The 72,089-nt window shown below is 40.1% G+C and overlaps 1 protein-coding gene across 1 annotated transcript; it reads left to right on the top strand.

Annotated features, from left to right (window-relative positions):
• The first annotated feature begins 26,753 nt into the window (after positions 1–26,753).
• Positions 26,754–70,399, top strand: LOC115121955 (potassium voltage-gated channel subfamily D member 3-like). Its single transcript, XM_065001998.1, has 4 exons — positions 26,754–26,915; positions 40,074–40,178; positions 56,369–56,461; positions 67,163–70,399. Exons 1-4 carry the CDS (start codon positions 26,757–26,759, stop codon positions 67,478–67,480), a joined length of 675 nt encoding a protein of 224 aa, XP_064858070.1. The 5' UTR covers positions 26,754–26,756; the 3' UTR covers positions 67,481–70,399.
• Positions 70,400–72,089: the final 1,690 nt, after the last annotated feature.

Raw genomic sequence — 72,089 nt, 5'->3', positions numbered from 1 at the left:
GATTTAGTCCCACCAGATATACCACACTGATTTAGTTCCACCAGATATACCACACTGATTTAGTCCCACCAGATATACCACACTGATTTATTCCCACCAGATATACCACACTGATTTAGTTCCACCAGAGATACAACACTGATTTAGACCCACCAGACATACCACACTGATTTAGTCCCACCAGATATACCACACTGATTTAGTTCCACCAGATATACCACACTGATTTAGTTCCACCAGATATACCACACTGATTTAGTCCCACCAGATATACCACACTGATTTAGTTCCACCAGATATACCACACTGATTTAGTCCCACCAGATAGCACACTGATTTAGTTCCACCAGATATACAACACTGATTTAGTCCCACCAGATATTACCACACTGATTTAGTTCCACCAGATATACCACACTGATTTAGTTCCACCAGATATACAACACTGATTTATTCCCACCAGATATACAACACTGATTTAGTCCCACCAGACATACCACACTGATTTAGTCCCACCAGATATACCACACTGATTTAGTTCCACCAGATATACCACACTGATTTAGTCCCACCAGATATACAACACTGATTTATTCCCACCAGATATACCACATTGATTTAGTTCCACCAGATATACAACACTGATTTATTCCCACCAGAGAGCACACTGATTTAGTCCCTACATATATACCACACCGATTTAGTCTCACCAGATAGCACACTGATTTAGTCCCACCAGATATACCACACTGATTTAGTCCCTCCAGATAGCACACTGATTTTGTCCCTCCAGATATACAACACTGATTTAGTCCCACCACATATACAACACTGATTTAGTCCCACCAGATATACCACACTGATTTATTCCCACCACATAAACAACACTGATTTAGTCCCACCAGATAAACAACACTGATTTATTCCCACCACATAAACAACACTGTATTATTCCCACCAGATATACAACACTGTATTATTCCCACCAGATATAGAACACTGTATTATTCCCACCAGATATACAACACTGTATTATTCCCACCAGATATACAACACTGTATTATTCCCACCAGATATACAACACTGTATTATTCCCACCAGATATACAACACTGTATTATTCCCACCAGATATACAACACTGTATTATTCCCACCAGATATACAACACTGTATTATTCCCACCAGATATACAACACTGTATTATTCCCACCAGATATACAACACTGTATTATTCCCACCAGATATACAACACTGTATTATTCCCACCAGATATAGCACACTGATTTAGTCCCACCTGTACTGATTTCCCCTGAGTAAGTCAACGGGAGAGTGTAATGAATTAGCATTGGGACAACTAGTTAAATAACACCCAATGGGGATTGTAAATTAATGTGTTTTCTGTCGGCCTTTAGAGGGGCATGTACATGAAGGAAGACTTCATAAAATAATACTATATGCAGATGAACATGTTAGGCTTTTTGTGTTTGAAGATATAAGGATTCTGTGGTATCAAATGATTGGAGAGGAGATTGTAGGCCAATAATCTTAATGAATATATGCAGGTACTTGATGATATATGAAGTGGCTTGGCAGTCTGCCGTATAGCTCAGCTATTGTTCAAAATGGTAATCAGCTAGGTGTTTGTGGCTGTGTGTGGATCCTGTGATCTGCACAGCACCATGAGAGTACTGACGTAATGATGAAGAATTTGTACTAACATCCTAATTAGCCAAACCTCTTTCTTTCTTCTATTGAGCCATTGTCCTGACTGAAGCTACACTGCACTGGCCAATCGTAGTGTTGTCAGATATGATGCCTTGTATGCATTACATCCCATTCATAGTCACTGAAACATTTGACATCTTTTCCTTGATAATGTTATATACAGTCATAACACCAGCAGACATATTTTTGTTCAGTCCACCACACAGTACATTGCAATAAGAGAAGGCAGCAGCACTAATCGTGTATGGTTCAGCACCGACACACATTGCTCCTGAGTGTACTGCTGCCACAGCATTTCAGAAGCACCGCTCCAGTCAGAGTAAAACAGAAGTCAAATATACATTTCCATCACATTCTCTGAATGCCATGCTCCATTACTCTGGCTGATTGCATAGCCGACATTGTCAATGACAGCACGCCTTCCAAATTGATTGGGAGAAAACTCAGTCAAGGAGGATGCAGCATTAGTATTGGATTGGAATAAGGCAGAAGGACAATGAGCAATGATTTGCGGAGATAAACTAGGTGAATGAAGGGAATTACTAATGCATTAAGAGACCATGTGTTGTTTTAACCATGTGCAAGCGGAAATAGAAGCTCCTATCTCTCCTCTCTGTCTGGACAGCATCTTATAGTATTATTATTATAATATATTTGTTTGTGTACTTTTTACCCCTTTATTTCTACCCAATTTCATGACATCCGATTTTTAGTTACAGTCTTGTCCCATCGCTACAACTCCCGTACGGACTCGGGAGAGGCGACGGTCAAAAGAAAAAAACCCTAGGAAGCTCTTTGCCACCTTCTCCTCCCTCCTGAATCCTCCTCCCCCTCCCCCCCTCCTCCCTCTCTGCAGATGACTTTGTCAACCATTTTGAAAAGAAGGTCGACGACATCCGATCCTCGTTTGCTAAGTCAAACGACACCGCTGGTTCTGCTCACACTGCCCTACCCTGTGCTCTGACCTCTTTCTCCCCTCTCTCTCCAGATGAAATCTCGCGTCTTGTGACGGCCGGCCGCCCAACAACCTGCCCGCTTGACCCTATTCCCTCCTCTCTTCTCCAGACCATTTCCGGAGACCTTCTCCCTTACCTCACCTCGCTCATCAACTCATCCCTGACCGCTGGCTACGTCCCTTCTGTCTTCAAGAGAGCGAGAGTTGCACCCCTTCTGAAAAAACCTACACTCGATCCCTCCGATGTCAACAACTACAGACCAGTATCCCTTCTTTCTTTTCTCTCCAAAACTCTTGAACGTGCCGTCCTTGGCCAGCTCTCCCGCTATCTCTCTCAGAATGACCTTCTTGATCCAAATCAGTCAGGTTTCAAGACTAGTCATTCAACTGAGACTGCTCTTCTCTGTATCACGGAGGCCCTCCGCACTGCTAAAGCTAACTCTCTCTCCTATGCTCTCATCCTTCTAGACCTATCGGCTGCCTTCGATACTGTGAACCATCAGATCCTCCTCTCCACCCTCTCCGAGTTGGGCATCTCCGGCGCGGCCCACGCTTGGATTGCGTCCTACCTGACAGGTCGCTCCTACCAGGTGGCGTGGCGAGAATCTGTCTCCTCACCACGCGCTCTCACCACTGGCGTCCCCAGGGCTCTGTTCTAGGCCCTCTCCTATTCTCGCTATACACCAAGTCACTTGGCTCTGTCATAACCTCACATGGTCTCTCCTATCATTGCTATGCAGACGACACACAATTAATCTTCTCCTTTCCCCTTCTGATGACCAGGTGGCGAATCGCATCTCTGCATGTCTGGCAGACATATCAGTGTGGATGACGGATCACCACCTCAAGCTGAACCTCGGCAAGACGGAGCTGCTCTTCCTCCCGGGAAGGACTGCCCGTTCCATGATCTCGCCATCACGGTTGACAACTCCATTGTGTCCTCCTCCCAGAGCGCTAAGAACCTTGGCGTGATCCTGGACAACACCCTGTCGTTCTCAACTAACATCAAGGCGGTGGCCCGTTCTTGTAGGTTCATGCTCTACAACATCCGCAGAGTACGACCCTGCCTCACACAGGAAGCAGCGCAGGTCCTAATCCAGGCACTTGTCATCTCCCGTCTGGATTACTGCAACTCGCTGTTGGCTGGGCTCCCTGCCTGTGCCATTAAACCCCTACAACTCATCCAGAACGCCGCAGCCCGTCTGGTGTTCAACCTTCCCAAGTTCTCTCACGTCACCCCGCTCCTCCGCTCTCTCCACTGGCTTCCAGTTGAAGCTCGCATCCGCTACAAGACCATGGTGCTTGCCTACGGAGCTGTGAGGGGAACGGCACCTCAGTACCTCCAGGCTCTGATCAGGCCCTACACCCAAACAAGGGCACTGCGTTCATCCACCTCTGGCCTGCTCGCCTCCCTACCACTGAGGAAGTACAGTTCCCGCGCAGCCCAGTCAAAACTGTTCGCTGCTCTGGCCCCCCAATGGTGGAACAAACTCCCTCACGACGCCAGGACAGCGGAGTCAATCACCACCTTCCGGAGACACCTGAAACCCCACCTCTTTCAGGAATACCTAGGATAGGATAAAGTAATCCTTCTCACCCCCTCCCCCCTTAAAAGATTTAGATGCACTATTGTAAAGTGGCTGTTCCACTGGATGTCTTAAGGTGAACGCACCAATTTGTAAGTCGCTCTGGATAAGAGCGTCTGCTAAATGACTTAAATGTAAATGTAAAAGCCATACATCCTCCGAAACATGACCCAGCCAAGCCGCACTGCATCTTGAAACACTGCTCGCTTAACCCGGAAGCCAGCCGTAACAATGAGTCGGATGAGACATCATACAGCTGGTGACCGAAGTCAGCATGCATGCGCCCGGGTGCCACAAGGAGTCGCTAGAATGCGATGGGACAAGGACATCAAATCCGGATCTGTAGTAACGTCTCTAGCACTACGATGCAGTGCCTTAGACCGCTGCCCCACTTGGGAGGCCGTATTTTATAGTATTCTAGAGATATCCTGGAATTCCTGACAGGCCGACCCCAGGCGATGAGGGTAGGCAACATCACGTCAGCCACGCTGACCCTCAACATGGGGACCCCACAAGGGTGCGTGCTTAGACCCCTCCTGTACTCCCTGTTCACCCACGACTACATCAGTAAGTTTGCAGATGACACGATGGTGGGAGGCCTGATCACCTGTGATGATGCGAAAGCCTACAGGGAGGAGGTCAGTGACCTGGCAGTGTGGGACTGGAACAGCAACCTCTCCCTCAACGTCAGTAAGACGAAGGAGCTGATCATGGACTACAGGAAATAGAGGGGGGCGAGCACTCTCCCATCCACATCGACGGGGCTGCAGTGGTGCTGGTCGAGAGCTTCAATTCCTCAGAGTCAAATCACTAAGAAATGAAAATGGTCCACAGAGACGCACTCAGTCGTGACGAAGGCGTGACAGCATCTCTTCTCTCTCAGGAGGTTGGTAAGGTTTGGCATGGGCCCTCAAATCTTTAAAGAGTTTTACAGCTATACTATTGAGAGCATCTTGACTGGCTGCATCACTGCTTGTTATGGAATCAGCACCATCCTCGATCTCATGGTGCTACAGTGGGTGGTGTGTTCAGCCCAGTACATCACTGGGGCCGAGCTCCCTGCCATCCAGGACCTCTATATCAGGCGGTGTGAAAGGAAGGCCCGGAAAATCGTTAAGAATCCAACACCTGTGTAATGCTGTTTAATCAGCTTCTTGATATGCCACACCTGTCAGGTGGATGGATTATTTTGGCAATGGAAAAATGCTCACTAACAGAGATGTAAAGAAATTTGTGCACAACATTTGAGAGAAATAAGCTTTTTGTGAGTATAGAACATTTTGTGGGATTTTTTGTTGTTGTCAGCTCATGAAACATGGGACCAACACATTACATGTTACGTTTATATTTTTGTTCAGTGTAGAATTGTTTTTATCTAAGCTCTTCTGGCACACCCACCGCCTGTATTTGATACCTGGTTGGTTACAATCAAATCAAATGTTATTTGTCACATGCTTCATAAACAACAGGTCTAGACTAACAGTGAAATGCTTCATAAACAACAGGTCTAGACTAACAGTGAAATGCTTACTTACGGGACCTTCCCAACAATGCAGAGAGAGACATGTTTAAATAATACAAAAAATAATAACACAAGGAATAAATACATGAGTAATGGGTGGCAGGTAGTCTCGTGGTTAAGAGCATTGGGCCAGTAACAGAAAGGTCACTGGTTCAAATCCCTAAACCAAATAGGTGAAAAATCTGTCGGTGTGCCCTTGAGCAAGGCACTTAACCCTAATTACTCCTGTAAGTCGCTCTGGATAAGCTCATCTGCTAAATGATTCGAATGACAACTTGGATATATATAGATGGGGTACCTGTGTTTGATACCTGGTTGGTTACAATACACAGAACTCCAGTCTCTCCAGCTTTTCCCCCACAGAGGGAGTTTTTCCTCAGTTTTCCTTTTATCAACCCGTCCTCTGCTGAATTGAAAGGAGATATTCTAGGGTGAGGCAGAGAAGATTAACCTGTAATTCCCCTTGGGTAGTTTTTCACTTATTGCTTGTTCACTTTGGTGACAGTCGTTTAGTGGACTAGATTGGTTTCTGTGTTGGCAGTACAATGATTAGGCCACAGAGGTGGGTTACAAATGTACCTTGAAGAGTGAAATAGGAACCAATAAGAAAAACTCTGTGGGGGAGTTGCTTGCCCTGTTATAGTCTAATCTACTTATTTCAGAGGTCACTGTCCCAAAGGTCAAGAACAGACAATAATCATTTGGAGTATGTCCTTTTTTTAAGAGGGTGGATCAGTTTAATATTGCGGAAAGAATGTTGCTTCCAATGTAATTGTCTGCATCATTTCCAATCCCCCATATGTTTTTGGTAAATATATATATCCATACACGCATGCATATATACACACATATATACACATATATACACTGTAATGTCTTTGCTTTGTCAAAGTATTATTGTTATTATTATTTAAATCCTTTCTCGTTTCCAATCCTTAAATGATAAAATTACCATTTATTTGAGGAGATGAGGATTATTTTCAGGCAACTAATATAATCCAAATTATGTCAATAACATGCAGACATGCTATGCATTTCTTTAAACCTACTATTATCCTGCAATGCCACCACTGGTGTATGGCTGTTGAGGAACCTGACAACACATTAGAAGATTAGCAGTCACCTTGGTGACATGTCTGATGTCAGGTTTATTTATCCCTTATTTTACCAGGTAAATTGACTGAGAACACATTCTCATTTGCATCAACGACCTGGGGAATAGTTACAGTGGAGAGGAGGGGGATGAATGAGCCAATTGTAAACTGAGGATTATTAGGTGACTGTGATGGTTTTAGGGTCAGATTGGGAATTTAGTCAGGACACCGGGGTTAACACCCTTACTCTTACAATAAGTGCCATGGGATCTTTAATGACCTACACAGGTCAATGTCCCCAATCACTGCCCTGGGGTATTGGGATATTTTTTTAGACCCGAGGAAAGAGTGCCTGCTACTGGCCCTCCAACACCACTTCCAGCAGCATCTGGTCTCCCAGCCAGGGACTGACCAGGACCAACCCTGCTTAGCTTCAGAAGCAAGCCAGCAGTGGTATGCAGGGTGGTATGCTGCTGGCATATGCAGTTTAACAACGCTTAAGGAGATTTGTTGTTTTTATAATTCCAAATATAATCCTCTTTATCAGTAAGATTACAGTGGTTTGGGAAAGTATTTGGCGGCCTGCACTTTCACTGGCTGTTGTCAAATCGATCCTGTTAACGGGATTTCAGCTGTAAGAAGTTATAAATAGCTTGGGAAATTTCAGTATGTCATGGATTTAGAGGCTTCTGGCAGGCTAATTGACATCATTTGAGTCAATTGGAGGTGTACCTGTGAATGTATTTCAAGGCCTACCTTGAAAGGAATCCGCAAATCTACCCCTAAACTTTGTTTCAATAAGTCAAAATAAGTTTATATCCACTCCTCAGATACCCTAAAATATAATCAAACTATAATATTTCTTACGGAAAGAAGTATGCTCAATAGGAAACCGATTTTAGAAGGTGCGTCCTGTCTTCATGGTGCGCAAACACAAATTTCCAAGACTGTGTCCCTGTACTAAAATATATATTTCTTATTAGTTTTTAAAGTTACAAGCCTGAAACCTTGAACATAGACTGCTGACGTCCTGTGGATGCCATATGAATTGCATCCAGGGAGCTAATTCTCAGCATGACCTTTTACTTGCCTTTCTATGAGGATGGTCTCTCAACAAACAAAATCCAGTTGGTTTTTCTTTGGATTTTCTCCTACCATATCTATTATCTATTATATTCTCTTACGTTACTAACCTATCTTTACCAATTATATGCATATCCTGGCTTCAGGGCCTGAGCATCAGGCAGTTTACTTTGGGCACGACATTCAGGCGGAAATAGAGAAAAAAGGGGCCTAGCAAAGTCAAGGTATTGTAGTGGCCATAACAAAGCCCTGACCTCAAGCCTTTGTGGGCAGAACCAAGTGTGTGCGTGCAAGGTGGCCTACAAACCTGACTCAGTTACACCAGCTCTGTCAGGAGGAATGGGCCAAAATTCACCCAATTTATTGTGGGAAGCTTGTGTTTGACCCAAGTTAAACAATTTAAAGGCAATGCTACCAAATACTAATTGAGTGTGTGTAAACTCCTGACCCATGTGATGAAAGAAATAATGATTTATTTCAGCTTTTATCTCTACTATTATTCTGACATTTCACATTCTTAAAATAAAGTGGTGATCCTAACTGTCCTAAAACAGGGAATTTGTACTAGGATTAAATGTCAGGAATTGTGAAACTGTTAAGGTTTTCTTCTTCCTCTGAAGAGGAGGTGTAGCAGGGATCGGACCCAAATGCAGCGTGGTTATCTTCATACATCTTTAATAAAGATAATGACGAACAATACAAAAACGTAACGTGAAAAACCGAACCAGCCCTATCTGGTGCAAACAAACACAGAGACAGGAACAATCACCCACAAAACACTCAAAGAATATGGCTGCCTAAATATGGTTCCCAATCAGAGACAACGATAAACACCTGCCTCTGATTGAGAACCACTCTAGGCAACCATAGACTTACCTAGACAACTCTACTATACCACAATCCCATAACCTACAAAAACCCCAAGACAAAACTCACCACATAAATAACCCATGTCACACCCTGGCCTGACCAAAATAATAAAGAAAACACAAAATACTAAGACCAGGGCGTGACAGAAACTGAGTTTAATTGTATTTGGCTAAGGTGTATGTAAACTTCCGACTTCAACTGTACATATACATACTTTTTTTAGTATATGCCTTTATTATTCCCTGCAAACCCTACCACCCCTCCCCCAATTGGAGTAAACTAATTAACAATACCACTTAGGCTTCTACCTTCAGTTTATACATATTATACACATTTTACAGACACAATCTTTTTTACAATAGTTATATTTTGTTTGTTTTTAGTCCTTCCTCTATTTCTGATGTCCATCCAGTTTGATTTCTATTTGTAACTGTGCTATTTCACAAAATATCTGAACCTAAATACATTTTACAGACCACATATGTTTTACATTGGTTATCTTGTTATTAGTCCCACCCTTCAGCTCCATGCAACCCCTCCCATCTATCTCTTAACATCATCCATTTTGGATTGCTATTTGCCATATATTTTCAACTGTGCTGTTATGCTTCACAAAAGTACTGAACCTTTCTATTCTCATAGCTTCTACATGTTGTAAATTAAAGATAAACATTTTTGCTTAAATAATTATTATGTTATTGATTGATTGACTATGACTTTTCACATCACCCAGTATTGCTATCTGCAGCGTTAGTTCTAGGAAAATGTTGCAGTTCTTCAGCCATTCCTGGACCTGTGAACAAAAACGAGCTACATATGGACAGTACCAAAATAAATGATCTAATGACTCTGACTCCTCACAGCAAAATCTGCAGAGCTGGGAAGATTGTATCCCCCATATATATATATAACATTCTATTGGTTGCAAGAATTTTGTATGATACTTTAAATTGAAAAATGTGAAGTTTTGAATCCAGCATTGTTTTGCATGTCAATTCATGAACCATGTGCCATAGAATGGGTACATCGCAAATCTCTTCCCAACTATTTTGCAATTTATATGGCACAGCTGTCAATTGTTTGGTCCTTAAATGAAATTGGTATATGTTTTTATTCATCACAATTTTCTTTGACCATTTATGTTCTTTAATGCAGGTCCAACAGACAAGTTCCTTACTTTTTCCACCTTCTACTTGCCTCTTCCATTTTTGTGGTAATGCTGCATTTAGTTGGTTGTAATCTTGGGTTGAGCATACATTTCCATATGTCTGTTTTAACTGCATGTGTGACATAACTCCACCAGTCCTATTTATGATATCATTTACAAAAATTAAACTTCGAAAAATAAGTTTTATTTGATAAATTAGTATATTTGAGTTTAACCACAATATTTGTTGTATTTGTTCTGTCTTTTCAGGATTAAACTGAAATTGAAACCAACTTTCTAAGGCTTGTTTTAAAAAATTATGATATTTTGGATATTTTATGATATTTCAAACAACCGAAAGTGAGCCGTTGTAATCTGAATAAAGGGAAAAAGGCCACTCTTGAACATGGGGTGAGACCAATTTACTAGAGAACCATTTCGGATTTAAGTATAACTTTTGTATGACTGACGCCTTTAGTGAGAGGTCTAATGCTTTAATATTGAATCATTTCTGCCCTCAGAATTCATATTAGTTATAGAAATAAGCCCTTTTAATTTTGTCTGTAATATTGAATATTTTTTGTTCATATTATTTAAAAAGCAGGTCACTAGATGCAAAACCATAAGCAAATAGGTAAACTTTGGTGTACTTTTCCCACAAATTGACAGGTATTTTCCTTTCCATGGTAGCAAGATTTTATCTATTTTTGTTAACTTTCTATAAAAAAACATTGGTGAGAATTTCTTTTTTTCAGGATTTGTATAGCGAGTATGTCCACATCCCCATCAGACCATTTCATTGGTAAACTACACGGTAATGTAAAAGTTCATTTTTTTAGTTCTCCAATACATAATTATCACTTATCATAATTTGGTTTTAATCCAGAGAGGTTAGCAAAAGTATCTAGATCCTCTATGAGACTGTGGAGGGATTAAAATTGTGGTTTTAAAAGAAAACAAGAATCATCAGCGTACAATGACACCTTTGTTTTAAAGCCACAGATTTCTAATCCCTTAATATTATTGTTGGATCTAATTTTAACAGCTAACATTTAGATGGCAATAATAAATAGATATGCCGATAATGGACAACCTTGTTTAACTCCTCTTGACAGTTTAAAACTTTCTGAGATGTAGCCATTATTTACTATTTTACACCCATGTATACATTACTTTAACCAATTTTATAAGAGATTCTCCAAAATTGAAATATTCTAGGCATTTATATGTAAACTCCAGTTGTACTTTAACAAAAGCCTTTTCAAAATATGCAATGAAAACCAGTCCTGGTGTCCCTGATATTTCATAGTGTTCTATTGTTTCCAGTTTTTGTCTTATATTATCTCCAATGTATTGTCCATGTAAAGACCTGTCTGATTAAGATGAATAATATCTGACAATACCGTTTTAATTATATCCTCCAAGCATTTAGCTAGAATTTTTGCCAGTGAAAGTGCAGGGCGTCAAATTCAAAACAACAGAAATCCCATAATTAAAATTCCTCAAACATGCAAGTATTTCACACCATTTTAAAGATAAACTTGTTGTAAATCCAGCCACAGTGTCCAATTTCAAAAAGGCTTTACGATGAAAGCACACCAAACGATTATGTTAGGTCAGTACCTAGTCACAGAAAAACACAGCAATTTTTCCAGCCAAAGAGAGGAGTCACAAAAAGCAGAAATGGAAATAAAATGAATCACTAACCTTTGATCTTCATCAGACATTTACATTGGCGTGTTTCGTTCAGTAGTTCAAAAAAATCCGGTGATTTTGCAGAGAGCCACGTCAATTTACAAAAATGCTCATAATAAACCATGATAAAAGATACAACTGTTATGCATGGAACTTTAGATAAACTTCTCCTTAATGCAGCTGCTGTGTCAGATTTAAAAAAAGCTTTACCAAAAAAGCACACCATGCAATAATCTGAGTACGGTGCTCAGACAACAAATCAAGCCATACAGATATCCGCCATGTTGTGGAGTCAACAAAGTCAGAAATAGCATTATAAATATTAACTTACCTTTTATGATCTTCATCAGAATGCACTCCCAGGAATCCCAGTTCCCACAATAAATGTTTGATTTGTCCATCATATCCATCATTTATGTCCAAATACCTCCTTTTGTTAGTGCGTTCAGTTCACAAATCCAAACTCACAACGCGCGGGCAGGTCCAGGTGAAAGTTCAGAAGAGAAGTCATATTACAGTTCGTAGAAACATGTCAAACGATGTATAGAATCAATATTTATGATGTCTTTATCATAAATCTGCAATAATGTTCCAACCGGAGAATTCCTTTGTCTGTAGAATTGCAATGGAATGCAAGCTAACTCTCACGTGAACGCACGAGGTCAGCTGATGGCACTCTGGCAGACCTCTGACTCAGCTCCCATTCCCCCTCCTTCACAGTAGAAGCATCAAACAAGGTTCTAAAGACTGTTGACATCTAGTGGAAGCCTTAGGAAGTGCAATATGACCCCATAGACACTGTATATTCGAAAGGCAAAGTTGAAAACTACAAACCTCAGATTTCCCACTTCTTGGTTGGATTTTTTCTCAGGTTTTTGCCTGCCATATGACATCATTCAAACAGTTTTAGAAACTTCAGAGTGTTTTCTATCCAAATCTACTAATAATATGCATATATTAGTAACTCGGCCTGAGTAGCAGGCAGTTTACTCTGGGCACCTTATTCATCCAAGCTAGTCAATACTGCCCCCCAGTCCCAAAGAAGTTAAAACGAGTTAATAATGGTCCTCTGAGTATATCAAAAAAAAGTTTGGTATAATTCCACTGGTATGCCATCCAGCCCTGGAGTTTGGTATACTTCCACTGGTATGCCATCCAGCCCTGGAGTTTTCCCAGCCTTAAAGGCTTTAATTGCATCAAGAATTTCTTCCTCTGTAATTTGGCCTTCACATGAGTCTTTCAGTTCAGATGTTCATTTTACATTGTTAATAGGAAAAAAATCCATACAATTAGCTTCGGTTAGTGGAGATGGAGGAGACTGAAACTAAAACATATTCTTACAGTACTTCACTTCCTCTTTCAAAATATCATTCGGTGAATCATGCGTGACTCCATCATTTGTAACAAGTCTCAATGCATTTTTTTGGTAGCATTTCTATGTTGAAGATTGAAAAATAATTTGGTGCATTTCCCCCATATTCCATCCAGTTCGCTTTATTTTTTATAATATATTACACTGGAACTTTCTTGAATAAGTTCCTCCATTTCTTTGTGTTTTTCCTCTAAAGTATTCTGTGTATTCTGTGCCTCTAACTGTACTGTTAGTCATTCAATTTCCTTTGTTATTATCGACTATTTTGATCTAAATTGCTTTTGTTTTATCGATGCTGAATTAGATGTTTTATAGTGCTGAATTGCATGGCCTCTAAAAGCACATTTAAAATTGGATCTGCTGTACCTACGTTATGTTGTAAAAAGTCAGTTATAAATTAAATTCTGAAATTCTGTAAGAGTAATATATATGCCAATTATGTGATGATCCGACCGCATTCTGTCCCCTATCTTTTGGTGCCAGAGAGAATGACATAAGAAAGTAATCAAGATGACTAGCTTGATTAAGCCCCTGCCATGTATATCTCACTAGGTCAGGGTATTTAAGCCTCCATATATCCACTAATTCCAATATATCCATGACATTCATGATTTCCTTAAGTGCCTGAGGGTGATAGTTTGTAGTGTGATTTCCTTTCCGGTCCATAGAGGTATTTAAGACCGTATTAAAACCTCCCACCCTAATAATAGTCTAGTGTTGCTTGTAGAGTTGATCAATTCTTCTATATATTTTCAAAGAAGCTTGGATCATCATTATTCGGACCGTATAGGTTAATAAGCCATATCTGTTTATTATCCAATAACATATTTAAAATAATCCATCTACCTTGATGATCTGTTTGGACAATAACATATTTAAAATAATCCATCTACCTTGATGATCTGTTTGGACAATTTGCACATTTGGATCAAAATGACTGTTAATTAATATCACCACCCCTTTTGAATTCCTTTGCCCCCTGGGAAAAATATATTTCGCCCCCACAGTCCTTTTTCCACAAAACTTAATCTAAAATTGTTGAATGAGTTTCCTGCTAACAATATATATTTTATTCCTTCTCTTTTAGCCAGGTAAATACTGATGGTCTTTTCTTATTATCTGCTAAGCCATTATAATTATAACTGGCTATACGTATTCACCACTTACCATAATGAGACACAAATCTATTTATCAAAATACTGTATATGTTTGTAAACATACCATTGAAAAGTAACATGATGATTGAGTGTCTATGTAGCTGTATCATGATATTTGCATTGCTACTAAGTAAACCTCCAATTGGTCCTCACTATTCCACCTACTAAAAGCCCTCCTTATCCCGAGTTGGGTTGTCATCCCAATGCCCGGCAGACCACACCCGACTCCCCGGATCCCATCCTTCGAAAAGAGCACACAGTGCCACCCACAGAACAGAAGCAGATCAACCGCCAAATGTATTATATATAGCCATTCAAAAATATATATTTAAAAAATACTGTTTATCTTATTTTCCATAATTAGCTATTAATATTTGTACTAATGTAGGCAATTTGTGCAATGGATTTTTACCTCTCACCAGTCTCACCATTACCAAAATGACATTATGGCAAGCAATTATTATATTAGCAAACAATTATTGTGAATCATCCTATATTGTCCCTAACATCTTTTACTCCTTCGCAACAGTTCTGGGATACACACACACACAACCACACACTCATACACACTCAATCCCTTTGCACCCACAACAACCATAGACTCACATTCTCAACAGTTGCACCATCCCAGAGCCCAACTCAAGAAAGGTCTTGATTTAAGAATGCATATATAGTTGCAGCTGTATGAGAAGGCCTGCAGAACTGTGCAAAAAAATGGTCAGAAATGGGGAGATTTTATTAACCATTGTCACGTCATAGATGATGGAGGTCAGATGTACCTCCAACCCCTGAAACACCCACAACATAGTCCCCCGGATTGACCATTTTCCCAAGCATCTCCATGCAGTCAGACCTTTGATTTTGTGCCACCAGGGCCTCAATAATATGGCCCCTCTCTGAATGTCTGAGTGTGACCCCTCCCCATGGGTTACTGCAGCTAGTGTTGCCAGCACTGCCACTGCCTGGGTGGGGGCACCCCACAGGAATCTCCACCGGATAGGTACAAGGTTATCAAGGTTCTCATTAGCAGCTTTGAGAATTTCCTTGTATATTATGCTCTCCCTTTAGGGGGCTTTGTCTTTGCAGGGCCAACCCTGCCAAGCAGGCTCAGAATCTTGAGGGGGCAGTGCCGCTGTAGGTCTCTGACCACATTTTGGCTGCATACAGGCCACTTACAGCAGGCCCATAAAACAGTTAGAGACTTCTCCTTAGTATCTGGGTAATTCAGGTGGATGTCTAGGGTATAGGGCTGTGGACCGTTCCATCAATATAGGATCATAAATAAATAAATTAGATGTATCATTTATTTTAAAAATGTAGTTCTGATAGAACAATAAATAAATTATACGTGTAATTTATTTTAAAACGCTGTTCCACTATGATAGGACAATAAATAAATAAGATGTATAATTCATTATAAAATGTATATCCCTCATCTGAACAACATTGAATGCTCTCTCACAACACCTGCTCACAGAAATACATTGGTTCAGGGATATGCAACCCTTTCCTTTCTCACTCAATGCCACACTTTCCCAAACACCAAACAACACACACCACACCATCCATCCACACATACTGCGCCTTCTGTTTACTGAGTTTATCTCCACCATGTTGAATTAGTGCTTTGTGTTCCAATTAATTATATTAGAAAATAGATAGAAAAGCTATATTTTTTGTATTATTACAATCCATAACCGGGCTAGAATTATGTGTTTCCTTATTTGCATCCTCTATGAGAACTTTGTCATTTTTAACATGGCAAAGTGGTCTTTGTGTCTCAGAACAACTGGTTATCAATATACAGTTTGTCGATGACAAGAGCTACGCGTTTCCCTTTCAATCTTTTCTCTTTGAAAATTGGATACAGAACTTTACACCGTTCTGCAATTTCCTTTGGGAACTGGTCATTCATGCCAATTTTCATGCCAGCAAGTCTTTTACACAGGCTTTTATTAACCATTATTTTATCTTTAAGGAAAGCATACCTCTGCCCTCTCTGTCCAAAGCGGTGTACAAGTTCAAGTTGGATTTAGTCATTTTGTAGATTCATGTGGAATCTGAAGCGCTGTAAGGAGGAACTCTCGACCTACAGATTCAGTACTTCTTCTTTCCCTTGGATTCCTGTAAGTACCAGATTCTCTCTCATGGTTCTAGCCTGTATGTCAAGTAAGGCTTCTCTCCGAACGATGTCCTCCTTTTTAAGTTCATTCACTTCGGTTTCAATCTTATTGACCGTCCCTTTTAGCTTGTTTGTGTCTTTCTCCAATGTCGCAGCTTTTTCCGTCGCTCATCTCGAGGCCTTCAACTCCTTTATATCCTTACTGACTAGTTCAAGTATACCCAGTTTGTCATTTATTGATTTTAACAGTTGGGTTTCGATCTTTACCATTCCCGCTGGTGAAAATATGAAATCGTCTGTGTCTGTAGAAGAGTCAAGTTTTGGTTTTGAAATAGGTTCCCCTGTCTTACTCTCCATCATGTTTGGGTGTTGCTTGCGTTCATAATATTTATAGATACATTTCTCTAGTCTTATGATTTGTTTTGGGTTGTTATCCAGATTGAAGGTTATTACCCACCAGATTGCGCAGTGCTAATATTTAGTCTAACTTACCGATATTAAATATCACATTTTTATCTTGAGGTGGTCTACATAGCAGTGTTCAGTTCGCCATCTTGCCACTTCCGGAAGAGTCTTGGTGGTTCCAAACTTTTTCCATTAAAGAATGATGGAGGCCACTGTGTTCTTGGGGACCTTCAATGCTGCAGAAATGTTTTGGTACCCTTCCCCAGATCTGTGCCTAGACACTATCCTGTCTCAAACTATAAGAACAATTCCTTCGACCTCATGCTCTGACATGCACTGTCAACTGTGGGACCTTATATAGACAGGGGTGTGCCTTTCCAAATAATGTCCAATCAATTGAATTTATCACAGGGAGACTCCAATCAAGTTGTTGAAACATCTCAAGGATGATCAATGGTAACAGAATGCGCCTGAGCTCAATTTCGAGTCTCATATCGAAGGGTCTGAATACTAATGTAATAAGGTATTTCTGTTTTTTTATTTGTAATACATTTGTAAATGGGGTATTGTGTTTAGATTGATTTAGATTGGAAAAAATATATATAATACATTTTAGAATAAGGCTGTAACAACAAAATGTGGAAAAGGGGAATGTACTGTATATATACTTAGTGTACAAAACATTAGGAACATGACATAGACTGACCAGGTGAATCCAGTTGAAAGCTATGATTGCTTATTGATGTCACTTGTTAAATCCACTTCAACCAGTGTAGATTTTTAAGCCTTGAGACATGGATTGTGTATGTGTTCCATTCAGAGGGTGAATGGGCAAGACAAAATATTTAAGTGCCTTTGGACAGGTTATGGTAGTAGGTGCAAGGCGCACCGGTTTGAGTGTGTCAAGAACTGCAACACTGCTGGGGTTTTCCTGTGTGTATCAAGAATGGTCCACCACCCAAAAGACATCCAGATGATTTGATATTCAGATAAAATGGATGCATTGGACCTTTAAGCAAATCACAGTATTAAGTATGTTTGACAGATCTCCACTGCTTTCATTCGGTCCCCAAACAAGCTGAAATCATTTAGTTTAATGGATTGTTTTGGTTGTGATGCGTCTTTTTGAAACGACCGATTCAGTGTTTTTAATTTCATGTTCATCAGAATACTATCAAGAAGAACCCGCTTTAAAAGATTTCGACCTTGTAGTGGAAACAATTGGAGACATTTATTTAATGAAGACCACAGTAAAGAAGAAATTGAGGGGATAAAACACGGACACAGACCGAATACATTTCTTCACAAGTGATTTTCTCCTCCCCGTCCTCCTCTCATTCCTCTGTAAAACGGACAATAGATCATGTCAATATGGAGCATCCCACAATACCAATATAATGCCTGAAGAAACTAATTTGCCAAAGGAATGACAGCATGCAGTAGTTGAGTATCTTTAGCTTTCTCTTCTGTCTCTTGTAACCACATTGTTTGTTTCTCTGACAAATAGAGGCTTGTTAGCCTATTCGTTTTTCACTCAAATGTCTGCTGTAAGTAATTGTCAAAATCAAAACCATAGACCATTTGCTCTGTCACATGTTCACTTTATTGACCTGTATGAGTTGGATTAGCTTGCAGTATGCATGTTCAAATGTTTAATTTGCTTTCATTCCATCATAAAACGAGCCACTAACTTCCTGATGAATTATAATCGCCTAGTTATAATGAGGTTCCATTCCAGTGACATCCACACTGTGTTTTAGGAGCTCACCTCTCTGTGTGCGTGTGCGTGTGCGTGTGCGTGTGTGTGTGCGTGTGTGTGTGTGTGTGTGTGTGTGTGTGTGTGTGTGTGTGTGTGTGTGTGTCAGTGCAGCTTTGTTTAACTCTCCTCTCCTAATTTCCTCTGTCTTCCTCTATGGTTGTGTGGAGTGGATACTAATTAATGTATTTGTGTCTGAAAATCAAACTCTGTAGATTAGCCAAATAGTTTCGCAGTACTTGCTTTATGGTTTCACAGTAACACATTGTATTGTTTTCCTTCAACTCAAACAAAGGATGTTTTCCAGGTGAATGTGGTTTTATATAAAGTTAGTTATTTTACAGCTTTGATGTTACAGAGGGGACATCCAACTTTCCATGCCTCCACCTCCAATCAGATTTTTGCCGTTCTCTAAATGGTTGGTTCGTAATTCTAAAAGTAAGGTCATTAAAATGACCGGATCATAACCGCCAGGAAGTTTTTAAACGTCTACTTCTCTTTTACTAAACCTAGAGAAAGGTAAAGAGAAAACAACTATTTGTGAGGCGTTATTTTTCACATTTCTATCTGGCTGTAGAGCTGTTATGCAGAGACGGAGCCGTTGGGGTGTCATCAGTAATAGAGAGACAGACAGACGGCATGGACTGAGAGATCCACCACTTGGCAGCCAGGACACAACTCAACACACCCGTCTCAATGCTTCAGAGACGTTGCAGCTCTGATACTCCATTCTGACAGCTGGGATCATTTTGGGCTGTTTTTATCCAGAGTTGCCATCCTTTTATTATGTTGTGTGCCTCCCTCTCCATGTAAAGGAAATCTTTGCCAGGGGTGATTGACTCTGAAAAAAGCATAAGACAGCAGGAAGTAGAAGAAACATTTTATGGCTCAATTTGCTTTTTTAGGAGTAACCTTGGTAATGACACAATCCCATTTCCCTCAGAGAAGAAGTCGTGGGCATTCAGTGAGTGTGGCAGGCAGAGGGAGTTTGCAGAAGACGTTTGGAAATGGAGAGGGAGTTTGTGTGAGACAATGCACATCAGGAAAAGTTTGATGCCAGTGCCCAAGTCAGTGGTGTGCGTCTTCCTGCAGGCCCCGGGAGTCCCCTGAGAGCCAGCAGAGGCAACAGCCCATGTGTTACCTGTCAGGGGTCCAATCTGTGCAGGACGCAGTGGAGAGGAAAGGTAATGGTCAGAATCAGAGCAGTCAGAGGACGCTTCTGTCACAGGGTTTCCTTTAGTCGGCAATTACCGGCTTTTGGCCGATTTAAAAAAAAGAAAACCCAATAAATAAAAATGTTGATGGCCAAAATGACCGGGAGAAGAAAAATAATCCCATTGCAAAATAATGCATTTCAGTCATTGATGGAAATGCAAGCCAATGTAAATACATTTGACCATCATGCATATCGGCCTATAGGTTAATTGGCAACTATCAGAAGCGCACAGCATACAGAGCAGAGGTTGTTTTGAGGGGGATTTCTCCTGCTGCTCCTCAGCTGGTTGCTGCTTGAGAAAAACACGCTTTTATAAGCCCATTCATTGTGCAACTACTGTAAATGTAATCATGTGTTAAAAAACATTTTGATGTGCTATTAAAAAGAGCTACTATTTTTATTATTTCTCAACTGGTACTAAAGCGCGCCTCCCATTCACCATCAAGTGAAGGCAACAGGCTATCAGCGCATCACCCACCACTTTACAATGTGAGCTGGAAGCTCTATGCATTTTAAAAACATTACTGCGAGATCACCAGCCTCTACCATATGGACACATTGATACACCGTGATCCGTTGTTGGCTAAAGAAATGGGCGCAGAGCCTAAAGGCCAATGCAGCAGTAGGCCTGTAACTTCCAATGCTCTTTCACACCAAAGATTGGGAGATTGTTGGAAAGATTTTTTAAATAGCTTACTATGAGGAACTATAATTTTATACCGAACAAAATATAAACGCAACATGCAACAATTTCAATGATTTTACTGAGCTACAGTTCATATAAGGAAATCAGTCAATTTAAATAAATTCATTAGGCCCTAATCTATGGATTTTACATGACTGGGCAGGGGCGCAGTCATGGGTGCAAATCAAATGAGAATGAGTTTTTCCCCACAAAAGGGCTTTATTACAGACAGAAATACTCGTCAGACGATCCCGCAGGTGAAGAAGCCGGATGTGGAGGTCCTGGGCTGGCGTAGTTACACGTAGTCGGCTGTTGTGAGGTCGGTTGGACATACTGCCAAATTCTCTAAAATGATGTTGGAGGCAGCTTATGGTAGAGAAATGAACATACAATTATCTGGCAACATCTCTGGTGGACATGCCAATTGCAACGCTCCATCAAAACTTGAGACATCTGTGGCATTGTGTTATGTGACAAAACTACACATTTTAGAGTGGCCTTTTATTGTCCCCAGCACAAGGTGCACCTGTGTAATGATCATGCTGTTTAATCAGCTTCCTAATATGCCACACCTGTCAGGTGGATGGATTATTTTGGCAAAAGAGATATGCTCACTAACAGGGATGTAAACCAATTTCTGCACATAAATTGAGAGAAATAAGCTTTTTATGCATATGGAATATTTCTGGGATCTTTTATTTAACATGGGACCAAGACTTTACATGTTGCTGTATAATGTACTCTATTATAATTCGCAATGGATGTAAAAAAATACAAATAAAACGCTTTCCTACATTTCCGTGCAGCAGGCCAGGTACTTCTATGCTTGCTCAAACATGCTCATTGCTCACATGGAGCACTCCAGACAAAAGACAATGAAAGAATTGACAAATCTCATAAATTATGGTTGTGAAATAAACCAAAACTTGTTTTTCACATGTGTAGCAGGTGTTGAACTCTGCAAACAATGTTTCCACTCCAAGAATGAGAACAGACTGTAATTAATGCATACATTAACAGAAATGAATGTAACCAAATGACAGGGATTAACGGTACATTTACAACTGGTGACATATTTAATAATGAGGAATTGATTAAAAAAACAAAAACGGGTTTCAACATGGCTGCGTAAAGACGTGTTCCGAGGCCTCTCCACTAAGGGTTGATACTTTTGGGCTGCAGTCTGAGGTACAGTTAACTCTAATGAACTTATCCTCTGGGTCTTCCTTTCCTGTGGGTGTGCAGAGAACACACTTTGCACACCTACTGGCTCTAGCAATGTTTGGGTGGCATTCTTGGATATGTCTGTAACTGGGAAAACGAGACAGAACGGTAAATAAGAAGACACGACGATGACTCACAACAAGATGGCTATGGTTAGTCTAGATAAACAGAAAAAACGTTTCCGGAGACAGAACATACATGTGGTCGGAATCCCAGAAGGGACAGAAGGTTGCAATCCTACCGAGTTCATGGCCTCTTTCCTGCAAGACATCCTGGAGAGATGTTTGACAGAACTCCAGTCATCGACAGCTTATGGCCGTGAACATGATTAACTTTTATTTGCCCTATTTGGGTAGTCCATGCACCGCATATAGATGGCTGACTACCTCGGGATGGAACCGTCTACCATGCCATGTTAGGTATGCAAAGTAATCGTTAATAAGCGTTATGGTGTATTGTAACTAGCCTTTTCATTTACAGAACTGAGGTTGAAAGAATAAGTCAAAACCCAATGACGTTCCAATGACGTTCCTTAATTTGCTCCTTTAGTTGGGCCTCAAGGTAGACAAACTGGTGTATATTACTAGGATATATTAATTTACTTTAGGCCCGCAACTTGTAAAAAAAAATATATATATATATATAGAAACAGGCTAATGAATGCAGTTTTCCAGGACTCTGGTATGATGTCTGTTTCGAACATATCATTTAGAGCAGGCATGAAGATAGGCCAAAGAACTCTGCCGGGAAGCCATCAAGGCTGGGTTCCTTGCCAGAAGGATTGCCTTAATAGTTTCCCAAACCTCTTCAGGAGTGAAGGGAGCATTTAGTCTATTTCTATGCTCATTTCATGTACTGTAGTGGGCAAGATGATCTTATTCAGATATTTTGTAATTTTGTTGTTAGATCTTGTACATTGTGAAGTATAAAGAGATTTTTAGAAGTCGCAAAACATATTATTGACAAGCAATGGATCATAAGAAGTGTAGCCATCTGCCATCCTTATAGACTTAATCGATCTTTCGTTCTGTTATTTTTAAAGTTGGTGTGCAAGTAGACGGCATGGACGATTACCGAACTCAGAATATTTTTGCTTGGTTAAAAACAATCGTTTTTTTTTACATGCTTTGTATGATCTAAATAGAGTTTGGCCTCAGCATGAGCTAGTGACTTCCTGTTCTCCTGGGTTGGTTGTTGTTTATGAAGAAGTTCTACAGGCTTTACTTCAGCCTCCAACCTTTCCCTATTTTCCATCCTAACCTTCTTGATCAGAGAGGCTTGGGAAATTATAAAACCCTTTATAGTTGCTTTAGCAGCATCCTAGACAATTGCAGCTGAGACAGGAGAGAGTTGATTGTCGAGACAGTAATGTGATAATTGATCTTTTATCACAGAGCAGAATCCTTTATTGTTAAGCAGAGACGTATTTTGTTTTGGGATTGTTTTGCCAATTTCATTATCTATATACACTGGGGGCATGGTCAGAAATGACTATAGAACCAATAGCACATGACTGAACAACATGCATGTAAGTAGAGGGCATAAAAAATAGCCCAATCTAGAAAATTAATTATGGGGCCTAGAGTAGAAAGTATAGTCTCTGACATTAGGATTTAGCTCTTTCCATATGTCTACTAAACCAGATGAATCACAAATGTTTCTAAGAGTATTTGAGGCTCTATGAATCGAGACTGGAGCAGCTGAAGATTTATCCAGTTAATCCAAAACCAGATATAAGCTCCTGAAATAAACCCAAGTCCCTTTGGTGGAGTATGTGTTCCGGGCATATACATTTAGTATAGTAAGATGTTGACCAAGTAAATTACCTGTATTCAAAATAAATAGTCCTTCAGGGTCTGTAACTTGGTGCTCAAATAATAAATGGGACATTTTATTTCCAAGGATGGCAGTGCCTCTTGTTTGAACTAAAATAAGAAAAATACCCCTTGCCCACCCAGTCCCCCTTCAGCATGTTCTGTTGAAGATAAATGGGTCTCCTGTAGCATAGCAATTAAAACCCTTTCCATTTTTAAGAATGTTAGAATTTTCTACCTCTTGACCACATGCCCCGAACATTCCAGGAGACTGCTTTAAATGAACTGTTTATGTTTCAGTAGTATTAAATAATAACTTAACTCAGACTGAGTAGTGCATCACATAAGAATACAATTTTGAAACCCCCCACTGCTGAGTCCCCAAATGAAACGACACACCCCAAAAACAGTATATACCCTGTTTTCTGTCATGTTGTTAACAGGAAGCCCACTAAGGGTTTTTAAGAAGTTGAATTATGTCCTATATTGAATAAAGGGGAATTAACATAGATCTATGGACATGTGGAGGACAAATGAATAACCTAATCTTTGACATTTTCCTAAACGTTATCGCTATTGCACTCATATGCATGTACCTGAACACACACACAATACAGTCACATGTAGCCTAGCCTATACAGTACCAGTCAAAAGTTTGGACACCTCCTCATTCAAGGGTTTTTCTTTATTTTTACTATTTTCTACATTGTAAAATAATAGTGAAGACATCAAAACTATGAAATAACACATATGGAATCATGTAGTAACCAAACAAGTGTTAAACAAATCAAAATATATTTAACATGTTTGATTCTTCAAAGTAGCCACCCTTTGCCTTGATGACAGCTTTGCACACTCTTGGCATTCTCTCAACCAGCTTCACCTGGAATGCTTTTCCAACCGTCTTGAAAGAGTTCCCACATATGCTGAGCTGACTGTTTTTCCTTATCTCTACAGTCCAACTCATCCCAAACCATCACAATTTGGTTGAGGTCTGATTGTGGAGGCCAAGTCATCTGATGCAGCACTCCATCACTCTCCTTCTTTGTCAAATATCCCTTACACAGCCTGGAGGAGTGTTCAGTCATTGTCCTGTTGAAAAACAAATGAAAGTCCCACTAAGCTCACCCAGATGGGATGGCGTATCGCTGCAGAAAGCTGTGCTGGTTAAGTGTGCCTTGAATTCTAAATTAATCACTGACAATGTCACCAGCAAAGCACCCCCACACCATCATACATCCTCCTCCATGCTTCACGGTGGGAACCACACATGCAGAGATCCTCCGTTCACCTACTCTGCATCTTACAAAGACCAACGTAATTAGAGCAGTAAAAATACATATTTTGTCATACCCGTTGTATATGGTCTGATATACCACGGCTGTAAGCCAATCTGCATTCAGGGCTCGACCCACCCATGTTGTAATTGTGATGTTTGTATTTTTTTCTCTCAATTTTTGACTGCCTTTTTGTTTAATGTTTTACTCTATCCTTATTCCTTTTATTGTACTTAGTCTGTGTGGTGCACTTTGTCTGGTTGTCTATGTAACCCCTGTTAATAGAAAATAACATTTTAATAAAAAGATAATTACAAAAAAACTACAAAAAACAATTCACACAATGAAACTGGCAGGAGACAGCTGAGCCATTGTGGAGAGAGACTTGCCTTTATATTCGCCACATGCCCCTCCCCTTCTTCTTGTCTCAACATTTTAAATTATACTCTAGAAGACACTATCTTAACACATATTTTAGATCCTTTTCACTGACAACAGCAACTCAATAATCAGCTAGGCCTATTGCCAAGCGCGCTGCCCAAATTCCAGGCTTCCCAAATAGGCATAGGCCTATGAGCTTGTGATTTGAAACAATCCACAGATATTTTTTAAAAGAAGCTAATGATCCTAGATTCCTCTGTGGCTAAGTCATGCTTTCTGGAGAAAGTATTTCCATTTGCTTCGCTATTTGCTTCTCTGTTTTTATATAATCTTTATTTTTCGTTGTCCAGAAGCCAAAGGCACAATCTTAGTCATATTAGCAACCCATCCTAGTTGTTGCATCTTTAGATTCCACTTTCTCAAATTGCTCTGTTGTTTAAGAGAATACATGGAATACACAAGGAATACATTATGACAAAGGTTGGTGTTCGGTAAAAAGGTCATAAATAGATTGTCAAAAAACATTTATAGTTGACTACAGATTTCTCAATCAGGGCAAATGACACAATAAACAAAAGAAGTCACAGGAACATAACCTCTGATGATTGGTTTGCAGTGAAATATAACCTGGGCTGAGTGTGTCTGACATTCTCCAAACTCCACAACCTTATTTTACATTTCTGTTTTTTTTAAACTAATTGATTCAGTAGTTCTGCCAAGTAAAACGCTCTCAACCCCGTTAACCTCCCCTTAACCTCCCCGCCCCACCACTCACTTAGACCGCTGCTCCCGATTGCCGAGCAGTGCATCTCAGTGCTAGAGGTGTCACTACAGACCTTGGTTCGATTCCAGACTGTATCACAACCGGCCATGATTGGGAGTCCCATAGGGGGGTGCACAATTGGCTCAGCGTTGTCCGGGTTAGGGTTTGGCCGGGGTAGGCCGCCATTGTAAATAAGAATTTGTTCTTAACTGACTTGCCTAGTTAAATAAAGGTTAAATAAATAAACACACACACACACACACCTCTGTTTTGGCTCAACTTCATGCGAGCTTGTACCTGAAGTCCCCATTGACAAAGTGATTTGTTCCCCTGTGCTCACCCTGCCTGCCCCTGAACTGACAAGAAAGGAGCTGTGCTGGCGTGACTTTGTTGTGCCCTGTCTGAGCAGCCCAGATAGCGCCTCTATCTCGTTGCCTCTCCCCACCTGTTACTAAGCTTGTCACTGCCTCCTCCACCTGTGTAATAAAATTAGCCTCAGCCGAAGGAACTGAGAGAGCAACATGTAATTGCATAGCAAGAAACGAATGGGAAGGCTGGGAATGGAAGAGTCGCTGTTGATATGGGTTTAGCCCCCAAGTCGAACAGTAGAGAGCGTCTCGGTACACAATACACACACACACATACTCACATACACATAAACACACACATACACACGCACACATACCTAAACACACATAAACACACACATACATACACACACACACACAACCTGCTGAGATGCTAACCCTTTGGAAGGTCAAATGTACAGTTTCAGAACTGGAGATTGCATTTTAAATGTATCCAATACAGCATATCATATTTTCTACTCTTTCTCTCTCCCTATTTCTCTCTCTATCTCCCCCGCCCCTCTCCCTCTCTCTTTCTCTCTCTCTATAGTTACGGGGACATGGTGCCCAAGACGATCGCAGGGAAGATCTTTGGTTCTATCTGTTCTCTGAGCGGGGTGCTGGTAATCGCCCTGCCCGTTCCCGTCATCGTGTCCAACTTTAGCCGCATCTATCACCAGAACCAGAGAGCTGACAAACGGCGTGCTCAGAAAGTACAGGTGAACACCATTCACCTGATGGATCACCTGCATCCGGCTGTAGGGAGGCAAGGGGTGTGTGTGTGTGTGTGTGTGTGTGTGTGTGTGTGTGTGTGTGTGTGTGCGTGCGTGCGTGCGTGCGCGTGCGTGCGTGCGTGCGTGCGTGCGTGCGTGCGTGCGTGCGTGCGTGCCCCCCTATCTTCAGAGGCTAGCCCCAGCCCGATAGACCTCTGGCATGCAGCAGACAGGCAGATGTGAGAGGTTACGCACTAGGAACTGCTGGGAGGTCGATGGGAGGCCCTTGTTCCAGCATCACACAATAAAAACACCATTTAGCAAAGGATCATTAGTTTAATGTCAGCGGCAAAGATCTGATGACAAATCTGCTCTATTTGATGAAAGGCAGAAAGGATATTTTGGACATTTTCAGCTGGGTGTTCTCCCATTGAGTTCTACTCAGTGTCTGAGTAGCATATTTATTTATTTATTTATTTTCACCTTTATTTAACCACGTAGGCTAGTTGAGAACAAGTTCTCATTTACAACTGCCACCTGGCCAAGATAAAGCATAGCAGTTCTACACATACAACAACACAGAGTTACAGAGTTACACATGGAATAAACAAACAAACAGTCAATAATACAGTAGAAAAAAGAAAAAACTATATACAGTGAGTGCAAATGAGGTAAGTTAAGGGAGGTAAAGGCATTAAATAGGCCATGGTGGTGAAGTAATTACAATATAGCAATTAGACACTGTAATGGTAGATGCGCAGAAGATTAATGTGCAAGTAGAGATACTGGGGTGCAAAGGAGCAAGATAAATAAATAAATACAGTATGGGGATGAGGTAGTTGGAAGGGCTGTTTACAGATGGGCTATGTGCAGGTGCAGTGATCTGTGAGCTGCTCTGACAGCTGGTGCTTAAAGCTAGTGAGGAGATATGAGTCTCCAGCTTCATTTGATTTTTGAAGTTCGTTCCAGTCATTGGCAGCAGACTTGTAGATGACCTGGAGCCAGTGGGTTTGGCGACGAGTGGTGGGTAATATATGGGGCTTTGGTGACAAAACGGATGGCACTGTGATAAACTGCATCCAATTCTTGAGTAGAGTTTTGGAGGCTATTTTATAGATGACATCGCCAAAGTCGAGGATCGGTAGCATAGGTGAAGGATGATTAGTTGCGAAATAGGAAGCCGATTCTAGATTTAGTAGTTGTCCACATATTCTAAGTCAGAACCGTCCAGAGTACTACTCGGGCAGGTGCGGGCAGTGATCGGTTGAAGAGCATGCACTTTACTTGTTTTACTTGCATTTAAGAGCAGTTGGAGGCCTTTAAGAACAGTTGGAGAGTTGTATGGAATTGAAGCTCGTCTGGAGGTTAGTTAACACAGTGTCCAAAGAAGGGCCAGAAGTATACAGAATGGTGTCGTCTGCGTAGAGGTGGATCAGAGAATCACCAGCAGTGAGAGCAACATCATTGATGTATACAGAGAACAGAGTCGGTCTGAGAATTGAACACTGTGGCACCCCCATAGAGACTGCAAGAGGTCCGGACAACAAGCCCTCCGTTTTGACACACTGAACTCTATCAGAGAAGTAGTTGGTGAACCAGGCGATGCAATGATTTGAGAAACCAAGGCTGTTGAGTCTGCCAATAAGAATGTGGTGATTGACAGAGTTGAATGCTTCGGCCAGATCGATGAATACAGCTGCACAGTAATGTCTCTTATTGATGGCGGTTATGATATCGTTTACGACCTTGAGCGTGGCTGAGGTGCACCCATGACCAGCTCTGAAAACAGGTACGGTGGAATTCGAAATTGTCGTTAATCTGTTTGTTAACTTGGCTTTCGAAGACCTTAGCAAGGCAGGGTAGGATAGATATAGGTCTGTAGCAATTTGGGTCTAGAGTGTCTCCCCCTTTGAAGGGGGGGATGACCGCGGCAGCTTTCCAATCTTTGGGAATCTCAGACGATACAAAAGAGAGGTTGAACAGGCTAGTAATAGGGGTTGCGACAATTTCGTCAGATAATTTTAAAAAGAGAGGGTCCAGATTGTCTAGCCCGGCTGATTTGTAGGGGTCCAGGTTTTGCAGTTCTTTAAGAACATCAGCTCTCTGGATTTGGGTGAAGGTGAAATGGGGAGGCTTGGGCGAGTTGCTGTGGGGAGTGCAGTGCTGTTGACCGGAGTAGGGGTAGCCAGGTGGAAAGCATGGCCAGCCGTAGAAAAATGCATATTGAAATTCTCAATTATAGTGGATTTATCGTTGGTGACAGTGTTTCCTAGCCTCAGTGCAGTGGGTAGCTGGGAGGAGATGCTCTTAATCTCCACGGACTTTACAGTGTTCCACAACTTTTTTGAGTTTGTGCTACGGGATGCACATTTCTACTTGAAAAAGCTAGCCTTAGCTTTCCTAACTGCCTGTGTATATTTGTCCCTGACTTTCCTGAAAAGTTCCATATCACGGGGGCTATTCGATGCTAATGCAGAACGCCATAGGATGTTTTTGTGTTGGTTAAGGGCAGTCAGGTCTGGAGAGAACCAAGGGCTATATCTGTTCCTGGTTCTACATTTTTTGAATTTGGCATGCTTATTTAAGATGATGAGGAAGGCACTTTTAAAGAATGACCAGGCATCCTCTACTGACGGGATGAGGTCAATATCCTTCCAGGATACCCGGGCCAGGTCGATTAGGAAGGCCTGCTTGCTGAAGTGTTTTAGGGAGCGTTTGATAGTGATGAGGGGTGGTCGTTTGACCGCAGACCCGTTACGGATGCAGGCAATGAGACAGTGATCACTGAGATCTTGGTTGAAAACAGCAGAGGTGTATTTGGAGGGCAAGTTGGTTAGGATGATATCTATGAGGGTGCCCATGTTTACAGATTTGGGGTTGTACCTGGTGGGTTCATTGATTATTTGTTAGAGATTGATGGCATCAAGCTTAGATTGTAGGATGGCCGGGGTGTTAAGCATGTCCCAGTTTAGGTCACCTAGCAGCACTAGCTCTGAAGATAGATGGGGGGCAATCAGTTCACATATGGTGTCCAGGGCACAGCTGGGGTCAGAGGGTGGTCTATATCAAGCGGCAAAGGTGAGAAACTTGTTTCTGGAAAGGTAGATTTTTAAAAGTAGAAGCTCGAATTGTTTGGGTACAGACCTGGATAGTAAGACAGAACTCTGCAGGCTATCTCTGCAGTAGATTGCAACACCGCCCCCTTTGGCAGTTCTATCTTGTCGGAAAATGTTATAGTTAGGGATGGAAATTTCAGGGTTTTTGGTGGTCTTCCTGAGCCAGGATTCAGACACGGCAAGGACATCCGGGTTGGCAGAGTATGCTAGGGCAATAAATACAACAAACCTAGGGAGTAGGCTTCTAATGCTAACGTGCATGAAACCAAGGCTTTTACGGTTACAGAAGTCAGCGAATGATAGCGCCTGGGGAATGGGAGTGAAGCTAGGCACTGCAGGGCCTGGTTTAACCTCCACATCACCAGAGGAATAGAGGAGGAGTAGGATAAGGGTACGGCTAAAGGCTAAAATAACTGGTCGTCTAGTACGTTCAGAACAGAGAGTAAAAGGAGCAGATTTCTGGGCACAGTAGAATAGATTCAAGGCATAATGTACAGACAAAGGTATGGTAGGATGTGGATACAGTGAGGCTAAACCTGTGCATAGAGTGACGATGAAAGATATATTGTCCCTAGAAATATCATTTAAACCAGGTGATGTCACCGCATGTGTGGTTTATTTAACCTTTATTTAACCAGGAAGGGCTCATTGAGATTAAAATCTATTTTTCAAGAGCGCCCTGGCCAAGATAGGCAGCACCAAGTCATTACAAAAAAATTACAGACAGACAATATGAAAAACTACAAGTAATCTAGTAAAAACCATTGAATTCACAAGAGTATAAAACAGCAAATAAAAAATATTGACAGGTCGGGGAATCAGCCTCATAATCCTTCACCAGTGAATTAAAAACACCAATCGGGACAAGTTCTTCCAGTTTAAAAGTATTTTGTAAGGTGTTCCAAGACGACGGCGCAGAGTACATAAAAGCCCTTTTACCAAATTCAGTTCGGACATTTGGAACAGTTAGCAGGATAAATTCCAGCGAACGAAGAGAGTACCCACCACATTTCTGAACAATAAAAATGCACAAATAAAAAGGTAGTAAACCCAAAATGTCTTTGTAAATAAAAGTACACCAGTGACTGAGCCTACGAGTGACTAGAGAAGGCCAGCCAACCCTGGTATACAAAGTGCAGTGGTGCGTAAGGGTTTTGCAGTTTAAAATAAATCTCAAAGTGCCATGGTAAAGAGTGTCAATTGATCTCAAACACTGAGCGGAAGCATTCATATATAGAATATCCCCATAGTCTAGTAAAGGCATAAATGTAGCTGATTACTAGCCTCCTTCTGGCTTCAAAAGAAAAACAGGCCTTATTCCTAAAATAAAATCCCAATTTCAGTTTTTTTTATAAGTTGTTGAATATATGCAATTTAAAAGAGAGGCCGTCATCAATGAAAATTCCAAGATATTTATGAGGTTACATCCTCCATCTCCTTGCCCTGACAGCTAGTAATAGGTGAAAGGTTCAGAGGTCTATTTCTTGCATTAGAAAACACCATTAGTTTAGTTTTGTCAGTATTGAGGATAAGCTTCAATTGACACAAGGTATATTGAACAGTATAAAAAGCAGTTTGCATGTTCTGGAAAGCTTTTGTAAGAGACGAGACACAACAGTAAATAACAGTATCAACAGCATCAGCATAAAAATGGTAGGTGGTAGGTGGAACTAAAGTGTTAAATGCTCTACAGTGAAATAAGACAATAAATACTAACCAAAACAGCAATGGACAAGGCATATTGACGTTAGCGAGAGGCATGCGTAGCCGAGTGATCATAGGAGTCCAGCAGGTCCAGCTAGCAGGCCGCGACTAGCATACTAGCGGATGGGATTTCAGGGGACGAAGCGATGGCGGAGCGAGTTGAGAAAAACCCCATCGGGCAAATGACATCGGTGGTCCAGTCGTGATGAGTCGACGGGGGTCCAAGCTAGTTGGCAAAAAGAGATATTGTATCCCAAGTAGTGGCTGATGGACCTCTTTGGCTAGCCGGGAGATGGGCCTAGCAAGGCTAGCTCCAGGCTAATTGGGTATTGCTTCAGGACAGTGACGTTAGCCAGGAGTGGCCATTCGAATAGCAGCTAGCTAGCTGCGGTGATCCGGGTGAAGAAGAAAAAAAGGTTCAGAGCTTGCGGTAGGAATCCGGAGATGTGGAGAAAAATAAGTCCGAATTGCTCTGGTTTGAGTCGCGCTGTGCAGACTGGCGAGAGTTGTCCGTGCTAAAGGTAGCTGATGACCGCTAGCAGTGGCTAGCTGACTACTATCTAGTAGCTAGTTAGCTGGCTAGCCTCTGTTGGGGTTCCGGGTCAGGCGACGGTTCAGACGACGGATCAGCATGGTGGGTATAGTGGCCAAAGAATTTGTCCAGCTAGCGGGCCGTGGCTAACTAGTAGCCAGTTAGCTGGTAGCCAGTTAGTTGGCTAGCTGTTGATGAGTTGATGAGTTCTTAAGTATAAAAATAGCATATCCGTACCACATTGGGTGAGGCGGGTTGCAGGAGTGTATATTCAGTCCGTAGATAGAAAGTGATATTAAAATATTAAATATATATACGAGAAAAAAAAACAAGGAAAAACTATGTTTACAAGGGACAAGACAAAAACACATGTCCGACTGCTACGCCGTCAGCCTGCACACATCCTGTGTGTTCTCAGAGTTCCTGGGAGAGAGACCCTCTACAGGTGCTCTGACCATACCCACTAAACGCTAAATACACACACACACACCAAGCATTAAGTGGCCGTGCCTAACCACTCTCACCACAGCCCCAGTGGTGTTGACCTTTAGTATAACTTTTCATTACATTTCATTACATTTCATTATAGTAGAACGGTTTGATTTGTCTAATCTTAGCAATTTCTTCTTAGCTAGCTACATAGCCGTCTTTGTATCAAAGATAATTGCGTAATTATCGTATTTCGTCGTCCTAACGTAGTCTACACTGCTATCTGCCCAGCAGCTAGCCAGCTAGCCAGCTAGCAAACGTCCACCGTCTACCGAATAGCAGCACTGTAAAAACTGTTACACTCAACTGAACGACTTGATTAGTGTAGTGTTAGCTAGCTACATAGTTGTCTTTGCTGTCTTCGTATCCAAGATAATTGTGTAGTTTAGAGTGTGTAGTCTTAGAGTGATTATCTTAATTTACCGAGGTTAGCTAGCCAGCTATTTGTCGTCCTTAACGTAGGAGACACTGCTAGCTAGCCAACAGCTAGCCAACGTCTACCGAATAGAACTTCCTCACTCAACAACCCGGTCGCATTCCGCTTCGCTCCACAGGTAGTATCACATTTTCATTTCATTTCATTACAGTACAACGGTTTGATTTGTTTGATCGTAGCTAGCTACATAGCCGTCTTTGTATCAAAGATAATTGTGTAGTCTAGAGCGATTTTCTAGGTTAGCTAGCCAGCTATTGTCGTTCTTTAACGCAACGTAACGTAATCAACACTGCTAGCTAGCCAGCTAGCCCCGAATAGCAGCACTGTAGAAACTATCACACTCAATGGAACGACTTGATTAGTGTAGTGTCAACAACGCAGCCACTGCCAGCTAGCCTACAAAGTCAACAACGCAGCCACTGCCAGCTAGCCTACTTCAGCAGTACTGTATCATTTTAATCATTTTAGTCAATAAGATTCTTGCTACGTAAGTTTTTAACTTTCTGAACATTCGAGACGTGTAGTCCACTTGTCATTCCAATCTCCTTTGCATTAGCGTAGCCTCTTGTGTAGCCTGTCAACTATGTGTCTGTCTATCCCTGTTCTCTCCTCTCTGCACAGACCATACAAACGCTCCACACCGCGTGGCCGCGCCACCCTAATCTGGTGGTCCCAGCGCGCACGACCCACGTGGAGTTCCAGGTCTCCGGTAGCCTCTGGAACTGCCGATCTGCGGCCAACAAGGCAGAGTTCATCTCAGCCTACGCTCCCTCCAGTCCCTCGACTTCCTGGCACTGACGGAAACATGGATCACCACAGATAACACTGCTACTCCTACTGCTCTCTCTTCGTCCGCCCACGTGTTCTCGCACACCCCGAGAGCTTCTGGTCAGCGGGGTGGTGGCACCGGGATCCTCATCCCTCCCAAGTGGTCATTCTCTCTTTCTCCCCTTACCCATCTGTCTATCGCCTCCTTTGAATTCCATGCTGTCACAGTTACCAGCCCTTTCAAGCTTAACATCCTTATCATTTATCGCCCTCCAGGTTCCTCGGAGAGTTCATCAATGAGCTTGATGCCTTGATAAGCTCCTTTCCTGAGGACGGCTCACCTCTCACAGTTCTGGGCGACTTTAACCTCCCCACGTCTACCTTTGACTCATTCCTCTCTGCCTCCTTCTTTCCACTCCTCTCCTCTTTTGACCTCACCCTCTCACCTTCCCCCTACTCACAAGGCAGGCAATACGCTCGACCTCATCTTTACTAGATGCTGTTCTTCCACTAACCTCATTGCAACTCCCTCCAAGTCTCCGACCACTACCTTGTATCCTTTTCCCTCTCGCTCTGATCCAACACTTCCCACACTGCCCCTACTCGGATGGTATCGCGCCGTCCCAACCTTCGCTCTCTCTCCCCGCTACTCTCTCCTCTTCCATCCTATCATCTCTTCCCTTTGCTCAAACCTTCTCCAACCTATCTCCTGATTCTGCCTCCTCAACCCTCCTCTCCTCCCTTTCTGCATCCTTTGACTCTCTATGTCCCCTATCCTCCAGGCCGGCTCGGTCCTGCCCTCCCGCTCCGTGGCTCGACGACTCATTGCGAGCTCACAGAACAGGGCTCCGGGCAGCCGAGCGGAAATGGAGGAAAACTTCGCCTCCCTGCGGACCTGGCATCCTTTCACTCCCTCCTCTCTACATTTTCCTCTTCTGTCTCTGCTGCTAAAGCCACTTTCTACCACTCTAAATTCCAAGCATCTGCCTCTAACGCTAGGAAGCTCTTTGCCACCTTCTCCTCCCTCCTGAATCCCCCCTCCTCCCTCTCTGCAGATGACTTCGTCAACCATTTTGAAAAGAAGGTCGACGATATCCGATCCTCGTTTGCTAAGTCAAACGACACCGCTGGTTCTGCTCACACTGCCCTACCCTGTGCTCTGACCTCTTTCTCCCCTCTCTCTCCAGATGAAATCTCGCGTCTTGTGACGGCCGGCCGCCCAACAACCTGCCCGCTTGAACCTATCCCCTCCTCTCTTCTCCAGACCATTTCCGGAGACCTTCTCCTTACCTCACCTCGCTCATCAACTCATCCCTGACCGCTGGCTACGTCCCTTCCGTCTTCAAGAGAGCGAGAGTTGCACCCCTTCTGAAAAAACCTACACTCGATCCCTCCGATGTCAACAACTACAGACCAGTATCCCTTCTTTCTTTTCTCTCCAAAACTCTTGAACGTGCCGTCCTTGGCCAGCTCTCCCGCTATCTCTCTCAGAATGACCTTCTTGATCCAAATCAGTCAGGTTTCAAGACTAGTCATTCAACTGAGACTGCTCTTCTCTGTATCACGGAGGCGCTCCGCACTGCTAAAGCTAACTCTCTCTCCTCTGCTCTCATCCTTCTAGACCTATCGGCTGCCTTCGATCCTCCTCTCCACCCTCTCCGAGTTGAGCATCTCCGGCGCGGCCCACGCTTGGATTGCGTCCTACCTGACAGGTCGCTCCTACCAGGTGGCGTGGCGAGAATCTGTCTCCTCACCACGCGCTCTCACCACTGGCGTCCCCCAGGGCTCTGTTCTAGGCCCTCTCCTATTCTCGCTATACACCAAGTCACTTGGCTCTGTCATAACCTCACATGGTCTCTCCTATCATTGCTATGCAGACGACACACAATTAATCTTCTCCTTTCCCCCTTCTGATGACCAGGTGGCGAATCGCATCTCTGCATGTCTGGCAGACATATCAGTGTGGATGACGGATCACCACCTCAAGCTGAACCTCGGCAAGACGGAGCTGCTCTTCCTCCCGGGGAAGGACTGCCCGTTCCATGATCTCGCCATCACGGTTGACAACTCCATTGTGTCCTCCTCCCAGAGCGCTAAGAACCTTGGCGTGATCCTGGACAACACCCTGTCGTTCTCAACTAACATCAAGGCGGTGGCCCGTTCCTGTAGGTTCATGCTCTACAACATCCGCAGAGTACGACCCTGCCTCACACAGGAAGCGGCGCAGGTCCTTATCCAGGCACTTGTCATCTCCCGTCTAGATTACTGCAACTCGCTGTTGGCTGGGCTCCCTGCCTGTGCCATTAAACCCCTACAACTCATCCAGAACGCAGCAGCCCGTCTGGTGTTCAACCTTCCCAAGTTCTCTCACGTCACCCCGCTCCTCCGCTCTCTCCACTGGCTTCCAGTTGAAGCTCGCATCCGCTACAAGACCATGGTGCTTGCCTACGGAGCTGTGAGGGGAACTGCTAACAGTTATTACTCTCTTGTGCCAGGCTTCTGAAATGTGTACCACATGCACCTTCAAACTGGGCACACACTGGTTGAATCAACGTTGTTTCCATTTCATTCCTATGAAATTTCATTGAACCAACGTGGAATAGATGTTGAACTGACATCTGTGCCCGGTGGGTTGGTCCACGTGTGCTGACAAGCCAGAGCGGGTGTCTCTCAAATTAGCTGTCTTCACCTCTCCCTCCCTCCCCCTCATCAGTCTTCGTCCCCCCATTTAATAGCGGGCTGGCTGCTCCAGTCTCCCAGTACAATTAGCTGGCCATCTGGGGCCAACACTGTAAAAAAACAGACTTCTCATGTATCCTATTTCTGTCTTCCTCGTCCTAGTACAGACCTTTAGCTTCATCTAGCAGACAGGCGGATAGTTATTCTATTTTCATAGTTAAGTAAAGTACAATAATATGTAAGAAGGGTACTAAGATTGGTATTGTTACGCATAAACCCTGTGTGGCGGGCTCCCCTAACGCACCATCCCATTTACTCTAACTGAGGGTCGCCACTAGCTTGACCAGCCAGACAAAGAGGACAAGTAGAACTTTGTGGCGCGTCTTATTCACTGGTGAAATGCTACTGAAGCCCAGAGTCATGGCAGCAAAGGTTTTATTTTAGTGTAACACAAATCACAAATCTAGTTGCTAGAGCAATAGGGAGGGCTCTCACCCACAGCACAGCAGGTTCTGACTGGGCTGGGGTCACGGTGTTAATGGCACGGCAAAGTTAAGTGGTGCCATACAGAGAGAGACAGTGTGCCATCAGGGCCAGAGAGAGTGTGTGTCGTCAGGGCCAGGGAGACAGTGTGCCGTCAAGGCCAGAAAGAGACAGTGTGCCGTCAGGGCCAGAGAGAGACAGTGTGCCGTCAGGGCCAGAGAGAGACAGTGTGCCGTCAGGGCCAGAGAGAGACAGTGTGCCGTCAGGGCCAGAGAGACAGTGTGCCATCAGGGCCATAGAGAGACAGTGTGCCGTCAGGGCCAGAGAGACAGTGTGCCGTCAGGGCCAGAGAGAGACAGTGTGCCATCAGGGCCAGAGAGAGACAGTGTGCCGTCAGGGCCATAGAGAGACAGTGTGCCATCAGGGCCATAGAGAGACAGTGTGCCGTCAGGGCCAGAGAGACAGTGTGCCGTCAGGGCCAGAGAGAGACAGTGTGCCATCAGGGCCATAGAGAGACAGTGTGCCGTCAGGGCCAGAGAGAGACAGTGTGCCGTCAGGGCCAGAGAGAGACAGTGTGTCTCAGTACACATCACCCATATTTCCAATGCCTCCTTTCAGTTAGATACTGATCCAGTTTTTCATTTATTCATTTCAGTTTTTCCTACATCAAATGAAGCCTTTCATCAACTTGTCTGAGTAAAGCGAATGACATGAGACAGGCAGCCTGCTCACTTAAGTGACATGTCCTATATATCCCACTGGTGAGGGCCAGAGAAAGCAGCAGCATAGAAGTGCTGGCCTGTTCCCGGATCTGTTTGTGCTGTCTTGTCAATGACATAGGCGTTGGCAAGATAGTACAAACAGATCTGGGACCAGGCTACAGGTTCTGGCACAGTCACACATATCCACACGCTCTGTAATCCCCAAGGACAGCACAGGTTGTCTCACAGGTTGAATCACCAAACCTCTAAACCAGCAAATGGGTTTCATTACATCACAGGAGTCTTCTGGGAGAAGTGATGCTCCAACTCTTTTTCGGATTTCTAAAGTGTGTTTGTGCAAAGCGTTCGCCCGGATCAATGTAAAAGAAATGACACTCACCTTGAACGATTGAAAAGCACATTAGACTGTTACAGTGCCGTTTGAAAGTATTCAGACCCCTTGACTTTTTGCACATTTTGTTACGTTACAGCCTTATTCTAAACTTGATTAAATAGTTTTTCTTCCTCATCAATCTACACACAATACACCATCATCACAAAGCAAAACAGGATTTAGATTGTTTTGCTAATTTATATATTTAAAAAACAGATATCAAATTTACATAAGTGTTCAGACCTTTTACTCAGTACTATGAAGCACCTTTGGCAGTGATTGCAGCCTCGAGTCTTCTTGGGAATGATGCTACAAGCTTGGCACACCTGTATTTGGGGAGTTTCTCCCATTCTTCTCTGCAGATCTTCTCAAGCTCTGTCAGGTTGGATGGGGAGCGTCGCTGCACAACTATTTTCATGTCTCTTCAAAGATGTTCGATCAGGTTCAAGTCCATGCTCTTGGCTGGGCCACTCAAGGACATTCAGAGACTTGCCCCGAAGCCACTCCTGCATTGTCTTGGTTGTGTGCTTAGGGTCGTTGTCCTGTTGGAAGGTTGAACCTTAACCCCAGTCTGAGGTCCTGAGCGCTCTGGAGCAGGTTTTCATCAAGGAACTCTCTGTACTTTGCTCCGTTCATCTTTGCCCCGATCCTGACTAGTCTCCAAGTCCCTGCCACTGATAAAAACATCCCCATAGCATGATGCTGCCACCTCCATGCTTTACCGTAGTGATGGTGCCAGGTTTCCTGCAGATGTGACACTTTACATTCAGACCAGAGAATCTTGTTTCTCATGGTCTGAGAGTCTTTAGGTGCCTTTTGGCAAACTCCAAGCGGGATTTTACTGAGGAGGAGCTTCCAACTGGCCGCTCTACTATAAAGGCCTGATTGGTGGAGTGCTGCAGAGATGGTTGTCCTTCTGGAAAGTTCTCCCATCTCCACACAGGAACTCTAGAGCTCTGTCACCTCCCTGACCAAGGCCCTTCTCCCCCGATTGCTCAGTTTGGCCAGGAGGCCAGCTCAAGGATGATCAAAGGCTGTAACTTAACAAAATGTGGAAAAGGTCAAGGGGTCTGAATACTTTCCAAAGGTAGTCACTTGAATCTCACCTTTTTTTCTCTGTCAGATGTCCTCTGTGATCTCAAAGTACTTTTTTATTAACCAATAACTTGACTTATGATTCCGTCATAGAGATGGAGAATGAATCAAAACGACAATATATAAAGAGACTATGAGAGGAAAACCTGCAGCTTTAGCTACAAGGGAGACTGGGGCTGAAGGATAGCTTGATTCATTGTGATATGCACAGGACTGAAAAAGAGATGAATCACCCCCATTTACCATACTGTATAGCCGTTTCATAAGTCACAGACACACCAAGATCAAGGAAAGATCTCTAAGATTTAGAACAAAAGAGAACTTTGGAAGTCCTGCATGGATTGACAGACTCAAAACTCACCTACCATAATGTCCTTCATCATGCTCTTCATCATCTTTATCACCATTTCAATGTTTTTACACTGATTGGCAGCAAGTTTTAATTGCTTATTTTTAATTTCCATTTACAATTAGCTTCTGTTTTTCTTCATTTGTGTATAGTTATTCCCCACCAAGGATCCATTGGAAGTGCCTCAGTATCCTACTTAAAACAGAAATTGCACTAACATGAAATAGATCATAATAGCTAACATGAAATAGATTGAACCATAGGAAACTCTAAACCCTTTCAAGCCATAATAATACGAGTCATCATTTTACATCATCCAGGGAAGGGGTGATGAGGCTGCACATTCTCACCATTAGATGGATGATAAGACATTTCTCATCCTTGTCTGGTTCTGACACGTTAACCTCTCCCCACACAGAAAGCCAGACTGGCCAGGATAAGAATAGCCCAGGCGGGCAGCTCCTGCACGGGATTCCTTCAGAGCAAACGCAACGACCTCCTCAACGACCTGCTGGAGCTCACGGTAAGGCTCCCATTTGACCTCTGAGGGCCCAAGACTGCATTAGCCCACTGAGCTAAAGGACCCAGTCCTAGTTTGAAATATACACATGTCACCAACAAGGTTTGACCCCAGGATGTGTGCACCAAGTGATGAATACCACAAGGCTGAGTTAGCCCGCTGAGCTAAAGCTCAAGCATGTCTGTTTTAGTGCCCTCTGCTGTCTGTGTTAGTGCTCTCTGCTGTCTGTGTTAGTGCTCTCTGCTGTCAGTTTTAGTGCTCTCTGCTGTCAGTTTTAGTGCTCTCTGATGTCAGTTTTAGTGCTCTCTGATGTCAGTTTAAGTGCTCTCTGATGTCTGTTTTAGTGATCTCTGCTGTCTGTTTTAGTGCTCTCTGCTGTCTGTGTTAGTGCTCTCTGCTGTCTGTTTTAGTGATCTCTGCTGTCCGTTTTAGTGATCTCTGCTGTCTTTTTTAGTGCTCTCTGCTGTCTGTTTTAGTGCTCTCTGCTGTCAGTTTTAGTACTCTCTGCTGTCAGTTTTAGTGCTCTCTGCTGTCCGTTTTAGTGCTCTCTGCTGTCTGTTTTAGTGCTCTCTGCTGTCTGTTTTAGTGCTTTCTGATTGTCTGTTTTAGTGCCCTCTGCTGTCTGTGTTAGTGCTCTCTGCTGTCTGTGTTAGTGCTCTCTGCTGTCTGTTTTAGTGCTCTCTGCTGTCAGTTTTAGTGCTCTCTGATGTCAGTTTTAGTGCTCTCTGATGTCAGTTTTAGTGCTCTCTGATGTCCGTTTTAGTGATCTCTGCTGTCTGTTTTAGTGCTCTCTGCTGTCAGTTTTAGTGCTCTCTGATGTCAGTTTTAGTGCTCTCTGATGTCAGTTTTAGTGCTCTCTGCTGTCTGTTTTAGTGCTCTCTTCTGTCTGTTTTAGTGCTCTCTGCTGTCTGTTTTAGTGCTCTCTGATGTCTGTTTTAGTGCTCTCTGCTGTCTGTTTTAGTGATCTCTGCTGTCTGTTTTAGTGCTCTCTGCTGTCTGTTTTAGTGCTCTCTGCTGTCTGTTTTAGTGCTCTCTGCTGTCTGTTTTACTGCTCTCTGCTGTCTGTTTTAGTGCTCTCTGCTGTCTCTGATGTCAGTTTTAGTGCTCTCTGCTGTCTGTTTTAGTGATCTCTGCTGTCCGTTTTAGTGATCTCTGCTGTCTGTTTTAGTGCTCTCTGGTGTCTGTTTTAGTGATCTCTGCTGTCTGTTTTAGTGATCTCTGCTGTCTGTTTTAGTGCTCTCTGCTGTCTGTTTTAGTGCTCTCTGCTGTCCGTTTTAGTGATCTCTGCTGTCTGTTTTAGTGCTCTCTGCTGTCTGTTTTAGTGCTCTCTGCTGTCTGTTTTAGTGCTCTCTGCTGTCTGTTTACTGCTCTCTGCTGTCTGTTTTAGTGCTCTCTGCTGTCTGTTTTAGTGATCTCTGCTGTCCGTTTTAGTGCTCTCTAATGTCTGTTTTAGTGCTCTCTGATGTCTGTTTTAGTGCTTTCTGATGTCTGTTTTAGTGCTCTCTGCTGTCTGTTTTAGTGCTCTCTGCTGTCTGTTTTACTGCTCTCTGCTGTCTGTTTTAGTGCTCTCTGCTGTCTCTGATGTCAGTTTTAGTGCTCTCTGCTGTCCGTTTTAGTGATCTCTGCTGTCTGTTTTAGTGATCTCTGCTGTCTGTTTTAGTGATCTCTGCTGTCTGTTTTAGTGCTCTCTGTTGTCTGTTTTAGTGCTCTCTGCTGTCCGTTTTAGTGATCTCTGCTGTCTGTTTTAGTGCTCTCTGCTGTCTGTTTTAGTGCTCTCTGCTGTCTGTTTTAGTGCTCTCTGCTGTCTGTTTACTGCTCTCTGCTGTCTGTTTTAGTGCTCTCTGCTGTCTGTTTTAGTGATCTCTGCTGTCCGTTTTAGTGATCTCTGCTGTCTGTTGTAGTGCTCTCTGCTGTCTGTTTTAGTGCTCTCTGCTGTCTGTTTTAGTGCCCTCTGCTGTCTGTGTTAGTGCTCTCTGCTGTCTGTGTTAGTGCTCTCTGCTGTCAGTTTTAGTGCTCTCTGATGTCAGTTTTAGTGCTCTCTGCTGTCAGTTTTAGTGTTCTCTGCTGTCTGTTTTAGTGATCTCTGCTGTCTGTTTTAGTGTTCTCTGCTGTCAGTTTTAGTGATCTCTGCTGTCTGTTTTAGTGCTCTTTGCTGTCTGTTTTAGTGATCGCTGCTGTCTGTTTTAGTGCTCTCTGCTGTCAGTTTTAGTGTTCTCTGCTGTCTGTTTTAATGTTCTCTGCTGTCTGTTTTAGTGTTCTCTGCTGTCTGTTTTAGTCCTCTCTATTGTTAGTTTTAGTGATCTGTTTTAGTGATCTCTGCTGTCTGTTTTAGTGATCTCTGCTGTCTGTTTTAGTGTTCTCTGGTGTCTGTTTTAGTGCTCTCTGCTGACAGTTTTAGTGCTCTTTGATGTCAGTTTTAGTGCTGTCTGATGTCTGTTTTAGTGCTCTCTGCTGTCAGATTTAGTGCTCTCTGCTGTCTAAGTGCTCTCTGATTTCTGTTTTAGTGATCTCTGCTGTCTGTTTTAGTGCTCTCTGCTGTCTGTGTTAGTGCTCTCTGCTGTCTGTTTTAGTGATCTCTGCTGTCCGTTTTAGTGCTCTCTGCTGTCTGTTTTAGTGCTCTCTGCTGTCTGTTTTAGTGCTTTCTGATGTCTGTTTTAGTGCCCTCTGCTGTCTGTGTTAGTGCTCTCTGCTGTCTGTGTTAGTGCTCTCTGCTGTCTGTTTTAGTGCTCTCTGCTGTCAGTTTTAGTGCTCTCTGATGTCAGTTTTAGTGCTCTCTGATGTCAGTTTTAGTGCTCTCTGATGTCAGTTTTAGTGCTCTCTGCTGTCTGTTTTAGTGCTCTCTTCTGTCTGTTTTAGTGCTCTCTGCTGTCTGTTTTAGTGCTCTCTGATGTCTGTTTTAGTGCTCTCTGCTGTCTGTTTTAGTGATCTCTGCTGTCTGTTTTAGTGCTCTCTGATGTCAGTTTTAGTGCTCTCTGCTGTCAGTTTTAGTGTTCTCTGCTGTCTGTTTTAGTGATCTCTGCTGTCTGTTTTAGTGTTCTCTGCTGTCAGTTTTAGTGATCTCTGCTGTCTGTTTTAGTGCTCTTTGCTGTCTGTTTTAGTGATCGCTGCTGTCTGTTTTAGTGCTCTCTGCTGTCAGTTTTAGTGTTCTCTGCTGTCTGTTTTAATGTTCTCTGCTGTCTGTTTTAGTGTTCTCTGCTGTCTGTTTTAGTCCTCTCTATTGTTAGTTTTAGTGATCTGTTTTAGTGATCTCTGCTGTCTGTTTTAGTGATCTCTGCTGTCTGTTTTAGTGTTCTATGATGTCTGTTTTAGTGCTCTCTGCTGACAGTTTTAGTGCTCTTTGATGTCAGTTTTAGTGCTGTCTGATGTCTGTTTTAGTGCTCTCTGCTGTCAGATTTAGTGCTCTCTGCTGTCTAAGTGATATCTGCTGTCTGTGTTAGTGATATCTGCTCTCTATTTTAGTGATATCTGCTCTCTGTTTTAGTGCTCTCTGCTGTCTGTTTTAGTGCTCTCTGCTGTCTGTTTTTGTGCTCTCTGATGTCAGTTTTAGTGCTCTCTATTGTCAGTTTTAGTGCTCTCTATTGTCAGTTTTCATTCTCTGCTGTCTGCTTTAGTGCTCTCTGCTGTCTGTGTTAGTGCTCTCTGCTGTCAGTTTTAGTGCTCTCTGATGTCTGTGTAAGTGATCTCTGATGTCTGTGTAAGTGATCTCTGCTGTCTGTTTTTGTGCTCTCTGATGACAGTTTTAGTGCTCTCTATTGTCAGTTTTAGTGCTCTCTGCTGTCAGTTTTAGTGCTCTCTATTGTCAGTTTTAGTTCTCGGCTGTCTGTTTTAGTTTTCTGTTGTCAGTTTTCGTTCTTTGCTGTCTGCTTTAATGCTCTCTGCTGTCTGTGTTAGTGCTCTCTGCTGTCAGATTTAGTGCTCTCTGCTGTCTAACTGCTCTCTGATTTCTGTTTTAGTGATCTCTGCTGTCTGTTTTAGTGCTCTCTGCTGTCTGTGTTAGTGCTCTCTGCTGTCTGTTTTAGTGATCTCTGCTGTCCGTTTTAGTGCTCTCTGCTGTCTGTTTTAGTGCTCTCTGCTGTCTGTTTTAGTGCTTTCTGATGTCTGTTTTAGTGCCCTCTGCTGTCTGTGTTAGTGCTCTCTGCTGTCTGTGTTAGTGCTCTCTGCTGTCTGTTTTAGTGCTCTCTGCTGTCAGTTTTAGTGCTCTCTGATGTCAGTTTTAGTGCTCTCTGATGTCAGTTTTAGTGCTCTCTGACGTCCGTTTTAGTGATCCCTGCTGTCTGTTTTAGTGCTCTCTGCTGTCAGTTTTAGTGCTCTCTGATGTCAGTTTTAGTGCTCTCTGATGTCAGTTTTAGTGCTCTCTGCTGTCTGTTTTAGTGCTCTCTTCTGTCTGTTTTAGTGCTCTCTGCTGTCTGTTTTAGTGCTCTCTGATGTCTGTTTTAGTGCTCTCTGCTGTCTGTTTTAGTGATCTCTGCTGTCTGTTTTAGTGCTCTCTGCTGTCTGTTTTAGTGCTCTCTGCTGTCTGTTTTAGTGCTCTCTGCTGTCTGTTTTACTGCTCTCTGCTGTCTGTTTTAGTGCTCTCTGCTGTCAGTTTTAGTGCTCTCTGATGTCAGTTTTAGTGCTCTCTGATGTCAGTTTTAGTGCTCTCTGCTGTCTGTTTTAGTGCTCTCTTCTGTCTGTTTTAGTGCTCTCTGCTGTCTGTTTTAGTGCTCTCTGATGTCTGTTTTAGTGCTCTCTGCTGTCTGTTTTAGTGATCTCTGCTGTCTGTTTTAGTGCTCTCTGATGTCAGTTTTAGTGCTCTCTGCTGTCAGTTTTAGTGTTCTCTGCTGTCTGTTTTAGTGATCTCTGCTGTCTGTTTTAGTGTTCTCTGCTGTCAGTTTTAGTGATCTCTGCTGTCTGTTTTAGTGCTCTTTGCTGTCTGTTTTAGTGATCGCTGCTGTCTGTTTTAGTGCTCTCTGCTGTCAGTTTTAGTGTTCTCTGCTGTCTGTTTTAATGTTCTCTGCTGTCTGTTTTAGTGTTCTCTGCTGTCTGTTTTAGTCCTCTCTATTGTTAGTTTTAGTGATCTGTTTTAGTGATCTCTGCTGTCTGTTTTAGTGATCTCTGCTGTCTGTTTTAGTGTTCTCTGATGTCTGTTTTAGTGCTCTCTGCTGACAGTTTTAGTGCTCTTTGATGTCAGTTTTAGTGCTGTCTGATGTCTGTTTTAGTGCTCTCTGCTGTCAGATTTAGTGCTCTCTGCTGTCTAAGTGATATCTGCTGTCTGTGTTAGTGATATCTGCTCTCTATTTTAGTGATATCTGCTCTCTGTTTTAGTGCTCTCTGCTGTCTGTTTTAGTGCTCTCTGCTGTCTGTTTTTGTGCTCTCTGATGTCAGTTTTAGTGCTCTCTATTGTCAGTTTTAGTGCTCTCTATTGTCAGTTTTCATTCTCTGCTGTCTGCTTTAGTGCTCTCTGCTGTCTGTGTTAGTGCTCTCTGCTGTCAGTTTTAGTGCTCTCTGATGTCTGTGTAAGTGATCTCTGATGTCTGTGTAAGTGATCTCTGCTGTCTGTTTTTGTGCTCTCTGATGACAGTTTTAGTGCTCTCTATTGTCAGTTTTAGTGCTCTCTGCTGTCAGTTTTAGTGCTCTCTATTGTCAGTTTTAGTTCTCGGCTGTCTGTTTTAGTTTTCTGTTGTCAGTTTTCGTTCTTTGCTGTCTGCTTTAATGCTCTCTGCTGTCTGTGTTAGTGCTCTCTGCTGTCAGATTTAGTGCTCTCTGCTGTCTAAGTGCTCTCTGATTTCTGTTTTAGTGATCTCTGCTGTCTGTTTTAGTGCTCTCTGCTGTCTGTGTTAGTGCTCTCTGCTGTCTGTTTTAGTGATCTCTGCTGTCCGTTTTAGTGCTCTCTGCTGTCTGTTTTAGTGCTCTCTGCTGTCTGTTTTAGTGCTTTCTGATGTCTGTTTTAGTGCCCTCTGCTGTCTGTGTTAGTGCTCTCTGCTGTCTGTGTTAGTGCTCTCTGCTGTCTGTTTTAGTGCTCTCTGCTGTCAGTTTTAGTGCTCTCTGATGTCAGTTTTAGTGCTCTCTGATGTCAGTTTTAGTGCTCTCTGACGTCCGTTTTAGTGATCCCTGCTGTCTGTTTTAGTGCTCTCTGCTGTCAGTTTTAGTGCTCTCTGATGTCAGTTTTAGTGCTCTCTGATGTCAGTTTTAGTGCTCTCTGCTGTCTGTTTTAGTGCTCTCTTCTGTCTGTTTTAGTGCTCTCTGCTGTCTGTTTTAGTGCTCTCTGATGTCTGTTTTAGTGCTCTCTGCTGTCTGTTTTAGTGATCTCTGCTGTCTGTTTTAGTGCTCTCTGCTGTCTGTTTTAGTGCTCTCTGCTGTCTGTTTTAGTGCTCTCTGCTGTCTGTTTTACTGCTCTCTGCTGTCTGTTTTAGTGCTCTCTGCTGTCTCTGATGTCAGTTTTAGTGCTCTCTGCTGTCTGTTTTAGTGATCTCTGCTGTCCGTTTTAGTGATCTCTGCTGTCTGTTTTAGTGCTCTCTGGTGTCTGTTTTAGTGATCTCTGCTGTCTGTTTTAGTGATCTCTGCTGTCTGTTTTAGTGCTCTCTGCTGTCTGTTTTAGTGCTCTCTGCTGTCCGTTTTAGTGATCTCTGCTGTCTGTTTTAGTGCTCTCTGCTGTCTGTTTTAGTGCTCTCTGCTGTCTGTTTTAGTGCACTCTGCTGTCTGTTTACTGCTTTCTGCTGTCTGTTTTAGTGCTCTCTGCTGTCTGTTTTAGTGATCTCTGCTGTCCGTTTTAGTGCTCTCTGCTGTCTGTTTTAGTGCTCTCTGATGTCTGTTTTAGTGCTTTCTGATGTCTGTTTTAGTGCTCTCTGCTGTCTGTTTTAGTGCTCTCTGCTGTGTGTTTTACTGCTCTCTGCTGTCTGTTTTAGTGCTCTCTGCTGTCTCTGATGTCAGTTTTAGTGCTCTCTGCTGTCTGTTTTAGTGATCTCTGCTGTCCGTTTTAGTGATCTCTGCTGTCTGTTTTAGTGCTCTCTGGTGTCTGTTTTAGTGATCTCTGCTGTCTGTTTTAGTGATCTCTGCTGTCTGTTTTAGTGCTCTCTGCTGTCTGTTTTAGTGCTCTCTGCTGTCCGTTTTAGTGATCTCTGCTGTCTGTTTTAGTGCTCTCTGCTGTCTGTTTTAGTGCTCTCTGCTGTCTGTTTTAGTGCTCTCTGCTGTCTGTTTACTGCTCTCTGCTGTCTGTTTTAGTGCTCTCTGCTGTCTGTTTTAGTGATCTCTGCTGTCCGTTTTAGTGATCTCTGCTGTCTGTTGTAGTGCTCTCTGCTGTCTGTTTTAGTGCTCTCTGCTGTCTGTTTTAGTGCTCTCTGATGTCTGTTTTAGTGCTTTCTGATGTCTGTTTTAGTGCCCTCTGCTGTCTGTGTTAGTGCTCTCTGCTGTCTGTGTTAGTGCTCTCTGCTGTCAGTTTTAGTGCTCTCTGATGTCAGTTTTAGTGCTCTCTGCTGTCAGTTTTAGTGTTCTCTGCTGTCAGTTTTAGTGATCTCTGCTGTCTGTTTTAGTGCTCTTTGCTGTCTGTTTTAGTGATCGCTGCTGTCTGTTTTAGTGCTCTCGGTTGTCTGTTTTAGTGCTCTCTGCTGTCCGTTTTAGTGATCTCTGCTGTCTGTTTTAGTGCTCTCTGCTGTCTGTTTTAGTGCTCTCTGCTGTCTGTTTTAGTGCTCTCTGCTGTCTGTTTACTGCTCTCTGCTGTCTGTTTTAGTGCTCTCTGCTGTCTGTTTTAGTGATCTCTGCTGTCCGTTTTAGTGATCTCTGCTGTCTGTTGTAGTGCTCTCTGCTGTCTGTTTTAGTGCTCTCTGCTGTCTGTTTTAGTGCTCTCTGATGTCTGTTTTAGTGCTTTCTGATGTCTGTTTTAGTGCCCTCTGCTGTCTGTGTTAGTGCTCTCTGCTGTCTGTGTTAGTGCTCTCTGCTGTCAGTTTTAGTGCTCTCTGATGTCAGTTTTAGTGCTCTCTGCTGTCAGTTTTAGTGTTCTCTGCTGTCTGTTTTAGTGATCTCTGCTGTCTGTTTTAGTGTTCTCTGCTGTCAGTTTTAGTGATCTCTGCTGTCTGTTTTAGTGCTCTTTGCTGTCTGTTTTAGTGATCGCTGCTGTCTGTTTTAGTGCTCTCTGCTGTCAGTTTTAGTGTTCTCTGCTGTCTGTTTTAATGTTCTCTGCTGTCTGTTTTAGTGTTCTCTGCTGTCTGTTTTAGTCCTCTCTATTGTTAGTTTTAGTGATCTGTTTTAGTGATCTCTGCTGTCTGTTTTAGTGATCTCTGCTGTCTGTTTTAGTGTTCTATGATGTCTGTTTTAGTGCTCTCTGCTGACAGTTTTAGTGCTCTTTGATGTCAGTTTTAGTGCTGTCTGATGTCTGTTTTAGTGCTCTCTGCTGTCAGATTTAGTGCTCTCTGCTGTCTAAGTGATATCTGCTGTCTGTGTTAGTGATATCTGCTCTCTATTTTAGTGATATCTGCTCTCTGTTTTAGTGCTCTCTGCTGTCTGTTTTAGTGCTCTCTGCTGTCTGTTTTTGTGCTCTCTGATGTCAGTTTTAGTGCTCTCTATTGTCAGTTTTCATTCTCTGCTGTCTGCTTTAGTGCTCTCTGCTGTCTGTGTTAGTGCTCTCTGCTGTCAGTTTTAGTGCTCTCTGATGTCTGTGTAAGTGATCTCTGATGTCTGTGTAAGTGATCTCTGCTGTCTGTTTTTGTGCTCTCTGATGACAGTTTTAGTGCTCTCTATTGTCAGTTTTAGTGCTCTCTGCTGTCAGTTTTAGTGCTCTCTATTGTCAGTTTTAGTTCTCGGCTGTCTGTTTTAGTTTTCTGTTGTCAGTTTTCGTTCTTTGCTGTCTGCTTTAATGCTCTCTGCTGTCTGTGTTAGTGCTCTCTGCTGTCTGTTTTAGTGCTCTCTGCTGTCAATTTTAGTGCTCTCTGCTGTCTGTTTTAGTGCTCTCTGCTGTCACTTTTAGTGATCTCTGCTGTCAGTGTTAGTGCTCTCTGCTGTCAGTTTTAGTGCTCTCTGCTGTCAATTTTAGTGCTCTCTGCTGTCTGTTTTAGTGCTCTCTGCTGTCTGTTTTAGTGCTCTCTGCTGTCTGTTTTAGTGCTCTCTGCTGTCACTTTTAGTGCTCTCTGCTGTCAGTTTTAGTGCTCTCTGCTGTCAGTTTTAGTGCTCTCTGCTGTCATTTTTAGTGCTCTCTAATGTCAGTTTTAGTGCTCTCTGCTGTCAGTTTTAGTGCTCTCTGCTGTCAGTTTTAGTGCTCTCTGATGTCAGTTTTAGTGATCTCTGCTGTCTTTTTTATTGTTCTCTGCTGTCAGTTTTAGTGATCTCTGCTGTCTGTTTTAGTGCTCTTTGCTGTCTGTTTTAGTGATCTCTGCTGTCTCTTTTAGTGCTCTCTGCTGTCAGTTTTAGTGTTCTCTGCTGTCTGTTTTAATGTTCTCTGCTGTCTGTTTTAGTGTTCTCTGCTGTCTGTTTTAGTCCTCTCTATTGTTAGTTTTAGTGATCTGTTTTAGTGATCTCTGCTGTCTGTTTTAGTGCTTTCTGATGTCTGTTTTAGTGCCCCCTGCTGTCTGTGTTAGTGCTCTCTGCTGTCTGTGTTAGTGCTCTCTGCTGTCAGTTTTAGTGCTCTCTGATGTCAGTTTTAGTGCTCTCTGCTGTCAGTTTTAGTGTTCTCTGCTGTCTGTTTTAGTGATCTCTGCTGTCTGTTTTAGTGTTCTCTGCTGTCAGTTTTAGTGATCTCTGCTGTCTGTTTTAGTGCTCTTTGCTGTCTGTTTTAGTGATCGCTGCTGTCTGTTTTAGTGCTCTCTGCTGTCAATTTTAGTGCTCTCTGCTGTCTGTTTTAGTGCTCTCTGCTGTCACTTTTAGTGATCTCTGCTGTCAGTGTTAGTGCTCTCTGCTGTCAGTTTTAGTGCTCTCTGCTGTCAATTTTAGTGCTCTCTGCTGTCTGTTTTAGTGCTCTCTGCTGTCTGTTTTAGTGCTCTCTGCTGTCTGTTTTAGTGCTCTCTGCTGTCACTTTTAGTGCTCTCTGCTGTCAGTTTTAGTGCTCTCTGCTGTCAGTTTTAGTGCTCTCTGCTGTCATTTTTAGTGCTCTCTAATGTCAGTTTTAGTGCTCTCTGCTGTCAGTTTTAGTGCTCTCTGCTGTCAGTTTTAGTGCTCTCTGATGTCAGTTTTAGTGATCTCTGCTGTCTTTTTTATTGTTCTCTGCTGTCAGTTTTAGTGATCTCTGCTGTCTGTTTTAGTGCTCTTTGCTGTCTGTTTTAGTGATCTCTGCTGTCTCTTTTAGTGCTCTCTGCTGTCAGTTTTAGTGTTCTCTGCTGTCTGTTTTAATGTTCTCTGCTGTCTGTTTTAGTGTTCTCTGCTGTCTGTTTTAGTCCTCTCTATTGTTAGTTTTAGTGATCTGTTTTAGTGCTCTCTGCTGTCAGTTTTAGTGTTCTCTGCTGTCTGTTTTAGTGATCTCTGCTGTCTGTTTTAGTGATCGCTGCTGTCTGTTTTAGTGCTCTCGGTTGTCTGTTTTAGTGCTCTCTGCTGTCCGTTTTAGTGATCTCTGCTGTCTGTTTTAGTGCTCTCTGCTGTCTGTTTTAGTGCTCTCTGCTGTCTGTTTTAGTGCTCTCTGCTGTCTGTTTACTGCTCTCTGCTGTCTGTTTTAGTGCTCTCTGCTGTCTGTTTTAGTGATCTCTGCTGTCCGTTTTAGTGATCTCTGCTGTCTGTTGTAGTGCTCTCTGCTGTCTGTTTTAGTGCTCTCTGCTGTCTGTTTTAGTGCTCTCTGATGTCTGTTTTAGTGCTTTCTGATGTCTGTTTTAGTGCCTTCTGCTGTCTGTGTTAGTGCTCTCTGCTGTCTGTGTTAGTGCTCTCTGCTGTCAGTTTTAGTGCTCTCTGATGTCAGTTTTAGTGCTCTCTGCTGTCAGTTTTAGTGTTCTCTGCTGTCTGTTTTAGTGATCTCTGCTGTCTGTTTTAGTGTTCTCTGCTGTCTGTTTTAGTGCTCTCGGTTGTCTGTTTTAGTGCTCTCTGCTGTCCGTTTTAGTGATCTCTGCTGTCTGTTTTAGTGCTCTCTGCTGTCTGTTTTAGTGCTCTCTGCTGTCTGTTTTAGTGCTCTCTGCTGTCTGTTTACTGCTCTCTGCTGTCTGTTTTAGTGCTCTCTGCTGTCTGTTTTAGTGATCTCTGCTGTCCGTTTTAGTGATCTCTGCTGTCTGTTGTAGTGCTCTCTGCTGTCTGTTTTAGTGCTCTCTGCTGTCTGTTTTAGTGCTCTCTGATGTCTGTTTTAGTGCTTTCTGATGTCTGTTTTAGTGCCTTCTGCTGTCTGTGTTAGTGCTCTCTGCTGTCTGTGTTAGTGCTCTCTGCTGTCAGTTTTAGTGCTCTCTGATGTCAGTTTTAGTGCTCTCTGCTGTCAGTTTTAGTGTTCTCTGCTGTCTGTTTTAGTGATCTCTGCTGTCTGTTTTAGTGTTCTCTGCTGTCAGTTTTAGTGATCTCTGCTGTCTGTTTTAGTGCTCTTTGCTGTCTGTTTTAGTGATCGCTGCTGTCTGTTTTAGTGCTCTCTGCTGTCAGTTTTAGTGTTCTCTGCTGTCTGTTTTAATGTTCTCTGCTGTCTGTTTTAGTGTTCTCTGCTGTCTGTTTTAGTCCTCTCTATTGTTAGTTTTAGTGATCTGTTTTAGTGATCTCTGCTGTCTGTTTTAGTGATCTCTGCTGTCTGTTTTAGTGTTCTCTGATGTCTGTTTTAGTGCTCTCTGCTGACAGTTTTAGTGCTCTTTGATGTCAGTTTTAGTGCTCTTTGATGTCAGTTTTAGTGCTGTCTGATGTCTGTTTTAGTGCTCTCTGCTGTCAGATTTAGTGCTCTCTGCTGTCTAAGTGATATCTGCTGTCTGTGTTAGTGATATCTGCTCTCTATTTTAGTGATATCTGCTCTCTGTTTTAGTGCTCTCTGCTGTCTGTTTTAGTGCTCTCTGCTGTCTGTTTTTGTGCTCTCTGATGTCAGTTTTAGTGCTCTCTATTGTCAGTTTTAGTGCTCTCTATTGTCAGTTTTCATTCTCTGCTGTCTGCTTTAGTGCTCTCTGCTGTCTGTGTTAGTGCTCTCTGCTGTCAGTTTTAGTGCTCTCTGATGTCTGTGTAAGTGATCTCTGATGTCTGTGTAAGTGATCTCTGCTGTCTGTTTTTGTGCTCTCTGATGACAGTTTTAGTGCTCTCTATTGTCAGTTTTAGTGCTCTCTGCTGTCAGTTTTAGTGCTCTCTATTGTCAGTTTTAGTTCTCGGCTGTCTGTTTTAGTTTTCTGTTGTCAGTTTTCGTTCTTTGCTGTCTGCTTTAATGCTCTCTGCTGTCTGTGTTAGTGCTCTCTGCTGTCTGTTTTAGTGCTCTCTGCTGTCAATTTTAGTGCTCTCTGCTGTCTGTTTTATTGCTCTCTGCTGTCACTTTTAGTGATCTCTGCTGTCAGTGTTAGTGCTCTCTGCTGTCAGTTTTAGTGCTCTCTGCTGTCAATTTTAGTGCTCTCTGCTGTCTGTTTTAGTGCTCTCTGCTGTCTGTTTTAGTGCTCTCTGCTGTCACTTTTAGTGCTCTCTGCTGTCAGTTTTAGTGCTCTCTGCTGTCAGTTTTAGTGCTCTCTGCTGTCATTTTTAGTGCTCTCTAATGTCAGTTTTAGTGCTCTCTGCTGTCAGTTTTAGTGCTCTCTGCTGTCAGTTTTAGTGCTCTCTGATGTCAGTTTTAGTGATCTCTGCTGTCTCTTTTAGTGCTCTCTGCTGTCAGTTTTAGTGTTCTCTGCTGTCTGTTTTAATGTTCTCTGCTGTCTGTTTTAGTGTTCTCTGCTGTCTGTTTTAGTCCTCTCTATTGTTAGTTTTAGTGATCTGTTTTAGTGATCTCTGCTGTCTGTTTTAGTGATCTCTGCTGTCTGTTTTAGTGTTCTCTGATGTCTGTTTTAGTGCTCTGTGCTGTCAGTTTTAGTGCTCTTTGATGTCAGTTTTAGTGCTGTCTGATGTCTGTTTTTAGTGCTCTCTGCTGTCAGATTTAGTGCTCTCTGCTGTCTAAGTGATATCTGCTGTCTGTGTTAGTGATATCTGCTCTCTGTTTTAGTGATATCTGCTGTCTGTTTTAGTGCTCTCTGCTGTCTGTTTTAGTGCTCTCTGATGTCTGTTTTTGTGCTCTCTGATGTCAGTTTTAGTGCTCTCTGCTGTCAGTTTTAGTGCTCTCTATTGTCAGTTTTAGTTCTCGGCTGTCTGTTTTTAGTTTTCTGTTGTCAGTTTTCGTTCTTTGCTGTCTGCTTTAATGCTCTCTGCTGTCTGTGTAAGTGCTCTCTGCTGTCTGTTTTAGTGCTCTCTGCTGTCAATTTTAGTGCTCTCTGCTGTCTGTTTTAGTGCTCTCTGCTGTCACTTTTAGTGATCTCTGCTGTCAGTGTTAGTGCTCTCTGCTGTCAGTTTTAGTGCTCTCTGCTGTCAATTTTAGTGCTCTCTGCTGTCTGTTTTAGTGCTCTCTGCTGTCACTTTTAGTGATCTCTGCTGTCAGTGTTAGTGCTCTCTGCTGTCAGTTTTAGTGCTCTCTGCTGTCAATTTTAGTGCTCTCTGCTGTCTGTTTTAGTGCTCTCTGCTGTCTGTTTTAGTGCTCTCTGCTGTCACTTTTAGTGCTCTCTGCTGTCACTTTTAGTGCTCTCTGCTGTCAGTTTTAGTGCTCTCTGCTGTCATTTTTAGTGCTCTCTGATGTCAGTTTTAGTGCTCTGTGCTGTCAGTTTTAGTGCTCTCTGCTGTCAATTTTAGTGCTCTCTGCTGTCAGTTTTAGTTCTCTCTGTTGTCTTGTGTCTTCTTTCAGTTCACAAGTCTGTTGTGTCTTGTTTTCCAGGTAATGAAGCCTAGTCAGGCATGTTGTCTTCTCTGTAGCCCTAATTAAACATGGTCAGACGGGAGATGGAAAACTGTTATTGTGTTTGTGTTAGTCTTTGTTATTGTCCATGAATGTGCTGGCTGCTACATTGAAAGATTACAGTAGCAAATGGCTCTAAATTATGCCATCGATTTAGAAGGCTTTAGTATGCATTGTGGGATGTTGTAGGATAAATTCAATTATATTGGTATTAATGTTATGGGATGAATTGAAATATGGTAGTATTCATGTTGTGGGAGAAATTAAACGATAGGGGTGCATCACAGCAGGCATTTATGGACAAATGTTCCATATCTCTTCACTTCTTCGCCATTTAGGGAGCGGTGGATGGATTACCATAATAAATGGTACAGCCTGACATGACTGGCATTCTCTCAGCAACACTCTGGTTAACTGTAGCAAGGCCTGAAATCCCTCTATGTCTACTGGGCTCCCGAGTGGCGCAGCAGTCTAAGGCACTGCATCTCAGTGCAAGAGGTGTCATTGCAGTTTCTGGTTCACATCTGGCTGTGATTGGGAGTCCTGTAGGGCGGTGCACAATTGGCCCAGTGTTTTCTGGGTTTGGCTGGGGCAGGCCGTCATTGTAAATAAGAATGTGTTCTTAACTGACTTGCGTGGTTAAATAAAGGTTACATTTAAAGTAAATACTGTGTAATAGACTTGGAGCACAAAGTCCATGTGAGTTTAGGAAGAGCAAAAAGTATGATAGAAAGCTGAAGCATTCAGAGGCTTCATTTAGTTAGTTGTTTTACTGTGGCTGTGATACGGCTGCCAGCGCTCTGGCACTTTGAATTACTGTCATGTCACCGCAGTCAGTCAGTGCTGTGTGGTCCCACATACTGTAGCTGGAAGAAGAACTGGCAAACTCTGTCCTCTACACATTTTGGGAAGATTATCTCCCCTTGTGGTTTTTCTCAGTCAGATGACAAGCTTTGTTTGATTTTATCTTCTTGGTAATTTGTTTGCTAGTACCCCACACATCAACAAGCAAAATAAACTCACAGGAGATAGGCTATACTTCCAGATGAATTCATCCAACTGAAAAACCTTCATAGAGTAATCCTTCAAAGGAACGCTGTTAACTGTCCACTGAACTGACTGTGTGTGAAATTTGAATGAGAGTAAATGGAACAGATCTCTGTTGATCGAGACAGAAAAGTATTTCCAGCTATTGTGCAATGTTGTGCCTAGCACCATTTGTTGCAAACAGGAGGTATGTCTGCATATTCTTTTTAAAATGTGTTTTACTGTAATTGTTGTTGAAACAGTTCAATGTTTAACTGCTAGATCAAGTTATGTTTCATGAAAATTGTAGAGAATGGGGGGCCTTCCGAGTGGCGCATCACTACAGACCTGGGTTCGATCCCAGGCTGTGTCACAACCAGCCGTGACCGGGAGTCCCATAAGGGCAACGCACAATTGGCTCAGCGTCGTCCAGGTTAGGGGAGGGTTTGGCCGGGAGTGCTTTACTTAGCTCATCGCGCTCTAGCGACTCCTTGTGGCGGGCCGGCGCCTGCAGGCTGACTTCGGTCATCAGTTGAACAGTGTTTCCTCCAGGTTAAGCAGGCAGGTGTTAAGAAGCGCGGTTTGGCGGGTCATGTTACAGAGGACGCATGACTCGACCTTCGCCTCTCCCGAGCCCGTTGGGGAGTTGCAGCAATGAGACAAGATCGCAATTGGATATCACAAAATTGGGGAGAAAAAGGGGGTAAAATGCAAACAAAAAATATTGTAAAGAAATTGATCCATATGAGAAGTAAAGCCATTTCTGTCTTCATTTTTTTCTGTCGCTGTCTCTTCTCTCCTCTTCAACTCTCTGAAGCAACAACCTTACAAGCAAAACAATATCCACGAGGTATTTAATCAGCCATCACATGAGGTTACAATGAAAAACTACACATGCAACATCCTCAATCCACTTGAATTCTGTCAGCAAAGACTAATCTTAACCCTACCTGTCTGGTAGATATTGATAATCAGACAAAATGCCTTGAGCTCAATTGGCTAATCCACACACTTGTACCATTGTACAGATGTAGGATCTTAATTAGATCACTCTTTTGTTGTTGATAATTTTCCTGCAGACTTGTTGTGTATTTGAGGTTTTAAAAGGCTTCTAAATGTTGCTATTTCCATGTTAAAATTTTAGATTTGATTTGCTCAAACGAAAAATGTATCAACCCTAAAAAGAAATATGTTAATTATAATCCACATAATAATTTGTGTTTCCTGTTACTGCAGGATTATTTTCCTGCTGTAGCAGATTGACTCAAATTAAGATGCTACATCTGTATGCCATGTATGTGACTGTTAAAAATGTATTGTATATTTTTCTATGTGTTTTTGTGTGTTTCTGTGTGTCTCCACTAAGGGCTCAGACGATGAGGAACTGCTGCTCAGCAAGAGCATGTCATTATTAGAGAGTCAACACCACCATCTATTGCACTGTCTGGAGAAGACCACTGTGAGTCTCTAGTCCAACCATACTATATGACGAGAAAACCATACTCTAACCATACTCTAACATACTCTATGACTACAAAATCATAATATAACCATACTCTAACATACTGTATGACTAGAAAACCATACTCTAACCATATTCTAACATACTCAGTGACTAGAAAACCATACTCTAACCCAGGGCTCTCTAATTCTGTTCCTGGAGAGCTTTAGTCCTGTAGTTTATTTTGCTCCAACTCTGATCTAGTTACAAATGGAGTTAGAGCAAAAACGTGCAGGAGGGTATTTTTCCGGGAACAGGGTTGGAGAGCCATGCGTCTAACCATGCTCTAACATACTGTATGACTAGAAAACCATAGTCTAGCCATACTCTGGCATACTCTGGCATACTGTAAAAAAACGTTTCATGATAAATATAGTCTTATTCGTTATTCAAATAAAGGAAACATGTTATCCAATGTTGTTATCGAGAGGAGTTGACATGCCCCACACCTTATAACTATTCTGTCACCATATAAACCTAATGACAACTATTCTGTCACTATATAAACCTAATAACAACTATTATATAACTATTTAACCTAATAACAACTATTCTACAACTATTTAACCTAATAACAACTATTATGTCACTATATAAACCTAATGACAACTATTCTGTCACTATATAAACCTAATAACAACTATTATATAACTATTTAACCTAATAACAACTATTATGTCACTATATAAACCTAATAACAACTATTATGTCACTATATAAACCTAATGACAACTATTCTATAACTATTTAACCTAATGACAACTATTCTATAACTATTTCACCTAATAACAACTATTCTGTCACTATATAAACCTTATAACAACTATTATGTCACTATATAAACCTAATAACAACTATTATGTCACTATATAAACCTAATGACAACTATTCTATAACTATTTAACCTAATAACAACTATTCTGTCACTATATAAACCTAATAACAACTATTATGTCACCATATAAACCTAATAAAACTATTCTATAACTATTTAACCGAATAACAACTATTATGTCACGATATAAACCTAATAAAACTATTCTATAACTATTTAACCGAATAACAACTATTATGTCACTATATAAACCTTATAACAACTATTCTGTCACCATATAAACCTAATAACAACTATTCTGTCACTATATAAACCTAATAACAACTATTCTATAACTATTTAACCGAATAACAACTATTCTGTCACTATATAAACCTTATAACAACTATTCTATAACTATTTCACCTAATAACAACTATTATGTCACTATATAAACCTTATAACAACTATTCTGTCACCATATAAACCTAATAACAACTATTATGTCACTATATAAACCTTATAACAACTATTATGTCACTATATAAACCTAATAACAACTATTATGTCACTATATAAACCTAATGACAACTATTCTATAACTATTTAACCTAATAACAACTATTCTGTCACTATATAAACCTTATAACAACTATTATGTCACTATATAAACCTAATAACAACTATTATGTCACTATATAAACCTAATGACAACTATTCTATAACTATTTAACCTAATGACAACTATTCTATAACTATTTCACCTAATAACAACTATTCTGTCACTATATAAACCTTATAACAACTATTATGTCACTATATAAACCTAATAACAACTATTATGTCACTATATAAACCTAATGACAACTATTCTATAACTATTTAACCGAATAACAACTATTCTGTCACTATATAAACCTTATAACAACTATTCTGTCACTATATAAACCTTATAACAACTATTCTATAACTATTTCACCTAATAACAACTATTCTGTCACTATATAAACCTAATAACAACTATTCTGTCACTATATAAACCTTATAACAACTATTCTATAACTATTTCACCTAATAACAACTATTCTGTCACTATATAAACCTTATAACAACTATTATGTCACTATATAAACCTAATAACAACTATTCTATAACTATTTAACCGAATAACAACTATTCTGTCACTATATAAACCTAATAACAACTATTCTGTCACTATATAAACCTTATAACAACTATTCTATAACTATTTCACCTAATAACAACTATTATGTCACTATATAAACCTTATAACAACTATTCTGTCACCATATAAACCTAATAACAACTATTCTGTCACTATATAAACCTAATAACAACTATTATGTCACTAAACCTTATAACAACTAAACCTAATAACTAATAACAACTATTATGTCACTATATAAACCTAATGACAACTATTCTATAACTATTTAACCGAATAACAACTATTCTGTCACTATATAAACCTTATAACAACTATTCTGTCACTATATAAACCTTATAACAACTATTATTCTATAACTATTTTCACCTAATAACAACTATTCTGTCACTATATAAACCTAATAACAACTATTCTGTCACTATATAAACCTTATAACAACTATTCTATAACTATTTCACCTAATAACAACTATTCTGTCACTATATAAACCTAATAACAACTATTATGTCACTATATAAACCTAATAACAACTATTCTATAACTATTTAACCGAATAACAACTATTCTGTCACTATATAAACCTAATAACAACTATTCTGTCACTATATAAATATAACAACTATTCTATTATAACAACTATTCTATAACTATTTCAACTATTCTATAACTATTTAATAACAACTATTCTGTCACTATATAAACCTTATAACAACTATTCTGTCACCATATAAACCTAATAACAACTATTCTGTCACTATATAAACCTAATAACAACTATTATGTCACTATATAAACCTTATAACAACTATTATGTCACTATATAAACCTAATAACAACTATTCTGTCACTATATAAACCTTATAACAACTATTATGTCACTATATAAACCTAATAACAACTATTCTATAACTATTTAACCGAATAACAACTATTCTGTCACTATATAAACCTAATAACAACTATTCTGTCACTATATAAACCTTATAACAACTATTCTATAACTATTTCACCTAATAACAACTATTATGTCACTATATAAACCTTATAACAACTATTCTGTCACCATATAAACCTTATAACAACTATTCTATAACTATTTCACCTAATAACAACTATTATGTCACTATATAAACCTTATAACAACTATTCTATAACTATTTCACCTAATAACAACTATTCTGTCACTATATAAACCTTATAACAACTATTATGTCACTATATAAACCTAATAACAACTATTCTATAACTATTTAACCGAATAACAACTATTCTGTCACTATATAAACCTAATAACAACTATTCTGTCACTATATAAACCTTATAACAACTATTCTATAACTATTTCACCTAATAACAACTATTATGTCACTATATAAACCTTATAACAACTATTCTGTCACCATATAAACCTAATAACAACTATTCTGTCACTATATAAACCTAATAACAACTATTATGTCACTATATAAACCTTATAACAACTATTATGTCACTATATAAACCTAATAACAACTATTCTGTCACTATATAAACCTTATAACAACTATTATGTCACTATATAAACCTAATAACAACTATTCTATAACTATTTAACCGAATAACAACTATTCTGTCACTATATAAACCTAATAACAACTATTCTGTCACTATATAAACCTTATAACAACTATTCTATAACTATTTCACCTAATAACAACTATTATGTCACTATATAAACCTTATAACAACTATTCTGTCACCATATAAACCTTATAACAACTATTCTATAACTATTTCACCTAATAACAACTATTATGTCACTATATAAACCTTATAACAACTATTCTGTCACCATATAAACCTAATAACAACTATTCTGTCACTATATAAACCTTATAACAACTATTATGTCACTATATAAACCTAATAACAACTATTATGTCACTATATAAACCTAATGACAACTATTCTATAACTATTTAACCTAATGACAACTATTCTATAACTATTTAACCTAATAACAACTATTCTGTCACTATATAAACCTAATAACAACTATTATGTCACCATATAAACCTAATAAAACTATTCTATAACTATTATGTCACCATATAAACCTAATAAAACTATTCTATAACTATTTAACCGAATAACAACTATTCTGCCACTATATAAACCTAATAACAACTATTCTATAACTATTTAACCGAATAACAACTATTCTGTCACTATATAAACCTTATAACAACTATTCTGTCACTATATAAACCTAATAACAACTATTATGTCACCATATAAACCTTATAACAACTATTCTGTCACTATATAAACATAATAACAACTATTATGTCACTATATAAACCTAATGACAACTATTCTGTCACTATATAAACCTACTGACAACTATTATGTCACTATATAAACCTAATAACAACTATTATGTCACTATATAAACCTAATAACAACTATTCTATAACTATTTAACCGAATAACAACTATTCTGTCACTATATAAACCTTATAACAACTATTCTATAACTATTTAACCGAATAACAACTATTCTGCCACTATATAAACCTAATAACAACTATTCTGTCACTATATAAACCTAATAACAACTATTCTATAACTATTTAACCTAATAACAACTATTATGTCACTATATAAACCTAATAACAACTATTCTATAACTATTTAACCGAATAACAACTATTCTGTCACTATATAAACCTTATAACAACTATTCTATAACTATTTAACCGAATAACAACTATTCTGCCACTATATAAACCTAATAACAACTATTCTGTCACTATATAAACCTAATAACAACTATTCTATAACTATTTAACCTAATAACAACTATTCTGCCACTATATAAACCTAATAACAACTATTCTATAACTATTTAACCGAATAACAACTATTCTGTCACTATATAAACCTATATAACAACTATTCTATAACTCATTTAAACCTAATAACAACTATTCTGTCACTATATAAACCTAATAACAACTATTCTGTCACTATATAAACCTAATAACAACTATTCTATAACTATTTAACCTAATAACAACTATTCTGCCACTATATAAACCTTATAACAACTATTATGTCACTATATAAACCAATAACAACTATTATGTCACTATATAAACCTAATAACAACTATTCTGTCACTATATAAACCTATATAACAACTATTCTATAACTATTTAACCTAATAACAACTATTCTGTCACTATATAAACCTAATAACAACTATTCTGTCACTATATAAACCTTATAACAACTATTCTATAACTATTTAACCTAATAACAACTATTCTGTCACTATATAAACCTTATAACAACTATTCTGTCACTATATAAACCTAATAACAACTATTCTATAACTATTTAAACTTATAACAACTATTCTGTCACTATATAAACCTAATAACAACTATTCTGTCACTATTAAACCTAATAACAACTATTCTGTCACTATATAAACCTTATAACAACTATTATGTCACTATATAAACCTAATAACAACTATTCTATAACTATTTAACCGAATAACAACTATTCTGTCACTATATAAACCTAATAACAACTATTCTGTCACTATATAAACCTTATAACAACTATTCTATAACTATTTCACCTAATAACAACTATTATGTCACTATATAAACCTTATAACAACTATTCTGTCACCATATAAACCTAATAACAACTATTATGTCACTATATAAACCTTATAACAACTATTATGTCACTATATAAACCTAATAACAACTATTATGTCACTATATAAACCTAATGACAACTATTCTATAACTATTTAACCTAATAACAACTATTCTGTCACTATATAAACCTAATAACAACTATTATGTCACCATATAAACCTAATAAAACTATTCTATAACTATTTAACCGAATAACAACTATTATGTCACCATATAAACCTAATAAAACTATTCTATAACTATTTAACCGAATAACAACTATTCTGCCACTATATAAACCTAATAACAACTATTCTATAACTATTTAACCGAATAACAACTATTCTGTCACTATATAAACCTTATAACAACTATTATGTCACCATATAAACCTTATAACAACTATTCTGTCACTATATAAACCTAATAACAACTATTATGTCACTATATAAACCTAATGACAACTATTCTGTCACTATATAAACCTAATAACAACTATTATGTCACTATATAAACCTAATAACAACTATTCTGTCACTATATAAACCTAATAACAACTATTCTGACAACTATTATGTCACTATATAAACCTAATAACATGTCACTATATAAACCTTAACAACTATAACTATTTAACCGAATAACAACTATTCTGTCACTATATAAACCTTATAAACAACTATTCTATAACTATTTAACCGAATAACAACTATTCTGCCACTATATAAACCTAATAACAACTATTCTGTCACTATATAAACCTAATAACAACTATTCTATAACTATTTAACCTAATAACAACTATTCTATAACTATATAAACCTAATAACAACTATTCTATAACTATTTAACCGAATAACAACTATTCTGTCACTATATAAACCTTATAACAACTATTCTATAACTATTTAACCGAATAACAACTATTCTGCCACTATATAAACCTAATAACAACTATTCTGTCACTATATAAACCTAATAACAACTATTCTATAACTATTTAACCGAATAACAACTATTCTGCCACTATATAAACCTAATAACAACTATTCTGTCACTATATAAACCTAATAACAACTATTCTGTCACTATATAAACCTAATAACAACTATTCTATAACTATTTAACCGAATAACAACTATTCTGTCACTATATAAACCTAATAACAACTATTCTGTCACTATATAAACCTTATAACAACTATTCTATAACTATTTCACCTAATAACAACTATTCTGTCACTATATAAACCTAATAACAACTATTCTGTCACTATATAAACCTTATAACAACTATTCTATAACTATTTCACCTAATAACAACTATTCTGTCACTATATAAACCTTATAACAACTATTATGTCACTATATAAACCTAATAACAACTATTCTATAACTATTTAACCGAATAACAACTATTCTGTCACTATATAAACCTAATAACAACTATTCTGTCACTATATAAACCTAATAACAACTATTCTGTCACTATATAAACCTTATAACAACTATTATGTCACTATATAAACCTAATAACAACTATTCTATAACTATTTAACCGAATAACAACTATTCTGTCACTATATAAACCTAATAACAACTATTCTGTCACTATATAAACCTTATAACAACTATTCTATAACTATTTCACCTAATAACAACTATTATGTCACTATATAAACCTTATAACAACTATTCTGTCACCATATAAACCTAATAACAACTATTCTGTCACTATATAAACCTAATAACAACTATTATGTCACTATATAAACCTTATAACAACTATAATGTCACTATATAAACCTAATAACAACTATTATGTCACTATATAAACCTAATGACAACTATTCTATAACTATTTAACCTAATAACAACTATTCTGTCACTATATAAACCTAATAACAACTATTATGTCACCATATAAACCTAATAAAACTATTCTATAACTATTTAACCGAATAACAACTATTATGTCACCATATAAACCTAATAAAACTATTCTATAACTATTTAACCGAATAACAACTATTCTGCCACTATATAAACCTAATAACAACTATTCTATAACTATTTAACCGAATAACAACTATTCTGTCACTATAAATATAACAACTATTATGTCACCATATAAACCTTATAACAACTATTCTGTCACTATATAAACCTAATAACAACTATTATGTCACTATATAAACCTAATGACAACTATTCTGTCACTATATAAACCTAATAACAACTATTATGTCACTATATAAACCTAATAACAACTATTCTGTCACTATATAAACCTACTGACAACTATTATGTCACTATATAAACCTAATAACAACTATTCTATAACTATTTAACCGAATAACAACTATTCTGTCACTATATAAACCTTATAACAACTATTCTATAACTATTTAACCGAATAACAACTATTCTGCCACTATATAAACCTAATAACAACTATTCTGTCACTATATAAACCTAATAACAACTATTCTATAACTATTTAACCTAATAACAACTATTCTATAACTATATAAACCTAATAACAACTATTCTATAACTATTTAACCGAATAACAACTATTCTGTCACTATATAAACCTTATAACAACTATTCTATAACTATTTAACCGAATAACAACTATTCTGCCACTATATAAACCTAATAACAACTATTCTGTCACTATATAAACCTAATAACAACTATTCTATAACTATTTAACCTAATAACAACTATTCTGCCACTATATAAACCTTATAACAACTATTATGTCACTATATAAACCTAATAACAACTATTCTGTCACTATATAAACCTAATAACAACTATTCTATAACTATTTAACCGAATAACAACTATTCTGTCACTATATAAACCTAATAACAACTATTCTGTCACTATATAAACCTTATAACAACTATTCTATAACTATTTCACCTAATAACAACTATTCTGTCACTATATAAACCTAATAACAACTATTCTGTCACTATATAAACCTTATAACAACTATTCTATAACTATTTCACCTAATAACAACTATTCTGTCACTATATAAACCTTATAACAACTATTATGTCACTATATAAACCTAATAACAACTATTCTATAACTATTTAACCGAATAACAACTATTCTGTCACTATATAAACCTAATAACAACTATTCTGTCACTATATAAACCTAATAACAACTATTCTGTCACTATATAAACCTTATAACAACTATTATGTCACTATATAAACCTAATAACAACTATTCTATAACTATTTAACCGAATAACAACTATTCTGTCACTATATAAACCTAATAACAACTATTCTGTCACTATATAAACCTTATAACAACTATTCTATAACTATTTCACCTAATAACAACTATTATGTCAATATATAAACCTTATAACAACTATTCTGTCACTATTCTGTCACTAAACCTAATAACAACTATTCTGTCACTATATAAACCTTATAACAACTATTATGTCACTATATAAACCTTATAACAACTATTATGTCACTAATATTAAACCTAATAACAACTATTCTGTCACTATATAAACCTAATAACAACTATTCTGTCAACATATAAACCTAATAACAACTATTCTGTCACTATATAAACCTAATAACAACTATTATGTCACCATATAAACCTAATAAAACTATTCTATAACTATTTAACCGAATAACAACTATTCTGCCACTATATAAACCTAATAACAACTATTCTATAACTATTTAACCGAATAACAACTATTCTGTCACTATATAAACCTTATAACAACTATTATGTCACCATATAAACCTTATAACAACTATTCTGTCACTATATAAACCTAATAACAACTATTATGTCACTATATAAACCTACTGACAACTATTATGTCACTATATAAACCTAATGACAACTATTCTGTCACTATATAAACCTAATAACAACTATTATGTCACCATATAAACCTAATAACAACTATTCTGTCACTATATAAACCTACTGACAACTATTATGTCACTATATAAACCTAATAACAACTATTCTGTCACTATATAAACCTAATAACAACTATTCTGTCACTATATAAACCTACTGACAACTATTATGTCACTATATAAACCTAATAACAACTATTATGTCACTATATAAACCTACTGACAACTATTCTGTCACTATATAAACCTAATAACAACTATTCTGTCACCATATAAACCTAATAACAACTATTCTGTCACTATATAAACCTAATAACAACTATTCTGTCACTATATAAACCTAATAACAACTATTCTATTACTATTTAACCTAATAACAACTATTCTGCCACTATATAAACCTAATAACAACTATTCTGTCACCATATAAACCTACTGACAACTATTATGTCACTATATAAACCTAATGACAACTATTCTATAACTATTTAACCTAATAACAACTATTCTGCCACTATATAAACCTAATAACACTTATTCTGTCACCATATAAACCTACTGACAACTATTATGTCACTATATAAACCTAATGACAACTATTCTATAACTATTTAACCTAATAACAACTATTCTGTCACTATATAAACCTAATAACAACTATTCTGTCACTATATAAACCTAATAACAACTACTCTGTCACCATATAAACCTACTGACAACTATTCTAGAACTATTTAACCTAATAACAACTATTCTGTCACCATAAAAACCTAATGACAACTATTCTGCCACTATATAAACCTTATAACCACTATTCTATAACTATTTCACCTAATAACAACTATTCTGTCACCATATAAACCTAATGACAACTATTCTATCACTGTTTAACCTAATAACAACTATTCTGTCACCATATAAACCTAATGACAACTATTCTGTCATTATATAAACCTAATATATTCACTTCTATAGGGTGAATATATAATCGAGCGAGCAGCATCTGTCTTTTAATGCCACTCCTCTGCAGGCCCATGAGTTTATGGATGAGCAGCTGTATGAACAGAACTGTCTGGAGACCACGGTCCAGAGCTACACCTCCCGTAGCCCCTCCCTCTCCAGCCAGGACAGGCCCATAGGCACCTGCTGTACCCGCCGGGTGAAGAGGAGCTCCCCCCTGCCCAACTCCAGCATGCCCCTCCAGCCCAGCCATCAGCATGGGCCGCTACAGGAGCTCAGCGCCCTCCGCATCCAGTGCGGGGACAAGCTACCCCCCACCACCAGGTTAGAGACTGCAGGCAGCCAGGCACAGGGAGACAGGTTGAATACGCTCTTGGCATCTTTTTAGAGTTATCCAAAGTGTTTGACACGGTTGATCATGGAAATATTACTTTAGAAATTGCATTATTACGGTTTTCATGATTATACATATAATTGGATATATAGTTATGTTTATTATAGAGAACAATTTGTTTAGGCAAATGGCTGTGCATCTACCCATGTTCAAGATATCCTTGGGGGGGGGGGTCATTTCGATTCCTAAGATATATCAATGACCTTGCTGCTGTGTCTCCTACGCTACTTTACATTCTCTTTTCTGATGATACCAATTTGATTTTATCACATAACCATTTTTATTCACTAATTAATGAAGCCAACTCAGGTATGGCCACATTTTCTGAATGGTTCCAGATAAACAGATTATCTTTAAATGTTAAAAAGAAAGTCCTACTTTATTGTATTCACTAGTAAGAATAAGAAATAAAACATTATTTTTAAAGAATGAAATAGAACAAGTCACATCCACTAGAGTTCTAAGTGATGAAAAATGATCATGGAAAGATCATATTCAATTTGTCAGTAGCAAAGTGATGAAATCTGTTGGTATCATCAGAAAGATTAGTGGTTTGGTACATCAGGCTTGCTTCCTAACTCTATACTTTTGCTTAATTTACCCATCTCTCATTTACTGTAATATTGTCTGGGCCAGCACATTTGTTTTGTATGTATTGTACGTACCTGCACACCGTTTTACCAGTTTTTTATCTGTACTGTTTTGTCTTTCACTTCTTTTCTTTGGTGTGAATAAATACAACCTAAACCCTATCCATTGCAGGTTGTATCCAATCCAAGTTTCTTCTCCTTAGGCACAGGTCTACAATCAACTTTAACTGGACTAAGCTGATCTTAAATCATGGTGCAACTTCATCATACTCTGCACAGACATGCGTCATGCACACATGGAGTCCCCATAGAAAACACTAGATGGCGGTGTAGGGTTGTATCTAGCACTTTTATTACAAGTAGTTGGGCCATTTGTAAAATTACAGTACTTTTACAGTCTTATTCCACCCTCTCCCTCTGTCTGTCTGTCTTTCTCTCTCTATCTTTCTTACTCTGTCTTTCTCTCTCTATCTTTCTTACTCTGTCTTTCTCTCTCTCTCTTGCTCTCTATACTCTCTGTCTCTATCTCAGTCGCTCTAGTCTCAACATGAAGACAGACGAGGTGGGTCTGTTCAACTGCAAGGGCGGTCAGATCACCACGGCGATCATCAGCATCCCCACGCCCTACTCTGCCACCCCGGACGGGGACGGTCTTCACGGACCCCCCCAGCGCAGACCCCCCCCTCCCCCCACCGGCCCAGAGGCCGCCAGTATTAACACCACAGCCAGCTCCACTGTCTTCAAAGTGTCCGCTCTGTGACTGTGTGACTGACCCACTCGACAGACTGACTGAGCAGGAGGAGAGGTGAAGAGAGGCTTTCACTAGAACTCTACCTTGAAGGACCCCTGTCGCCCGTTTCAGAGATAGAGAAATGGGAGAGAACTCCCCGTGTACCAAGGAGTATACAGCCTTTTAGGCAGCAAGGGGATAGGCTATACTGAGTGAAATGCTGCACGGCAGCTGATGGTAGAGTAGGCTACGATATGCGCATTTTCCTAAAACGGGCCAGTATGTGTGCATTTTGGGAATATGACAGGACAAAGGAAGTCACTGTGTCTTTGTGCACTTCGCACCTACATATTATTGTTTTGATCTGCCTACAGCTAAACCCTGAATGTCTGAAAGATGAGGATGAAGACACCTATCAATGTTTTAACTTTAGGTTGTCAGGTCTTCTTTATGTTTTGTGTTGTCTTATCTATTTTGTGTGTGTGTGTGTGTGTGTGTGTGTGTGTGTGTGTGTGTGTGTGTGTGTGTGTGTGTGTGTGTGTGTGTGTGTGTGTGTGTGTGTGTGTGTGTGTGATACTTTTATGAAATGTTCATATTTTAGTGGGTTATAACCTTACATTTCCATCTATCCACAATGTCCTTAAAATCTAAACAACATAAATGCCTACTAGTACTCTGACAAATGTTCCATCAGACACGCTACAGTATTGCTGCTTTCCCAAATCTGTCTCTCTCTCTCGCTATTTCTCTGTCTCTCTCTCTCCCTTGCTCTCACTCTCTGTCTCTCAATTTCAATTTAAGGGGCGTTATTGGCATGGGAAACATATGTTTACATTGCCAAAGCAAGTGAAATGGATAAACAAACGTGAAATAAACAATAAAAAGTGAACAGTAAATATTACACTTACACAAGTTCTCTCTCTCTCTCTGTCTCTCTCTCTGTCTCTCACTATCGCTCCCTCTATCGCTCTCTCTATATCTCTCTCTCCCTCGCTCTATCTCTGTCTCTCTCTCTTTCTCTTCCAAACCGTCTTCATGTTTAAGACTTTAGCAGTTTAGTTGTTGTTGTTTCAGTTCAGTGGAAGACAGTATAATCACCATGGCAACGATGACTGTCCATGTCAATGCCCTACTGTGATGTGAACAGGCCTCCTCTACATGTTACATTAACTGTTGTCCGTTGGAGTTCCATGCTCTAGGTGCCTGGTGTTTTGGAATAGCTTGTGACTACTTGCCAAGATGTGCTACAGTAAAATTATAACAGATAAACAAGTATTTTGTTTTCATTTTTTTGTGTAAATTATTATTTTACTCTGTAGGTTTTTGAATAATGAAAATGAAAATACCATGTTGCATTCAAGGTATCTGTATGTTTTTGTATTGACTTTGTGTACTCAGCCATGTGGTAGACAGAGGTAAGGACATACTGTCATAAAATCGCCACCTAATCCATTGTTGTGAGTCAATATGTAATGTGGATGTTAAAAATAGATGTTTTAACATGTTGACCATGTCAAGTGAAAAGATGAGTAAAGTTCATATCAATGGGTTACTACAAACACCTATCTATTGGAGGGTGGTTCTTAACAATCCCAATTTGTCTCCATGCTGGTTGAGGCCTTGTCACATTTACCAAACCCTTTAAAGAACGCTGTTCACTCATCTGGTTAACAACTGGGTCCATAATGTGTAATGTGTAGGAGTTTTTCCTGGTCATATGAGCTGACCAAGGGCTCTATTCAGGGTGTATCGCTGAACTGTTAAAAGATTGGCCACTGTGAAAGTCATTTCCGATTGAGCCGACATGCAGCGTTTACCGTGAATGAAGTCTTCACGGACATTGCCTTTAATTGTCAATCGCGCTATAAAGCTGAACTTCCGCGATACGGATTGAATAGAGCCCAAGTTATAGTCTATGACTAGGGCATGGAGTTTTTCATTTGCCCAAGTAATGTGAATTCAACAGTAGACCTAGTACACATTCTGTGTACTGTTTCATGCTTAAGCGAGGACATCGAGATTACAAAGCTAACCTCTACAGAAAGTGATGAAGTCTCATTCCTGTCTTGTGATGGGAAGATAATGGACACATTTATCCACCTGAGACAGAATGGAAAAGGTTGCTTGTCAAAAAGTCTTTGTGTTATCGTTTGTTTCCTCCTCCTCCTCCGTATTCTCTGTTTTTCTGTCTGCTCTGTATTCTCTGTTTTTCTGTCTGCTCTGTATTCTCTGTTTTTCTGTCTGCTCCGTATTCTCTGTTTTTCTGTCTGCTCTGTATTCTCTGTTTTTCTGTCTGCTCCGTATTCTCTGTTTTTCTGTCTGCTCTGTATTCTCTGTTTTTCTGTCTGCTCCTATTCTCTGTTTTTCTGTCTGCTCTGTATTCTCTGTTTTTCTGTATGCTCCTATTCTCTGTTTTTCTGTCTGTTCCTATTCTCTGTTTTTCTGTCTGCTCTGTATTCTCTGTTTTTCTGTATGCTCCTATTCTCTGTTTTTCTGTCTGCTCTGTATTCTCTGTTTTTCTGTCTGTTCCTATTCTCTGTTTTTCTGTCTGCTCCGTATTCTCTGTTTTTCTGTCTGCTCCTATTCTCTGTTTTTCTGTCTGCTCTGTATTCTCTGTTTTTCTGTATGCTCCTATTCTCTGTTTTTCTGTCTGCTCTGTATTCTCTGTTTTTCTGTCTGTTCCTATTCTCTGTTTTTCTGTCTGCTCTGTATTCTCTGTTTTTCTGTCTGCTCATATTCTCTGTTTTTCTGTCTGCTCTGTATTCTCTGTTTTTCTGTCTGCTCCTATTCTCTGTTTTTCTGTCTGCTCCTATTCTCTGTTTTTCTGTCTGCTCTGTATTCTCTGTTTTTCTGTCTGCTCTGTATTCTCTGTTTTTCTGTCTGCTTCGTATTCTCTGTTTTTCTGTCTGCTCTGTTTTATCTGTTTTTCTGTCTGCTCCATATTCTCTGTTTTTCTGTCTGCTCCGTGCTCTCTGTTTTTCTGTCTGCTCCGTGCTCTCTGTTTTTCTGTCTGCTCCTATTCTCTGTTTTTCTGTCTTCTCCGTATTCTCTGTTTTTCTGTCTGCTCTGTATTCTCTGTTTTTCTGTCTGCTCCGTATTCTCTGTTTTTCTGTCTGCTCTGTATTCTCTGTTTTTCTGTCTGCTCCGTATTCTCTGTTTTTCTGTCTGCTCTGTATTCTCTGTTTTTCTGTCTTCTCCGTATTCTCTGTTTTTCTGTCTTCTCTGTTTTCTCTTTTTTTCTGTCTGCTCCGTGCTCTGTTTTTCTGTCTGCTCCTATTCTCTG

The sequence above is a fragment of the Oncorhynchus nerka genome, linkage group LG15, assembly GCF_034236695.1.
Source record: "Oncorhynchus nerka isolate Pitt River linkage group LG15, Oner_Uvic_2.0, whole genome shotgun sequence".
Lineage (NCBI taxonomy): Eukaryota > Metazoa > Chordata > Actinopteri > Salmoniformes > Salmonidae > Oncorhynchus > Oncorhynchus nerka.
Note: the sequence above shows the minus strand (reverse complement) of the source record. Positions and strands in the feature narration are given on the sequence as shown.

Bases quoted from the DNA above. Each gene is read 5' to 3' on its own strand.
- LOC115121955 (XM_065001998.1), top strand. From the start codon at position 26,757: ATGGTGCCCAAGACGATCGCAGGGAAGATCTTTGGTTCTATCTGTTCT. The intron at 26,916-40,073 runs GTGAACACCATT...CTCCCCACACAG, and splicing joins GGCGTGCTCAGAAAGTACAG to AAAGCCAGACTGGCCAGGAT. The intron at 56,462-67,162 runs GTGAGTCTCTAG...ACTCCTCTGCAG, and splicing joins ACTGTCTGGAGAAGACCACT to GCCCATGAGTTTATGGATGA.